The following is a 72089-nucleotide window of genomic DNA, read 5'->3' as shown; positions in this document are numbered from 1 at the left end:
ACACATCTTTTAAAATTGCATGTGACAACATACTAAATTTCTATGACCAGATTCGAAATTTATCTCATATTAACCTATTTTTCACCTAAATCCGAATTTAATAATGAAAAAACCATTTTTCGAGCATAACAAGTCCAAAAATTATGAAAATTAACAGGTTACCTCAAAATAATAAATGTGACAACATATCCAAAAATCACTGGAAAATACGAAGTATAGCTAATTTTAGACCGAAAATGACATTTTTACTCATAAAATCATATTTAAATGTCATTATTGTATAATATGAACAATAAAAAATCCGTAAATTTAACCAAAATATCCTAAAACATTTTAGGACCAAAATTTTTAACATGCATGAATTAATTTCGTGATATATCATAATAACACAAATTTTACAAGTTTTATATGTTAATCTTTATAACTCGGAAAAACTTTTAACCGATTTGCATGCAAACAACCATGGCTCTTGATACCGATTGAAGGAAAAGTAGATCTATATACTTGACATAATCATATATGTTTTAATATAATTTTGTCATAAAATTAAAAGTGATCTTATGCATGCAAACAATATAAAATATAGAGAAGAAATCATCATCTTACATTGGATGTTTCGGTTTTATGGGCATAAGTAAGTTCACCTACTCACTTGGTCTTGAGCTTCCAAATATTGGATGAACAAGGTTCAAATTAGAACCTCTCCCAAAAGTATATACCCAAGATAACCCCTCAATAGATTAATAGTATTAGATCTAGAATAATAATAATCTTACTAAAAATTGACCCAAAAATAATTATTTTGTACTCTATAATTTCGGTATATAGAGGAAGGATTTTTGGAGTTTTTATCTCTCTAATTTCATAAGATGTAGAGAGTATTTTTATTTCTCACACTAGAAAAATTATGCAAAAGTATGAATGAAAAAGATAGAGAAAAACTCTCTCTTTTGCTCTTGGAAAACCGGTGGGAAGGAGGGGGAGGGAGCCAATGCATGGTGAAGTTTTTCTATCCAAGAAAACATAGGCTTGCATGGCTATGTCTAGGTGTAATTATATTGTTTTCCACTCAAAAATACAACATAATTTAAACACCATACTCCCTCCTTATTTTCGGTCCAAATGAGATAAAATGGATTCCATTTTATCTTTGTCAATTTGTCATATGTCACATGTCACATGTCACATGTCACATAAAATTGTTATGTATTTTTAACATATTAAAAATCAACGTATTAATAAAATACGTCATATACAAAATCGACCTAGTAATTCATAATTACTTGTACCAAAAATTTTACCAATTTATAAATCACAACATCTTGTGTTTATAATAATTTATTCATTCAAATGCAATTGTTTCCTTAAACAATAATTTCATCTAAGTAATGAAACAATTCGATTACTTAGACCGTATCTCATTTAATCATACTATAATGAAATACGTAAATTTTACTTCCAAAATCGTCCGTCAATTTTAAGTAATTTAATTAACCCGTATCGTCATACGATCAATTAAATAATCAATTAAGAGTGTTACCCTTTAGGTATGACCTAAGGGGATCAACTGATCACCACCGTCGCACGACAGTAATGTCAAACTCTAGTCAGCCAATCATTACCGATATGTGTGGACCAGTTGACTGTAAAATATTACATCCCACATGTATTCTTAAAATGAGATTTAATAATGATATTTAAATCATGTGATCGCACTATTGTTGAGGACACATTTCCCAACAACAACGATATGAGATACTACTACAACAACGACAACATCAACATTATGTAACCAATACTGAGTAGGGAAACCCTACCTGAAATGAGCCATCACAAGACCGTCACAAGCAGCTAACCAAAATGCTTTTCTACGAAATCTCCTTCTATAATCACATATACAATCATGCAATTACTACTAAGCCAATCAAACCCCCAAATTTACCCTATTAGGGTTTAACAAAATTGATGAAACAACATAAAAACTATACAAGGATATTACCCTCGACACGACGAACTCAACGGCGTAAAGAACGTGACGATCCGACAACCTTAGCCCTTGGTACTTGATAGTAACGCGACGACGGAGACAATGTAACTTCTTTTCTCTTTGAAGGGTTTTTATAAAATATACAAATGATGAAGAAAGTGACGGAAAGCTTAATATATCAATCGCGCGTTACTAACAAAACCCGACTAAAACAACCTGAAAAAGTAACTTACTCGATCGAGTAAGTAACTTACTCGATCGAGTGACCCTTACTCGATCGAGTACCCATCAGACAGAACACTGTTTTGTAAAACAACTTACTTACTCGACAGAGTAAGCCCCACTCGATAGAGTACCCAAAGACATATAAAACCGTAGTTTTACAGTCTTCCCTCCTTAAAAAGAACTTCGTCCCCGAAGTTTAACCCATACTCAAAACAAACATACTAACGCGATCAAGACACAACAGCGCAACTAAGAACTAAAAAAAAACCCCAACCTATAAAACATGAACTCTTAACATCAACTCCACCAACTATGCCTACCTCCACAACACGGCTCACGATATGGTATCAACTACATCATAACATCTCTACATTATCTTCATACACTATCGAATACCTTCCACCAATGCCGATAGCTCCGTCTCACTAACACATTATCTACTAGCGAATCCAACATCAAGGCATTCATAACTATCAAACGGAACGTTACATTCTACCACACATAAAAGGAACTTCGTCCTCAAAGTTTACTCATGCTCATAAACATTATCATCCAACTGTCAACACCATCGAACTCATAAACATCATCATCCAACTGTCAACTCTATCAAAGTATTCTCCTATTCCTAAACATCGAACTACTATAAGCACGGCCATGACCTTTAATAAAATCAATCACAACAAAGATCCATCCTTTATGCTACACCAACACTCTATTTCCAATTATACTACAACATGCACAACCATGAAACTCTCTTTTATCGCAGCCTACTCCTCTTAAGATAAATTTTACGTCCTCGTAACTCACTAATACTAAATCATTAGCTATATCTTCTCATTATCCTCATCACCACCGTATGTCAAAGATAACCTCCTATAATCTAAACACTCACCATTCCTATATCCAAGGCTATCTTACTGAAATAGTTCTCATACCTCAATTCACTCGGCACACCACCTAACCTATACCACAAAATCTTTAGCTTAACCAAAACTTCAACTGTTCCCTATTACCGCCAAAACGACATAGTCCTCTATACATGCACCTAAGTCCATACTCATAACTCACGATCCAGAATTATTACACAGACTCACACTAGATCCTCAAGTTCTTTTCTTTCATTACCGCAAAACTCACCCATAACTTATCATGATACTAATTTCCAACACCCTATACTCACTGTCCCAATAAAAGATTATGAACCACTTACAGCTTTCAGATCAGTACAACACATGTTCCACCATTCACTTGCCATCACTATGTCTACCAATGCCTCATCTTAAAGCAAGATCAAAATTATTGTAACAACCTCTCACAATTGTGTCCCATCAACAGAATATCGCTATACCATGTCGGCAACAGAAACATACACAACTCTCTTCCATATCATACTCTACCCTCACGCCCAAGCTGAAACTGGTAAGAAACATCAATAAACAAAACAACCGTCTATCTGTCCAAACTGAAACTCATAGGAAACAGCAGCAAACAAAACAACAATCTATGTATAACTGGTATGTACTATCGAAACTCGAATCGTAATCATCCCGCCTACTCCACAACAACCAGTGACGGCATCGCAACACCCTACCAACAACCGCACCGCAACGCGAAAATACCCGCATCACAACACGAAGTACCGTGCCCGAATCACCACCCGAGGCACAACAACCACATCGATAGACATCACAACCACATACAATTCCCCTAATCACTGACTCAGTATAACTTTCCGAACAAGAAAACTCACTCAAAGCTGCTTTACAAGAATCTTATGAATATCATTCATACCTTTTCACGGAATAAACATATATCATGAATACACATACAAGTGTAACTAGTCATGCCAGGTTACCCAAACTATCACTTTTGAACATCATTCCATTAGTTTACCGTACCCAACATATATCACAAAACATTCATATAACAACTTTATAACTATCACACCATACCATTTCTCGTGAGGTCAGAACGTCACACAAACATTTATACACATCATAGACCCGTAATCACATCCAACTAGTCAATCATGAACACGTAAGTTACAACTTGATAAAGGTTACCTCTCGCCCGAGCTTCACTCGTATGCCCCTCATAGAATACTCTCCCATTCGCATAACCATCACCCCCTGCCAAATATAACCATACAGCTAATACTCAACTAATAGCAACCGCCTCCTAAGACCACATCTTATACTTCCTCACAACCGTACATATCAATCCGGCCTATACAAGATCAACCTCTTTAGAATTGTTATCTTTCTTAACTGACATCACCCTTAACCACTAGTGACAACACCACAATACGACCACTGCTCATACAACAAATATCTTTCACTCACCTCTAAAAATAACAGTTCATTTCCTATCTTCGGTTAGCATTCCAAATAACGACATCAAATCCACCAACAAAATTTACCTCAACCTTCTTCCCAATACTATCCTTAATTGTATTGTCACCCAACCCACCACCAAGATCTCCTATCGTGCAAATTCTTCACCAAGCTTTTTATTTTCCTTAATTCCTTGAAACTCATGATTAACATGTCGTCCTGGAACCCCTACATAACCGTTACCTCAAATCCTCATGATAGTATCACACATCTCGACGATTCATTACTTCTATATCACATAACTCCGGTCAACATTTTTCTCAGCTTACTTTTTATCCTTCTTTTCTCTTTACACTCAACAATACCAATTAATAGTTCAACTCCTTATTACTTCTATCTAATTCTTTAGTGCTACGGTTACCTTCTCATTACTCCAAAACTCGAATCCCATTATTTCATATCAGTATCATCTCACCCTTTCTTACCATGGATTTTCTCTTATCATGCTATCACTCACACTTATCACCAATCAGTCCAGACCATCTCATGCTATCACTCACACTCATCACCAATCACTTTTTTTTTGAATCCCAAAACTCATTTCATACCATTAATTGCCCAAGAAAATCACACATTAGTTTCACCTCTTGATGATACAAATTCCCAAACTCACTCAATATCTGCAAATCCACGTCGCGGCATGTCTCCACTAAAATCACTATATACCACTCTTCTCCATCCCTCTACAACGATCTTTCATTACATATATTCTTAACCAACACAATCTAACCATTTCCCTCCATAATTTCTTACACATCTCAAGTTGCTACTACCCACATCCTTCCTTTCAACCTTTTCATTCTCACGTTCCTTACACTTACATCACTCTTTACTCTTATACATTTGCCTTTACATCACTCAAATTCGCAATTATATCACTCACCACGTCTCACAAAACTTGCACCATGCCTCAACTAGCTCAGCAATGTTCCTTTTCTTTTTCCACTATCCATCACAACCACATATAACTCATGTCCTCCCCAACAAACTCATACCCACCATAAGGTGCCACTCATCACATCATAAGATTGGGTAACTTACGCATCAAGATTAACACACATGTAAAACAATGCATAAAGAAGCAAAATAATACCTTTGAATTAAACATAATATGCAACGAAGTCAAAAGAAAAGCATATGACCCAAAACAGGGGTCACTAGATCGAGTACAGCCTACTCGATCGACTAGGTGAAGGTCAGAAGGACGTATAACAAGTTACTAGGACTACGATACCGTCGTCAGGTACCAAAAATAAACCTAGATACACTAACAGAAGCTAGCAGTAAGTAGGGTCGATCTCCACAGGGATATGGGAAAATGTGAGCTTTAACTAAGCCCGTCACGGTAACCAATTTCTGAGGGTTTGAATTGTTTGTTCTAAACTAATGAGATTAAGGAAGAGGGGAAAGATAAGAGAATAAGGATGAAGCAAATAAGGAGAAAGTAGCTAAGACAGTCGGTTCACCATGATCATTCAGTCAAGCAATCTAGGTCTCAGGTTAATGCAAGTATGGTCTATGGGGCAGTGAATATCTCCTTCCGGTCTCAATTCGCTCTAAAGCACAAATAGCTTAGCTTCCGCCCTCACTACGTGCCCTAATGTTCGCTACAAGTCTCACCCTTTCCAAACTTCCGGTCTAGGTCAAGGTTTACTGCGATTAAATGACTAATTGCGTCGACTTAATTAGACATGAACAATTAAATTTAGCGATTAACAACATAAACTACACAAGCATTAAACCTAATATATCGATTTACAATCCCTTCATAATCATGGATTCCCTAAATCTTAGCAAGGGAGAATTAGCTACGCATTATCATCGAATTAACAACAATCATACATAAACAATAGAAATTAATCATCATAATAATGCAATAGGAGGAATTAAACAAGAGCCATAAAAAAAAGCAATAAGGGAAAGAAGGAATAAAGAGCAATAAAAGAGATTACGATTAAGAAATAAAACAGAGTAAAGTACCAATTACAAGATTCAATTCCGAGTAGTAGACTAGTGTAAGGGTCGAAGAGAGTAGAGAGGAGAAGAAGAAGTAGAAGAGAGCCCCCAATAACGTAGTCTGAGAGTGATTAAGTAGTCGAAAATCATACTACTTAACCTAATAACCAAGCCTAATTACAAAGCCCATACGAAATAAGGCAAAAACACGGCTACAGGGTAAAAACCTCTCGATCGAGTAGAATTAAACCACTCGATCGAGGAACTAGTCAGCAATTCCTCTCGATCGAATGGAAAAACCGTTCGATTGAGAACTTCTTATATTGGCCTTCTCGATCGAGTATGAAAACAACTCGATCGAGTGAAACTTCAAGGGATAAAGCATTCGATCGACTGAAAAGTGGTTGATCGAGCTATATTAGCACGTAAGGCACTTTGACACCTTCCGAAATCAGCTCACACGTCTTCAATGTGATGGATTCTGAGCTCCAATTCCTTATTCTCCATAAATGTATGCAAATGGAACGAGTTTAGGCTCGATTTATCTTCTTTTCGGTCCGTACCTGCAATTTACACAAGGCAAACCAAAGTAGACTGTTCGGGGGCATTTGTAGCTAGATGCCACGTAAAATAGTACATAAATGTGTGTAAAAATGAGGTAAAAACTTTATATAAAATACACGCATCAAATCTCCCCAAACCAAACCTTTGCTTGTCCCCAAGCAAACTATGAATGCAACTAAAAACAAATAGTGGAACGGGACCAACGCATCAGCGACACATCATCCACCAAAACTAGTTTAATGCAACAACTAACAAAGTGGCAAGTCATAAGTGCAAACGAATTAAATCAATGTCTCAAACTTACTTAACAACCGACCTTGCAAGACTCAAAGATATCGGACTCTCACGGGTCGCTCATCACTCAAATTTAGGCACATGGTGAGTATATAAGTGAGAGATATAAAGAAGTAAAGACACTCACCTAACTCGACCTATAAGAACATGCATGCAGTTTAATCATGAATAAAGTCTCTACAACCGTACATATGCATTCCAACCAAACTAATGACCAAAACACATGCCGAGGACTTACATTTGCGTAAGTGAGGTAATATATAAGAAGGGGCTATGATGAATTTGGAAGTGTGGAGTTAACAGCCAGGCTAGCAACAACGGATCCAAATTTTGAAACTACATCCCAACTTCATACTCAATATATATCAATACAAAACAGTGCAAATTGGATGCACTCAACTCACAATACACCATAAATTTGTTAACTCCCCATAAGATATAAATAGAACATAGGAGTAAATCATCTACACAACTTTTCATTTTTCCACATATGATTTTTTTCTTTCTTTTTTCATATTTCTTTTCAATTCATTTTCTATTGTTTTTTTTTCTTTTTCACAACAATTTCTTTTCATTCCCTTTAATTCTTCCACCGAATTCTGAAACTAGATATATAACCAAACTGCAGTAAAGCTTTCCAAATGGCTACTCATCACTAGCTCAGCTAGGGTAGGCAAAATTATAGATTGTAGCTAATAGGACAAAAAGTCAATTTGGCTATGTGAGGCTAATGGGTAGAATGAAATAAAGGGAACTGCCTCTCCTAACATGCGTCACCATCCACAGACCGAATGCATACAGGTATTAAGAAGACTAGATTCATGCTTATGCAAATTGATGTTACATGCCTTATAGAGAGTACTACTCACATCCTACATAAAACCGGTCATGAATGTCACCAGTTTATAAAAATCTAACCTCAGAATGTAATGTAGCTTGCCAATACGTGGGTCAAGTCTATTCGTTCAGATAAGAGAGAAACAAAAACTCGTAGAATATGCACATTATCATGCCAACAATATGTCAAGAATATGCAAGCAAGAGGTAAAGATTCAATGTAGCGTCAAAGTTCAAACGTTCCAACTCAAAATAAACGTGAATGTTTTTGAATTTTATGTGATTTTTTTGAATTAAAAATGACGATGCATGCGAAAATGAATAAACGTGCAAACGAAAGTGCAAGAAAACATCCAGACACAGATATGGATGCATACCTCCCCAAACCAAACCGTACAATGCCCTCATTGTACCAAAAATAGGGAAAGAAATGCAAACTAAGAAGAAAAGGGTAACGGGGGTCAGAAAACTTACAAGACGGCGTAAAGAGGGACCTCCCCAAACCGACCATAAGCATAGGAGGTTATAGGTGGTCACACAGCAACTCACTGGACGAAAAATAGCTGCCGGAACACGAGACTGCTTGATCGAACAACTCAGAACAGTTCGATCGAGAAGAGATGGTGTCAAAAGCACTCGATCGAGAGGAGAAGTTACTCGATCGAGAGAATAGGATTTGCAGCATTTCGATCGAGAACAGCAGACGCTCGATCGAGTGAAAATCTTAGCAAAAGTACTCGATCGAGTAGAAAAACCACTCGATCGAACTGCTTCACCTGCAAAACGCGTATAAGAAGTATAGGAAAATATGAGGGACGCATAGGTCAGAGTTTAAAGTTCAACACACAGCTAAAGGAAAAGAAAATGAGTTTAACAAAAGTACAACAAAACAGTCCGGGTTGCCTCCCGGAAAGCGCAGGTTTAAGACATCCCACACGACCTTTCTGGCTTCAATTAACTGGCGCATCAAGCTCGTCGAAGTACAAGACTTCAACATGATAGTCTGCTTCATTTGCTTCGTGATAATGCTTCACATATTGCCCATTCACCTTGAACCTGTTTCCCTCAGGACCTTCCAGCTCAACAGACCCAAATTTATTGACAGCTGTCACCGTATAAGGTCCACTCCACCTGGACTTCAGCTTGCCAGGAAATAATCGCAGTCGGGCAATAAACAGCAACACCTTCTGCCCGACATGAAATTCACGAGGTAAAATTCTTTTGTCATGCCATCTCTTCGTCTTCTCCTTGTAGATACGTGAGCTATCATAGACGTTGAGCCTAAACTCCTCCAGTTCATCTAGCTGCAAAAGACGGTTCAAACCACACAACTTAGGATCAAAGTTAATTTCACGAATTGCCCACCAAGCTTTACATTCCAACTCAACAGGTAAATGACATGATTTCCCATAAACTAACCGATAAGGTGATGCACCAATCGGTGTCTTAAAGGCAGTTCTGTAAGCCCATAATGTGTCTTCCAATTTAAGACACCGGTCCTTCCGTGATTTATAAACTACTTTAGATAAGATCTCTTTAATCTCGTGATTAGAGACCTCAACCTGACCACTAGTTTGCGGATGATACCCCAAACCATGCCGGTGTTGAACACCAACCTTAGACAGAATGGAAGTTAGTGTCTTTTCTTTGAAGTGCATTCCCCCATCACTAATGACGACCCTAGGGACACCAAATCGAGGAAATATGATCTTTTTAAACATCTTAATCACGGTCTTGGCATCACAATGGGGTGAAGCAATTGCCTCCACCCACTTAGACACATAATCAACAGCTACTAAAATATACCTGTTACCTTTATTAGATGGGAACGGTCCTTGGAAATCAATGCCCCAGACATCGAAAACCTCAACCTCTAAGATACCATTTTGTGGCATCTCATGTCTCTTTGAATTATTCCCTGATCGTTGGCAGGCATCACAAGCTGAAACAAAAGCCTTAGCATCAGCAAACAAAGTAGGCCAGTAAAACCCAGACTGAAGTACCTTAGCCACGGTGCGCGATGGACCGTGGTGACCACCATAAGAGGATGAGTGACAGCCTTCCAAGACTACTTTGGTCTCCCACTGCGGAATACACCATCTGTAGAGACCGTCTGCACATTCCTTAAATAAATAAGGATCATCCTAGAAGTACTGCTTAGCATTATACAGAAAATGCTTTCTCTGCTGATGAGAAAGGTCAGGCGGCAGCATGCCACTGACAATGTAGTTAGCTAGATTTGCATACCAAGGATCTTGGTTAACAATAGAGGACGAAACAACAAACAAAGAATCATCAGGAAAAGAATCATCAATAGGTAGAGAATCTTCTCCCTCTTGCTGTAACAGTCTTGATAGATGACCAACTACAACGTTCTCAGCTCCTTTCTTATCTTTTATCTTCAAATCAAACTCCTGAAGAAGGAGTATTCATCTCAATAGTCGTGGTTTAGCTTCCTTCTTAGCCAGAAGGTGCCTCAGCGCTGCATAGTCAGTAAAAACAGTAACTTCTGACCCTATTAAATAAGAACGAAATTTTTCTAAGGCATAAACCACAGCTAGCAGCTCTTTCTCAGTAGTGGTGTACTTCACTTGAGCCTCATCCAGAGTTCGGCTCGTATAGTAAATTGCATTTAAAGCTTTGTCTTTCCTTTGGCCTAGCGACGCTCCTAGTGCATAGTCACTGGCATTACACATTATCTCAAACGGCAAATCCCAGTCGGGAGGCTGTATGATCGGCGCAGATACCAAAGCCTGCTTTAACCTGTTAAAAGCAGAAAGACACTCATCAGTAAATACAAAAGGGGCATCCTTAAGTAGCAGTTGTGTAAGTGGTTTAGCAATTTTTGAAAAATTCTTGATAAACCGGTTATAAAAGCCAGTGTGACCAAGAAAACTCCTCACTCCTTTAACGTTAACATGAGGAGGTTTTTTTTTTTTTTTTTTTTTTGAAGGAAACATAGGGCCGATATTATATTAAATCAAGTTCCGCAAGCGTAATAACAACTTGCGGAAAATCAGTTACAAGGATTAACTCGCTTCCCTCAAACTCAGTCATCCTTGCAATACAATGTGCCACGGTATTGCCCCCACGTTTCACATGAATAAACTTACTAGACGGAAAAGAACGCAAACTAAACAAGACATCAATCAGACAAAGCCCAAAGGGAGATCTTGCTACTGCTTCATTCTTCACGGCTAACACCACCTTAAGCGCGTCACTTTCAAGGATAATATTCGAGAAACCAAGATGGTTCGCTACTTCCAGACCAAAGCTAGCAGCCCGTGCCTCTGCCACCTCTACATCCCAATCAGCCTCTACACGCCTACACCCCATCCCCACCACACGGCCAGCCATATCCCGAGCAACCACACCCAATCCAACCACACCACACCTTGCAACGTGAGCATCTACATTGAGTTTTATGAATCCAGCAGCCGGAGGAGTCCACGAGCATCCACCCACCTCTGTCACCACAATTTTCTTACCAAAAACCCAGTCTGCGTACCCTTGATACTCAGCTACCATCTTCACGATCCCCGAACAAACAGCTGCAGCCGGTGGAGGAGCCTCCTCGAATAAGCGCTGATTTCTGATGGTCCATATTGACCACATCATTGCCAGGAACCTTCCCCTTTCCCCCTCACCAAGCTGCTGCAAAATCCACACCATTCTCTCCATACACGATCCATTTGGGGCAGCCTCAATAACCTCCCAAAAACCACTACCATCCCAATGTGCTCTCGTCCATGCGCACCTAAATATAGCATGATCGCAACATTCATCCATATCACAAAAATCACATACCGGTGTAGGGAAACAGTGACGGTGGAACAAAGCTTTCCGCACAGGTAGGATATTCGAACATATTCTCCAAATAAAGTGGAGGAGTTTTGAAGGGACTTTGAGACTCCACAGTGCCTTCCAAGAGAACCCATTATGGCTAGCAACATCCGGAGTAATACACGGCCGTCTCCCAAGCCAATAACCCGATTTGACCGAATAAAAACCATCTTTCGATGGCCACCAGTACCGTTCGTCAGGAGGTAATCTACTACTCAGTGGCAGTTTAGTAACCAACCTTGCATCAGCATCCGTTAATACAGCCCGCACAGCCTCCATATTCCAACAAGCCCGGTCAGTATCAATAAGGTCTGCAACACGCATTCCCGGATCAGCATTGATATTCGGCGTAGGTACAATTCCCGCAGAATCACCAGGTAACCACGCCTCATCCCATATGCCAATGTCCCGTCCATTTCCCACTCTCCACTTCAAACCCTCCAGCAAAAGAGATTTCGACCCCCATAAGCTTCGCCATGTAAAGCTCGGGTCATACCCCCTTCTCGCCTCAAGGATGGTGTCATGTTTGAAATATCGTGCTTTTAAGACTCGCCCTGCAAGAGACTCAGGTTTGGTCAGCAAACGCCACACTTGTTTAGCTAGCAATGCTTGGTTGAAAACACGCAAGTCTCGAAAACCCATTCCCCCATTCGCCTTAGGCTCTTATAACCGCTCCCAACGCATCCAATGGAGCTTTCGATGAGCATCCGAGGAACCCCACCAGAAGCGCGCCAAAGCCGAATGGATTTCATCAATAACACTCTCCGGGATAGAGAAAAGACTCATCATATATGTTGGGATCGCTTGGGCTACGGCTTTGATAAGAACCTCTTTCCCAGGTCTCGAAAGTAAACGCTCCTTCCATCCATTAACCTTTTTCCATACTCTCTCCTTCAAGCAAGTGAAAACTACTTTTTTTGACCTTCCAATAATGGTTGGAAGACCTAAGTATTTTTCATGCTTATCCACCTCCCTAACTCCCAGCAACTCCTTAATCATATCTCTCCTTTGGACCCCCACCTTCTTGCTAAAGACCACTTCCGATTTATCAAAATTAATCTTCTGTCCCGATGCTTGTTCATATTGGCTAATAATATTAGCTACCTTCAAGCATTCCTCAGCATTTGCTTTGATAAAAAGGATACTATCATCAGCAAAGAATAAGTGAGATATCCGAGGAGCCCCCCTACAAACCCGCATTCCATGAATTTGGCCCATCTCCGCCGCCTTACAAAGCATACGAGAAAAGGAGTCGGCACAAAGAAGAAAAAGGTAGGGGGAAATAGGGTCCCCTTGCCTTAAACCCCTACTCGGTTTTACCCCACCAACCAGCTGCCCGTTAATCAAGAAGGACTGAGTGACCGTTGAAAGACACCGCATAATCCTCCCACGCCATCCCCCTGAAAAACCCATCCTCTCCATCACATCACCCAAGAACGACCACTCAACCCTATCATATGCTTTGCTCATATCGAGTTTGAGCGCCACATTACCATACCGTCCTTCCCCTCCCCTCTTCATAGTGTGAAATATTTCAAAAGCCACCAGAGCATTATCGGTAATGAGACGGCCCGGCGTAAAAGCACTTTGGTTCTCAGATATAAAATCATTAAGAAAACCCTTCAATCGGTTAGCGATAGTTTTCGAAATAATTTTATACAATACATTACAAAGACTTATCGGACGATACTCCGTTACCTTGCGTGGGTCTTGACATTTTGGAATAAGCACGACTGATGTTCGATTTAACACGTCCATATCGCCCCCACCATCCCACCACTCCCTTACCATTCGACACACATCACCACCAACCACGCTCCAATACCGCTGATAGAATAGAGCATGCATACCGTCAGGCCCCGAAGCCTTATTTGGATGCATATCGAAAAGAGCCTCTTTCATCTCCTCATCACAGACCGGAGCATCTAATCTCGCGTTAATATCAGGGGACACCACCTTTTCTAAACAGTCCAGCACCTCATTCGATGGCACGGGATTGCTCGATGTGAAAAGACAACCAAAATAATCGCTCATAATATCCGCCACCTTTTGTCCATCAGTCTGCCATACCCCATCCGCATCTTCAATCCCGCGGATGGTATTTCGCCTTCGTCGCTGCTGTGCTTTATGGTGGAAATATTTGGTATTTTTATCACCGTCCCTTAATTCATTAGCTCGAGCCCTAGTATACCAGTAAGACTCCTCACGACATCTAAGTCCTTCAAGCTCTTCAACAATCAACCGGCATCGCTGCAACATATCCGCAGAGGGCTGCCTCTTTTGCCATCGAGCCAATTCCTCTTCCTTAGCTCTAATTTCCCGCTTTAAATTACCAAATTTATTCCGAGCCCACATTTGTAATTTTTTTGAACTCCAGTTAACTTTTTCCATCACATTGGCACCATCCAAATAAGTCCACGCCGACTGCACAATCTCATCACACTCCGGGTCAGACAACCAAAATGGTTCAAATTTAAATCCTTTGCCCCGCCTATGTCGCACCCCTTCCTCTTGCTCATGGATTAGTATGGCACAGTGATCGGACGAAAAAATAGGAAAGTGTCGGACAGCAGCCCTCGAAAACAGCTGACTCCACTCCATAGACGCAACAGCTCGGTCAAGTCGCTCTCTAATATATGTGCCATCTCCTCTCCCCCGCTGCCACGTATAAATATTCCCATTAAACCCCAAATCCTCCAGAGTACAATCATCTAATGCAGCCCGAAAAGCTTCCATTTGTCTTTTACCTCTCACAGCACCCCCCTCTTTCTCCTCCATGCTTAATACTTCATTAAAATCCCCAAAAAGAACCATTTGGTCATGATGATTAGAACAAAGCGTACGAACCATGCTCCATGTTTTATGCTTGTTAGCCAGCTCTGGCCATCCGTATACACCCACATCCCGCCAAAGAACACTCCCATCTCCCCCCATAACCTTCAAAGCCATATGGTGTTTGTCGTAAGATATCAACTGAACATCGATATCCTTCCACCAAATGCCTAAACCTCCCGATCGACCATTACTACTAACACAAATGCCCGACGTATACCCACATTTATTTCGTATTTTTTCTAATCTACTAGCACTAATCATTGTCTCCATAACGAAGATAATGTTTGGGCACTCCCTCCAACACCAGTCGCGGAGGGTATTAACTGTCAAGGGATTGCCCAACCCTTGACAGTTCCAACTTAAAATTTTCATTGTTGTTCGCGGGGCTGCTCTCCGTCAGCCTCCGCTACTTTCAAAGATGGTAAGTACCCAACGACTTTCACTCACTTTCCACCCACCGCATCATCCGCATCCTCCTGCCCATTCTCCCCCCCTGCTTTTTCTCTTCCCCTGATTTAACAAACCAGAGTGTTCACCCCCATATCCTTCAGATACTGACATCAAACAGCCAGGCTGTCCATTCGCACCACCACGCTTCACCTTTACAATTTTGCGTTCCACTTTGGTAGCATCCACACCCCTCCTCGCTTGGTCACAATTGTTATCGTGCCTCTCCACATTACCCACATCCACCACCTCCTCCACAGCTACAATCTCCCTATCTTCCCCACCCTTATCATCCCCTTCATTCCCAGTCCTTCGAGCCACCAGCGAAACCCCACGCAGCATTTCCACCATCTTATTCAACTCTCGCTCCTCAATCTTCTCCTCCTCCTCCTCCTCCAATATAAGTTGTTTAGCACAAGTTCTCTCCCTCCCATCCCGCCCATCAGCACACCTAGCAACTTTCCATGGTGAGGCCCTCAACCAGTCACCATACCTTCGACCCTCCCCAATTGGACCCTTCCTCCTTCCACAATCTTTTTCCCCGTGCCCCATTTGTCCGCAGATGTAACAGAACAAGGGCAGGCTCTCATAACTCACCCTCACCCGCCACTTTTTCCCCCCTTTGAGCTTCATATAAATAGAGTCGATCAGAGGTTTACGTACATCAATAACCACACGAATCCGCATCGACCTATTAATCGTCGGGTTCACCGAATTATCCACAGACACAAAGGATCCTATTGTATTCCCAATATTACAGGCATTCTCCAAATTCTGTCTGCCCATAATTGGCAAGTCATAAATACGCACCCAAATAGGTGGGAAGAAGAGAGGTACCTCCGTTGGAATCGCATCACCGTCGAGGTCTGCCAGCACCAGGACGTGTCTCTCAAAATGCCACGGTTGCTCCTCCAAAACACGTCTTTTATCATCTTCATTATTGAACTTAAAAGTAAATATTTTTTTTCTGTTTTTCCACCACTTCACCCACCACGCCCTTCGTTTTCCATGTTGAAATCATGGTGTCAATGAGGGCCTTAAGGTTTACATGCCTATCCGTCCACAATCTCCCCACTACGCACAACCACGATTCAACCTGTTCATCATCTCCATCCGCAACCCACTCCAATTCCACTTGCTCCTGATTCTCTTCGCCGCCATCATCATTATCCCCATGTTGGTCGTTCAACGACTGAAGACCATCATTTCCTTGCACCTCCATTGCGAGCACTCAGCAGAAAAACACGACCAGAAGAGCGAAATGAATACACGCACGTACAAAGAAAGAAACTTAGATTAATTTAGAGAAATTTTGATTTTTTGTGAGAAGAAAGAAGTAACTGTCAGCAGAAAAACGAGAAAAAAACCTAAGAACCGCCTAGGAACTGCCAAAACCCTCCCAAGGAAGAAACCCTAGAGGGAACGTCACGTTAACATGAGGAGGTAATTGCTGAATCACTTCCACTTTTGCTTTGTCAACTTCTATTCCCCTGTCGGAAACTAAGTGCCCTAAGACAACTCCCTCGTTGACCATGAAATGGCACTTCTCCCAGTTAAGCACAAGATTAACCTCAATGCGACACTGCAACACTTTATCAAGGTTAGACAGACAGTTAGAAAAATCACTTCCATAAACACTGAAATCGTCCATGAAAACTTCCATAATAGACTCAATGTACTCTAAAAATATCCCCATCATGCTACTTTGAAAGGTAGCAGGGGCATTACATAAACCAAAGGGCATCCTGCGATAATCAAACACGCCCTGAGGACAAGTAAAAGTAGTCTTAGCTTGATCATCTGGGTGAATAGGGATCTGAAAGAACCCTGAGTACCCATCCAAATAGCAGAAAAACTTATGAGAAGCTAACCTTTCTACCATCTGATCAATAAAAGGAAGGGGAAAGTGACATTTCTTGGTGGCGACATTCAGCTGTCTGTAGTCTATACACATCCGCCAACCAGTTACTACTCTAGTAGGTATTAACTCATTTTTGTCATTCCTGACCACAGTAGTCCCTCCTTTCTTAGGAACTACCTGCACTGGACTCACCTACTTAGAATGACCAACATAATAGATAATACCTTCCTCAAGCAGCTTCATTACCTCAGCCATCACAACATCTTGCATCTTTTAGTTCAGCCGACGCTGACCCTATCTGCAAGGCTTATGATCTTCTTCCAGCTCAATCTTGTGCATACAAATATCGGGACTAATCCCCTTGATATCATCCAAAGAATAATCCATAACTTTCTTGTTTTTCTTAAGCACAGCTAACAAAGCAGTCAGTTAATCATCATCAAGCTTAACACTAACAATAACTAGATATTGCTCAGTATCATCTAAGAAAGCATATTTTAGATGAGGGGGAAGAGGCTTACGCTCAGGTACCTTTACCTCTATGGAGCAAAGGGTGCTGATCATCTGTTTCACTTGCTCTCCCTCAGCGTCGGTGAGTTCACGCTCATCTAAAGCAGCTTCAAGCAAATCCAACACAGCGTCATTGTTATCTGGGTTATCTGCACACTCATCCAAAAGCATTAGAGCTTCTAGTGGGTCCTTTATAAAAGAACCCGACCCGGAAGTCATAGACAGACACTCGTCAACAATATCAACAGAATAACATGTATCCTCTATCATTGGCCGAGCCAAAGTGCTAGGCAGATCGAAAGTAATCGCGTCATCCCCATCGTAAGAGTCAAACGCCCTTGTTTGACATCAATAATGGTTGTACATAGGAACGGTCTTCCTAGTATGATTGGGGTAGGGTATCCTCGGCCTATGTCTAAAATAATAAAGTCTACTGGTATAAAGAACTTGCCTATTTTCACAGGCACGTCCTCTAAAATACCCAAGGGTCGTCTTACAGATCTATCAGCCATCTGTAATGTAATATTAGTCATTTTAAGGTGACCCATTTTTAGTTTCTTGCAGACAGACAGAGGCATGACACTGAGACTGGCTCCTAAATCACAAAGAGCCTTATATATTAATTCATTGCATATAATACAGGTAATAGAAAAACTACCCGGGTCTTTCATTTTTGGGGGAGCCTTATTTAAAAGTAAATTACTTGACTCTTCCATGAAAGCAACACTCTCAAATTCACTTAGCTCTCTCTTACGCGTCACAATGTCTTTCATAAAGTTAGCGTAAGTAGGTACCTGGGTAATTAGTTCGGTAAAAGGGACGGTTACCTGGAGGTTCTTGACAACGTCCACAAACTTACCGTACTGTCGCTCAACCTTCGCGTCCTTCAGACGTCCTGGAAAGGGTACTCTGGTAGCAATGAGTGGACCTACGACTTTCTCTTTACCTTTATCAGTGTGTGACGTCTTCAAAGTAGGGGAAGATGACACGGTAGCGGAATTAGATGTCAAAATTGAAGCTCCGCTGGTTCTGGCACTCGATCGAGCACTTTCTTCACTCGATCAAGTGGTATTGTCTTGAGAATTACTCGATCGAGGTATTTGAACCTCTCGATCGAGCTCTTGTATTTCAGGTTCTCTCGATCGAGTCCCAGAATCACTCGATCGAGGTATTTCTTCTGCCAAAGTGTTCGATCGAGAGGAAAGGGTTGCTCGAACGAAATCTGTTAAATGAGCATCTCTCGATCGAGTGTAAATTTAATTTATGAGTGTAACTTCAATTCTTTACAATTATAACTTTAATATTTAATGTTATTTTATAAATAAAAATTTAAACTTATGTTAAAATTTTTTATTTTAAATATATAAAATTGATTTTTGAGTGAAACTATAACACCCCCATACTCCAAGTGCTTTACCAGGGCCACTTAAGGCATGGGAATGCTACCATCTCGGTTACCCGAGGCAATGATAATCAAATGACAATGAAGAAACATATTTAAATAACAATATAGTTTAAAGTGATTATATGTTCAAAGCCAAAACTGATAAAACTGAAATATAAAAATCTCAAATCCCAAAAGTACTAAACAACTAAATCAAAACAGCGGAAGACTCTAAGGCTGCATCGTGGTGACTCATCCCAGCTAACCCAAGCGTATCTTCTCATACCTGTTCAACAACTGCTCACCACCCTCGAATGGATCACCACAGTTTTTTAAAATATTTAAACGGGGTCAGTACTAATTACACAAAAACAATGCCACAATGAAACAAGTACACAAACAGTTCAAACAGCTCAACATAACCCCAGTCTCCATCTCCAATCTCCACATAACTGACTACACACTAAAGTGTGTAGCCCTGCCAGAGTACCCATTGCAACAGGTACTCCTCACCGCCAGTGGAGGACCGCAACCGTTCCCACCTAAGCCCTGCTCATCTCCATCGAGCAATAAACCCATGTTCATTAATGTGCACATCCCTTCTGTGGCGGGTTCCATAGAAGGCGAATCAAGGGCGTGAAGCCACTCCCGCAAGTGACTCCACTCACCAGGATGCACCCGAAGATCACGAGACGATTACTGACCAATCAACATTATATTATCAACAATCACCAAAACCAATCCAACAACGATATGAGATACTACAACAACAACAACAACAACAACAACAACAACAACAACAACAACAACAACAACAACAACAACAACAACAACAACAACAACAACAACAACAACAACAACAACAACAACAACAACAACAACAACAACAACAACAACAACAACATTATGTAGCCAATACTGAGTAGGGAAACCCTACCTGAAATGAGCCATCACAAGACCGTCACAAGCAGCTAATCAAAATGCTCTTCTACGAAATCTCCTCCTATAATCACATATACAACCATGCAATTACTACTAAGCCAATCAAACACCCAAAACCCCCAAATTTACCCAATTAGGGTTTAACCAAAATTGACGAAACAACATAAAAACTATACAAGGATCTTACCCTCGACACGACGAACTCAACGGCGTAAAGAACGTGACGATCCAACAACCTTAGCCCTTGGGATTTGATAGTAACGCGATGACGGAGACAACGTAACTTCTTTTCTCATTGAAGGGTTTTTTTATAAAATATGCAAATGATGAAGAAAGTGACGGAAAGCTTAATATACCAATCACGCGTTACTAACAAAACCCGACTAAAACAACCCGCAAAAGTAACTTACTCGATCGAGTGACCCTTACTCGATCGAGTGCCACATTTACTCGATCGAGTACCCATCACACAGAACACTGTTTTGTAAAACAACTTATTTACTCGACAGAGTAAGCCCCACTCGATTGAGTACCCAAAGACATGAAAATCGTAGTATTACAAAACTTTAATGTTTAAAATTAAAACTTTAATTTTTTAATACAATTTTTAAGTTAAAAATTTGAATTTGTTTAATTTTACTCATTTATAAATGTAACTTTATTGTTTTACGAGTAAAACTTTAATGCTAAAAATTGAAACTTTAATTTTTTTGACATTTTCTAATATAAAAATTTGAATTTATTTGATTTTACTGATTTATAAATGTAACTTCAATATTTTATGTGTGAAACTTTATTGGTAAAAATTGAAACTTTAATTTTTTTAGACAGTTTCTAATATAAAATTTTGAATTTATTTAATTTTTATGATTTATTAATTTTATGTAAATATTGTAATTTTATGAATGTAACTCTAATGTTTTATGATTGTAACTTTAGTCATAATTATTGAAACTTTTTATTTTTAGGATTGTAACTTTATATTAATTTGAATTTATGTAATTTAAGTCCTTGGCGAATATAATTGGTCCATATCAGAGCGTAACTTTTGTCCATATAAGCGTAACTTTAATTATTTAAAGATGAAACTTTAGTCTTAATCACGGCCAACACCTCCTTTGTCATCCAACTTGATTAACCAACACCCATCACCCACCACGACCCTCTGCAACCACCATCACCACAAATCTGAGAAAAAAAATGAGAAGGCAACCACGACATCACCACCACCACCATCCTCACAAATGACCTACCAGCAACAGCAACAAACACTCCTTTACTCAGATCTTAAAAAAATAAAAAATAAACGAGAAGGGAGCCAGACCGCCGCCATCGATAACAATAACCACGGCCACCAATAACAAAAACCACCAATAAAAAAAACTGACCAATCACCAACAACACCCGACAACAACAATACCAACGTCGCCATTCCCCCCACCTGACGCCACCATCACCAATAACCGACAACAAAAAAACGAGAGGAGGAGAGGAAGTGGCGGGCAGTGGAGGACGAGAGGAGGAGAGGAAGTAGGTGGCGGTGGTGTGTGGTATGGTGGCGACGGACTGGCTCAGATCTAAAAAAAAAAAAAAAAAAAAGAAGAGGCAGCAGACTGGCGGAAGAGGAGGAGAAATGGTGGTGTCGGGTGGAGTGCGAGGGAGGCAGAAGAGGAGAGAGGCGGAGGGGGTTGGTGGCGGTGGCGGTTCCGGCAGGAAGAGGAGAGGGGTGATGAAACTTTAGAGAGAAAGAGTGTTTAGAGAGAAGAAATGAAGAGAAGAAATGAAATGGGGAGGTAGTGTGTGATTAGGGTTTGTTTGTTTTTATATCTCATTTTTTTATTTTGTTTTAATCTTAGCCCTTTATTTTTTTTATCCAAAGGTTTAGAATGGAACTCATGGACTCGTCTAATCTAAGGGGACTCATTTGATCCCAATTATATATATATGTATATATATATATATATATATATATATATATATATATATATATATATATATATGGTTGTGATCCTATGAGAACTCATTTCCCATGAGAACCTCAAGTTCAGAACAGTTGTACCAAACGTCCAGAACTTTTATACCTCAGGTTCAGAACCTTCGTATCAAAGGTTCACCTATTTCACTTGCCAGTGAACAAAACAAACATTATAAGAACAACTGACACTAATTCAAACGTAGATCGTAATTGCAAAATTAACAACCGATGACGACAAATTGAAACTAAGAGCATAAGAAATAATACGGTTGAAACAAATATAAAAACATGACCAATTTACAAAACAAAGAGCACAAAGTCAACTTAAACCATATAAAATAATCAAAAGAATAGCAGAAATGTTTGTGTAAGGGGACCCGTTGTATAAGACATAGATCCGGGAATTAAAAAGACAAAAAAAATTGAGTGATTCAGACTTTAATGATAAAACAAAAACAAACCAAATAATTTGTACCTTAATGATAAGATAAAAAGGAGAGAAATTGAAGAAAGAATCCATAAAATGACAAAGGACATGGAATCAGATTAGCATTGGGGAACTAATAAAAGATGAGTACTGAAGAAGGCAGAGTTAATAACAAAGCAGACAAAATACCCTTACTTAAAATAACAAGTGTGCATGTCAGATGTGTGCCGTTAGTTTGTTTGATCTAATGGTGGAGAATGGTTCTCATGGTTCCCATAGGAAGAGAGTTCTCATAGGATCCTAAATATATATATATATATATATATATATATATATATATATATATATATAAAACTGGGTTGAAACGTTGTGGATGCGCCACGTGTCAACCCAGCTTTAAATACAAGTATTAATTACAGCTGAACATTAAATGTAAACATAATAAATGCTGTATAAATCTCAGCAAAATATTAATTATAACTTAATAAATTTTATTATAAATTTACATTATATAATTACGGTGATATGACTCTAAATTTATTAAAAAATTATTTTGATAAAAATCCTAAAATATAAATAATTATGTTTATTGCGAAAAATGCTTCAAATTTAGTATAATTTTTATTATATTTATTGAAATATTTTCATTTGTATAGATGATTAAAGTGAGTATCTCATAATATTTTATGTTTATGTAAAAAGACATTTTCAGAAAGTTATATAAAACTTAGACCATTAAATCCTAAGAAAAATATATTTGGAAGAGTCATTGTATTTCTCAAAAACATAACTTAAAGAAAATTACTAATAAATAAGTTTTTATGTGGGAATGAAAAAATTTATAATGCGAGAAATTGAATAAATATGAGATTTTGATAAGTTTAAATAGTGTGATAACGAGTATGTGTGTACACAGTGATCGCGAATGCATTTGAATAATCAAACAAAAATAGTGATTATTAAATAATATAGTATTATAAAAGACATGAAAAAGTAGAAAAAAATGTTACATTTTTCTTTAGTATCTTCAATTAAAATACGTAAACGTCAAGTATAAATATTGATTATGACTAACTAAATATTAAATTTAGTTAAATACTCCCTCCTATTAGCTCATTTTTCCCCTTTCTATTTTGCACAAGAAATAAGAAAATGATTTTAGACTACACAAAACATTGTACCTCACATACAATTGATTTTGGACCACACAAAACCTTCCAAAAAAGGAAAGAGGGAAGAAAATCTGACTACCATGAAAACGGAAAGATGGAGGAAATGAGTGAATAGGAGGGAGTATTTTATATGTTATATTTTAAATACTTTGAAGTTAAACCTCAAAAAGTATTATTTGAGAAAGTTTAACCTATTTTATTTAGAGGTAAACTCTTAAACATCATTTATATATAGTTGTTTAAAAATACAAAAGGTGCAATTTTTATAGATATATTTGATACATAATATATACAAAATACAATAAAAACATTTGAATAAGTTGAGTTTGAACTCTATATGTTTGATACATAAATATCACACGTTATACATAAAAAAATTAAAAATTACATAAAGTTATATTCATATCATTTTGAACAAATATTAATTGATTTGGAACCTAACATATTGTGAAATGATATAATGTGAGAGCTTAATGTTGATTGTTGTATTCTTTGAATAAATTTTATTTTAATTAATATGATATTTGATCAGTCACAAAATAATTTATAAAACGTTGATCAACATAATTAATTATCACTTATTAGTTTTAATTAAAATTATATGTGTTTTATTTTAAAACATTGAAAATTAACCTAAAAAAATTAATTTGACATAAATTAATTTATTTTTATTTATAAGTAAAAATATTAAAGGTTCAGTATAAATTCTGTTATTTTTCTTCAGTTATAATAATTAAATTTTAAACGGGCCGCGCAAAGCGCGGGATACTACCTAGTATATATATATATATATAGGCCGGATCCGGTGAGGCCGTTAATTATGGCGAGGGGCCTAGCCTCACCAATTTCCTTCATTAAGCAAATTTATGGACTAACTTCCTATTATTCATTGGGCTGAAAATTGAGGGATCATTCTAAATCTTTTCATTTAGCCCAAAATACTTTCTCTCTCTAAAATAATAAAACATACAAAAGCCCAAATATTCTCTCTCTCTAAAAATATAACAAACAAAATCGTTTTTTGAAAATTCTTCAGCAACAAAGCTCGTGCGATCATTTGACGCAAAATCTGGACCATATACTCATCAATTTGCAGCGATTGTTCGTAGATTTCATCAAAACAACATATAACAACGTTGATTCAAGTAATTTTAGAAGAAGATTTCGATTAATTTTCAGGTAATTTCATAATTTTGATCAAAATTGAGTATATTCATACAATTCTGTCAATTCACTCATAAATTGATGATATCAGGTTCGAATTTGATCAGATTGAACGATTTCGTAAATAGAACATTCGAATTTGACGAAGGTTTTGAGCGATTTCCTTTTTCTCGCAATTTCGTACTACTTATTACATTGTTTTTGACGATTTTTGCAGCTCTAATTGCTATGGAGATTGTAGATATCACAATAATAGATGATAATAGTGCTATTGAATCAGGTATATCGTTTTTTGTGTAATTATTGTAAAATCACATGTTTTCTGATTCAATTTGCATTTGTCAAAATTTCTGCTCGATTATTATGGAATATATGGATCGATTTTGTATTTCAGTTTTTTTGCAAGGTTTAGTTTATGAATTGAGTCGATTTTGTGAATTTAGGACCTAATTTTGTGACTGTAAGAGTTGGTTGAATTGTTACTATAAGAGTTTATGAATTGAGTCGATTTTGCTGTTACTTTTAAGCTCTTTTCCTTTTTTGGTGAATCTCAGACCTTATTTTGTGAATCTCAGACTTAGTTTAGTGAATCTTAGAGCTTGTTTTGTGAAACTTGGTCATCATAAGTGGTTAGAATCACCTTTTCTGCTCTTTTAGTTATTTGGTGAATCTTAGACCTTATTTTGTGAATCTCAGACCTTACTCAGTGAATCTTAGCAAATGATGATATTGTGATAATTAAAACATAAGTAATATTCAGCAAACTTAAAAATCTTGTAATTTTTCATCACATAAAATTTCGCAGGTTCATGGCTCTCGAATTAACTAAACAACAAAATTCAAAAATAAATAAATAAAGCTGATAATTAAAATCTTGTTCGAGGCAATGCACATAGAGCAATATTGATATAGCTATATGTGCACCATTCATCTGCATCAGTGAGTGATCTTCCTGCTTGTTTATATGAATATGGGACTCTTCTACATACTGGAGTGTAGTTAAAATATTTTGAATCAAGCCTAGATGCTACCCATAGAAAGGGCCCCTGAACTCGGGAATAGGTAGCCAGCCATTCAGATCTAGTACGCCCAAATTGCTCGAACTTCTCCTGCAACTTAAAAGCCTGTTTGCAGCTAGTGTCATTTGCGCCAAATTGAATTAGTACTAATCCCATAAAATGAGAAGTCTCCCTCCACATAACAGGTACCAAAGACACTATCTCATAACCTTGGCTCGTTAAACAATCTGCCAATTTAGAGAGGCCGCGACAAACATACTACCCTTGATCCATATAACCTGGAACATTCGCCAAAACACAAGTATAAGGGAATACAAATAAATGAGACATTGTGTGCAATAGGGATTTTTGAAATGTTTTAGAGAAGAGAGAAGAGAGGTTATTGGGATATACTATTATGTTTCAGAAATTAGATATTTATAGGCCTGGTATTTGGCACAACTGTCAACAGTGCCTGTTCGCATTACCCATATATTAAATTTTTTGATTGAATGCTTGATTGTTCAATGTCCTTTTCTTAGGAATGGAAGTGTTATTAACAAATCATCAAAATATCCTGATACATACAACCTGGCCTTTTCTTAAAAGCGAATCACCAATTTTTTTTTTAATTATTTGAACTAATAATCTAATACTTTATTTAGTGAATCTCAGCCTTTATTTAGTGAATCTCAGCCTTTATTTAGTGAATCCTAGGCCTTGTTTTGTGAATCTCTGTTGTTAAACGTTACTGATGCAATTTGTTTATTTCTTTTTGTGTGAAGCAGAAACCCTAGTTTGTGAAACTAGAAGGTTATTTTGTGAAACTTAATAACTAATATATACAACCTGGGTAAGATTAAAAACTGAACTTGTGAATCTCAGTCCTTGTGTTTGTGAATCCTAGAGCTCTTTTTGTGAACCCTTTAGGAATGACCTATTTTGCTCTTTTCACCATTTCGAATACCCATAAATTTATACCTCAAAATATTCACTGTTAGTCCATAAACTTTCATTGTCCAACGCATCCAATCATTTCAGCACATACACTCCACAATCAAAACTACAAATAAATAAATATTTATGAGTAAAAGAATCATCTAAAGGGAAGATCAACTATTCATGACCAAGTTTCACAATTTGATGTTCCAGTTTCACATAATAAGTTCCAGGATTCACAAATTAAGATAAAGAAATTTATTAAATTCAAATATCAACCATTCATTTCAGCAATATGGGATTGGGTATTTGGTTTTGGTCAGAGAGGGACCATTCAGTTCCAGTTTCAACCATTCAAACTTGTATGATAAAAACACAAATATAGCCTAAAAAACGAAGATACATGGTTACATACCATGTTATTGGTTGAGGGACTTCAAGGTTGACAATTTCGTTCATGTGCACCAACCGCAAAGATTCAAATGCAGATGAACCACCACAAAGAACAGATGAAACTTGGTACATCTGGAACATGAAAAAGCCAATAAAACATAAAAATATGACAAGGTTATATTTTTAAGAGACTAAAGATAAATACTCCAAAATATTTTGGGAAAAAATCATACAATCTCTTGGGCTGTGTGGTTATCAGGATCTGCATGTAAATCGGTGCTTGAGTCGAGGATGAAATTTAGTTTTTTTCTTTAAATCACAAACGCAAGCCCACCAATGATAACACTTATCGGCACACATAGGGATAAAAACCTGCAATAGACAAACCAATTAACAATACACATGAACGAAAATAAATAAAGAAGAAAATAAATAGCAGAAGAGGGATCTTTCACCTTTTGGATATTGCTACAATCAAATGGAATATATCAAACTTCAGGTATTGACCCCAAATAGCTGGGTTGCGCTCGAGATGAACAGTCTGCATGTGACAAAAGTAGGACTATTTTAATAAACCAGCGGAGCAACATTAAGAAAGCAAATACTTGAATATCAACATCTAAAAGATTTGAAGCTCACATATACTGTCGTTGGCAAGTAGAGGACATCTGATCTACCGAGTGTGGACTTAACTCCAAACATATCAATCACCTACAAAATCAAATTTAACAAAACAAAGGTAAATGATTCACAAAATAAGTTTCAGCATTCACAAAATAAGTTCCAGGATTCACAAAATAAGTTCAGAAAATAAGTTCCAAGATTCACAGAACAAGTTCCAGGATTCACAAAACAAGTTCCAGGATTCACAAAATAAGTTCACAAAATAAGTTCCAAGATTCACAAAATAAGTTCCAGGACTCACAAAACAAGTTCCAGGTATCACAAAATAAGTTCTAGGATTCACAAAAAAGTAAAATAAACATCATACGTGAAAAGAAAATGTAAAATGAAACATAAAAAGAACAAGGAAATGAAAATGATACTTACCTGATCCATAACAAAGCCACGCGGTCCAAGGGTCTGTAAAGCATGTCTTGTGACTTCCATCCACGGAGTGGACACCATAGCGTCACTTAAATATTGAGGAAATGCAATTAGTCAATATATCTCTCACAATATAACTTTTATATTATAAAATCAAAGCAAAATCATATAACTTTTATATTGTAAAATCAAAGCAAAATCATTACAATTTAGTTTTTGCCGATTTTAATCTGCAAACATAATCCAACAATTACTGGTCACTGTAAGGTAGTGGTCGAGAGCTACTGACATAATATGAACATATAATATTATTTAATCAACTAAAGTACTAAAGAATGTAAAGGTTTTACAAGAAAATTTTGATAATATTAAAATAAGAAGGTCTTTACAGTGGTACACGACTCCATTCTAGTGCAACCTTTTTCACTCTATCTCTTAATAGGTTCTTATCACATGTAATAATGTGATAGCACACCCTCAATGCAAAACGCTTCAGCTGAGTTTCCTATAAATGGAAAAAGGGGAATAATAATGTGTTGCAAACTTATAAAAATTTATATTTATCAATGTATAAATAGAGAGTAAAAGGTGAAAAAGTAATCTTACAGTATATATGGTTATTGGACAATCACTTTTGTTTCCTTTGTAATTCTCCAATATGTTCAATAAATAGAGGCCATTATCAATTTCATCAGAATTTAGGTTTGATTTTGGGATAAACACTTCGGGCGTCCACAAAATACTTGTCAATGCTGGCAACTTTGGTTTAAGAAGCCGGATGAGCCTTTCTTTATGTATGAACAAAAGAGAAATTAGTCTATCTTAGCACAAGTATGAACAAAACTTATTTTGTTAGGTACAAGACACTATCTAGGAATCATGTAAGGTACAAGACTGTCAAAACAGACACTAGCTACGAATCATGTGAACCATACATCTTAGTTTGTAAAACTTGGAGTGAAATGGTAAAGGACCACAGGTTCACATAATAAGATTTAGGATTCACAAAATAAAGGCCTACTTTCACAAAGTCCCCTATTTTGCCCTTTTCCTTATTTGGTGAACCTCAGACCTTGTTTTGTGAATCTCAGACCTTGTTTAGTGAATCTTGGAACTTATTTTGTGAAACTTGATCAACATAAGTGGTTAAAGTCACTTATTTTGCCCTTTTCCTTACTTGGTGAATCTCAGACCTTGTTCAGTGAATCTTAGGGCTTGTTTTGTGAAACTTGGTCAACATAAGTGGTTAAAGTGATAAGAGTGATTTTTTGTAACTTAAGATTCACAAACCTTAAGTGTAGGCTTCACAAAATAAAGTCCTACATTCACAAAGTCAATTCCTAGTAGAATCACAATAACACACATTTTCCTAAGCAAAATGGAAACAATAGACGTACCACATGTTGTATAAAACAAGAATAATCAACAGATGTGCCTTTTATAGGATGGATGATTTGCATTTTGCTACTTTTAGTTTTTAGTTCGATACAAATCAAGAAAGGTGGGTATGAGGCGGAGACTATTGAAGCGCAAACCTGAAAAAAGGACAAAAAGTCACTGAATTAAAAAGACAAAAATGCAGTGAATAAAAAAGACAAAAATGAACTTAAGGTGAAATATAAGCAGACCAAAATCAAAGACTTACTAGTTGAACTCCAGAAACATCAACATTGTCGAGATACTGGGAACAAAAAATAAGATCAGTATGAGTAACGATTATAAGTCAACATCATGTAAAATAGACTTGGAGAATTGGATAAAGTAGAGAGTAATAAGACTAACACTTTCATTTCTATACGGCACAAATAAACGAGAAAGGGAAGTCCGGGATCTGAATATCTCATTACTATTTAAGATCTCACAATAAACATCTACGACATGAGAAGATATCTGATTGCCTTCAGTCACACTCTTCAACTAGCTCCTTGTCAAAGTCTGACATTGAGTTTGGAAAAGAATCTCCGTTTCATCATATGTTTCGCCAAGTATGAAATCTAATACTTGTTTCTCAGCTTGATTCAAATCCCTAATAATATTAAGATTTCTTTGCAAATAGGGCGATCGGAAAACTTCCGCTGGAACTACAACCCTCCTCTTACAACGAACTGGAACATCATCTTCAATTGGTAATGGAGATAAGGGAAATGAGATTGCAGCAGTAGTTGGGGTTTTGCAAGGAACACTGGCAATCGACTTTGCCAAATGACGTGGCGATCGACGAATATAGACATTAATGACAGATCGTTTACTAACAGATCGTTTGACTTATGGTTTATCGAGTGTTGAAACAAGTGGATTATCTAGTAGGACAATAACATTATGATGATCAAGAGTTGTGTTCCGTACCACAGTCGTAGGAGGAGTAGGAGTAGCTGCTAGAATAATAATTGTGGGCTCAGTGACGTCCTTGACAGGAGGAACATCATCCATAGCAGCGTAAGAGGATATGTTCCCTACCAAAGGAGTGCGCTCTGTGAAAGGAGGGATGACATCCATAGCAGCACATGTAGCATGTTCAGGTTGAGAAGTTGTTGTAGGTTCAGGTTGGGACAACAAATGGTCATCAGCTGCTAGGAGCCTAAACGATGGGTATTCTGCATTTGGTGGTGGTGAATGATGTGGCGCTATTGGTTGCAAAGCTCAACCCATCGCATCCAATGCTGCCAACAAATCAGCCTGAGACCACCCCCAAAAATTATCCACATTCTCCCCACCTTTCTCCACATTCTCATGAATATCGTCAACCACTTTCTCAATGATATTCTCATCCACAATGTTCGAGACCTTTCCCTCATTCTTCACATCCTCCATATTTTCAGCATCATCCTCTTGTTGAGATGACTTAAAACCTTCTGCCATACCGTCTACAGCTGCAACTAGTTTCTTCACTGTTGTTGTTGAAGGCAGTTTGGAGGGAGCTTGACTAGCAAGTGATTTGTAGTCTACAAAAGCTTGAGCCATTGCCTTTTCAGAATGCACAAGTTTATGGATAAACTCACTAGTGCCTGCATTTTCATTCCCAGGTAGAGGTAAAATGACAGTTTCAGCTTCAGATGCTTTATCTTGAATTGTTGACTTGGAAGACTGGCCAAGCTCAATCTTTGGAGGAGGAGGACACAACTGTGAATAATGTGGAATATGGTGGTTGATCACCATTGGAGGCTCAACAGAACCCCTGCCGAAAGTTTTCTTGTCCGAATTTTTGTCATTCACTTCCTCCTTAACTCTCTGGGATATAGCTTCTTTAGTCCAAGTTGAGAGTGTTGGAAACTGCCGATTAGCAAGGCGTGATTTGAAGACACATCGGTCTAGATAAATGAAAACCAAGACCATAATAGGTCCACCAAACCAATTTTCTTTCAGCTTTTTGGTCTCAAACTCCTTTTGCCAAGACTCAACTTGGGCAGCCAATTTCCATTTGATGAAATTGCACCAGTTGAATTCGGAGATCAAGTCAGTGTTTACCAAACTTTTAAGAAGTCTCAAACTTGCCCGATTCCCTACAACACCGCCTAAAAGAGCCTAGAAGATATAAATGATGAAATTGCGCTTGAAATCATCTCCACTATCTCTTTGTGTAGAGACCTTGTGCAAAATGTCTTTGACCTCAATGGAACTACCTTCGTATTGACTTTTGAACTTCTCTAAAACAGACAATTTGTTGGAGCTGGTGTCCTCCACAAATTAGTGTGATAACATTTGTAAATCTCTTACAGGTTCACAAGGGTATACTTCGTATATTTAATCAGTTGATTAACGTTTACCTAATAACGGTTGGTTTGCTAGAAAGTTTGACGTTATTATCATACAGATGGCGGTGATCAACTAGTCCCTAAAGGTCACACCTATAGGACGTGTTTGAGAAATGTGGTTATAGAAATATAATTACATTGATGCCCAAAATGACTAAAAAGTTAGTCAATGTGTTGATGAGATAATTATTTAATGAAAATTAAATAATATTAAGTTGAGACGAATTAACTGTCAATTCGTAAATTAAATATAATAAGTTATATTTAAATTAAATATATATAAGGTTAGCTTGGACGAATTAATCTGTTAATTCGTAATTAAATATAATCAGTTGTATTTAATATCAACAAGCTGAATGTGTCATAGTGGTAATAGTGAGGGTACACATACCAAGAGGTCATGGGTTCGATCCTCACTAGATGACAATTCAACACATATTATATATTTTTGGAAAGACCAAAAATAAGGAAATTTTTATTCCTTATTTCGGTCAACATAGGTCGAAAATTAGGAGAGTGATATCTTTCCTAATTAACTTGGTAATTCGGTCTGTATAAAAAGAAAGGGAGAGAATTATTTCTACCCTAATGCTTTTTCTTGACCTAGCATCTTCTTTCTCATCACAAGAACACAAAGGCAATTAAATTTTACAGAAAATTCTAGATTGATTTCTAGCATAATCAAAGGGCATATCTCAGATCATCTTGGGTGCAACTAATAGGCGAATATCAATTTTGATATTGTTCTTAGGCCATATTTGCTAGGACCGAAGGTTAATTCTAAATCTTTTTACTTTTGTTTATGTATTTTATTTTATGACCATTGATCATCTGCATTAAATCGTTATAATCCTTCTAGTTTAAGGGAAATATACAGACTTATTTCTCACAAGTGGTATCAGAGCACTAGGCTACGATTTTAATCTTGATGATTTTCATAAAAATTGTATGTAAACTTTAACCTGTTTTTCGAAAAATTAGGGTTTCGAATTTTATGATTCGGAATTTTTTTGTGTGTGCCGTTTTTGTGCCGTTTTTTTTTTCTTTCTAGTTTCATGATATTTTTTCCATTCTATTTTTTATATTATAGTTTATAATCAGTTAAAATTATCGTATGAAGAATTCGTTGTTTTAATTTAATGCAGATAAAGTTAAAATTGAATGGAATCATCATGTTTATGATAAAAAGATTGTTTTTGCTATATAGTTTTTGGCATATAAATTGCATGTTCATTATTTCATATGCTAATCATGTTCTAATAGCAAAGGTAAACAATTTAGTCATCAAATCTAGTTTTAGGGCATTTTGCCGCAAAAGGAAAGAAAAAAAAGGAGAGGCCGTTTTTAGGGTTTAGCGAAAAAAAAAAAAAAATTTGTTATTTTTTTTCTTTTTGGTAAACCGAGAAAAAGAAAAGAAAAAAAATTAGGAAAGTTTTTTTTATTGCCTTTTTGCCGAAAAAGATGGAGAAAATTTTTATGGAAAGTTTTTCCTTGTTTTTTTTTTCCTATTTACCAAATTAAAATAGGAAAGGGGTTGTTTTTATTTCAGCCGTGACAATTAAATTAAAAAAAAAATGTTTTTTTTGGCCGAGACATATTTAAAGCATTGGATTTTGTTTTTTATTTTTTTTTTATTTTGGCCAATTAGTTATTGTGAATCGGTTCACAATTTAATGATACCGAGTTATTTTAAAGCAGTTTAAAATTTTGACGGATAGAATTCATATTACAAGTTTAATATGGATTATGTATGAATTAATGTGATTAAATTACGGAATTGTCACTTAATTTAATTTAAATAGGTGGTTTGGATAAATTAATCAACATAATTAATTTATTGTATTATGTATGTTTAATTTATTTTAGTTGATGCTTTTAATTATGTTGAATGAATCGAATGAATGAATTTTATTTACGTATTTAATTTTGCAATCGGTTGTAATTTGTAATACTTAGTGTGGCCTTAGTCAATTATGTTTTCGTAATGAAGGAAACATAATTTTTATGTAATTATGAGATCTCGAATCTCCTTTATTTTAGTTTTGAGTTTTGAAATTAGAATGTAATTAATAGGTCAATTATGTAATTTTAATTATTGTAATTTTAATTATTGTAATTTCAAAGAAGACTAAAGATGAAGATTCAAGCTCACTCCCGCTACATGGATCAAGATGGAACATCAAGACAAGCTTCTCGGGTCCAAGGATGGATTCCAAACTTGTATTTATTGTTCATTTTGATAGGATAGGCCACACTAGGACTTTTACTTTTTTTTTTTTACGTTTTTCATTTTATTGCTTTTCATTCACATGCTAGTAATTGCATCATATTCCGCCTAAAACCAAACCACCTACTACTAAAATGCATGAAAATTGACTCATATAGTTGTTTGTTAGTTTTCATGGACATGCAGATGTCACAGTCCATAAGCCATCACTTTAGTTTAAATCATTCTCGCATGCTAGATTATAGTTCACTTTAAAATGAATTAAAAATAGTGATGGGATCTTCCTCTAAAACCGGAAATTGAGATTAGTCTTTATAAGGGCAAACATCTATGAGTCCCTTCTTCGTCGGTAGGCCTAATATGACCCCTTCTACGTTGGGTAAGTAGTTGTGTTGACTTAGTTTTCCTCAACATCATAGTCCGAAGAGTTTCTCGTGATTATGATGGACTAAAGATAGAATTTACAGAAATTTATCGACCAGGAATTCTAACGGTAGAATTAGCCAACAGGTTAGCTTATCAATTTACAGAGAATTGAGTCTTGGGGTCATTTATATAATTCTTGAGGGAGGTCAATTGTATAAATGTTTTTGAGTCTTCGCGTTATGACATTAGTTCATTAGACTTAAAATTAAAACGATGCATGCTTATTATTTTATTCTTCTTTCGCAGTGTAGAACATGCTTATTATCAATAATACTGTTACAACAAATGGCTGGAAATAACGCAATCCCAATGCCTAGTGCCACACTAGATCGTTCGTCCTGGCTTAAAATGTTCATGGACCAAATGAATCAGTCCACTGATCAAGAATGATGGGTCCAATTTTTATGGATCGGGAGGCGGCACTACGGAATGCCCGCATCGCGACGGTAAGCTCGGTGTATTTAATCGAGCCAATACCGGTCAACCAGGCCCAAATGCAGGAATCAACGAGTCACTCGCTTATAGTGATTTCGTTATGGAAGCGGGTGCGATAAAGAACGTACTCATCTTTGCAATGGAAACCAATTTGCAGAGACGCTTCATTGCCCAAGGTGCAAAAAAGATTTTCACCACGCTCACTAACGAGTTCTCAAAGGCACCGAGAATCGTTACATATGAGCATACCTGTCGCTTCTTTGATGCGAAACTCCAGAAGGGCCAACCGGTTAGCCCACACATTCTTCACATGATTGAGAATGTCGAGAAACTGGAGTCACTGAATTGTAGAATCAGTGAGAGCATTGTCATTGACCGAATGCTTCATTCTCTTCACGATGGTTTTGCCCTTTTCAGGGCGAACTACTACATGAATGACTTGAAAAAGAGTCCTCATGAGTTACAATCGCCTTCTCGTATAGACCGAGAAGGATATAAAATTGAGTGGGAGCATGAAGCAGGATGTTCTCACGATTCACAACAAGAGTAAAGGTAAGGGCAAGGCTCATGGCGACCTAGCTGTAGGTAAGCCAAAGTTTAAGAAGCGAGGAAACGGTAAGAGTGCGCCTGGTGAGACTAGTGGCTCACAGGGCAAGACAAAGAGCAAGGGCGGTGACATAGAGTGCCACCATTGTCACAAGACTGGACATTGGAGGAGGAACTGTCCCGTCTACCGTGAGGACATCAAGGCAGCCGCGTCGTTCTCGTTGGTATGTCATCTTATATTCATATGATTGAGATTAACCATGCAAGTTTCGGAACTTGGGTACTAGATACTGGTTGTGGTTCTCATCTGTGTAATCATTTGCAGGGCCTAAAGAACATCATACCTCTCGAAAAAGGTGATGTGGACCTGCAAGTCGGGAATGGAGCACGAGTAGCTGCTGCCTCGAAGGGAACATATGTAATCCAACTCCCTAGTGGTTTTGAGTTATCTTTAAATAACTGTTACTATGTACCTAGTTTATCTAAGAACATTATTTCTGTTTCCGTACTTGCTAAAGACGGTTTTACATTTTCAATAAAGGATAATAGTTGTATTTTCTCTTTTAATGAAATGATTTATGGCAAAGCAGTTTCCATGAATGGAATTTATATCTTAGATCAAACCACAGAAATATTACACATGAATAATAAGAAATTAAAGGTTGGTGACAAAGATCAAACCTATCTATGGCATTGTCGAATGGGACACATAAATGAGAAACGCGTAAAGAAACTCGTCGATAATGGGACTATTCCCTCATTCGGATTTTCTGCATATGGCACGTGTGAATCATGTCTCATTGGCAAGATGACTCGAATTTCCTTCAAAGGTGTTGGAATGCGCGCTAGTGACCTATTAGGACTCATACATACGGACGTATGTGGACCTATGTCAATTACCGCTAGAGATGGCTATAGATATTTTATCACTTTCACGGACGATTTGAGTAGATACGGATATGTCTACTTAATGAAGCATAAAAGTGAGTCCTTTGAGAAATTCAAGGAATACCAGAATAGGGTATAGAACCAACTGGGTAGAAAGATTAAAGCACTCCGTTCAGATCGGGGTGGCGAATATCTTTCAAATGAGTTTGATCAACACCTAAAAGACTGTGGAATCGTTTTGCAGTTAACTCCACCTGGAACACCTCAATTGAATGGTGTCTCCGAACGGAGAAATCGAACCTTACTTGATATGGTTCGATCCATGATGAGTCACACCATATTGCCTGATTCATTATGGGGTTATGCTATTTTGTCAGCTGCTCTTATACTTAACCGAAATCCGTCTAAAGCTGTCGACAAGACTCCATAGGAAATGTGGAAGGGAACAGTACCTAACTTGTCCTTTATTCGGGTTTGGGGCTGCGAGGCTTATGTCAAGTGGAGACACGAGGATAAGCTCGGCCCGCGATCAGTCAAGACATACTTTATAGGTTATCCAAAAGGAACATTTGGTCATTACTTCTATTCGCCAACCGAACATCGAGTTTTTGTTGCGGCTAGTGCGACGTTCTTAGAAAAAGAATTTCTCGAGAACAAGTCGAGTAATAGAACCTTCGAGCTGTCGGAGATTCCAGAACCAACAACCGAGGAACAGATGGAGGAAGCTGTACCTCCAACTGATGATACGGTTAATATTCCTGAGGAACCTAGGAGGTCGGGTAGAGACTCTCATCCTCCGGACAGATACATTGGTATGGTCGAGGAGAATGACGTTTTACTTCTAGAAAGTAATGAACCCGCAACCTATAAAGGTGTTATGGCTTGTTCCGACTCAAAGCTATGGCTCAAAGCCATGCAATCCGAGATGGACTCCATGTATGAGAATAACGTATGGGATCTAGTTGATTTACCTAATAAGGTAAAACCTCTACAGTGCAAATGGCTTTACAAAATAAAGCGTTCTGTAGACGCGCAACCAGATATCTATAAGGCACGACTTGTGGCAAAAGGTTTCACTCAAGTGCAAGGATTGCATTATGATGAGATTTTTGCACCTGTAGTCATGCTACGTTCCATTCAGATAATCTTAGCGATTGCCGCATTTCATGATTATGAGATTTGGCAAATGGATGTGAAAACCGCCTTTTTAAACGGTTATTTGGAGGAAGAGTTGTACATGGTGCAACCCGAAGGTTTCATAGATCCTAAACATCCTAAGAAGGTATGCAAGCTTAAGCGTTCCATTTATGGACTTAAGCAAGCTTCTCGGAGTTGGAATCATCGTTTCGACCAAGTGATAAAAGAGTATGGCTTCACTCGATCAGTCGAGGAACCATGCTTATATATCAAGTCGAGTGGGATCAAGATTGTATTCTTCATATTGTATGTCGATGACATACTCTTGATTAGGAATGACATTCCTCTGTTATCTTCGGTTAAGGAATGGTTGAAGAACCATTTCCAGAAGAAAGATCTGGGTAAGGCACAGCGTATTTTGGGAATCTGTATCTACCGAGATAGATCACGACGGACGTTATCACTTAGTCAGGAGTCTTATTTGTATAAGGTTCTTGAGAGGTTCAGCATGACCAACTCCAAGAAGGGGAACCTTCCTATGACGACGGGATGCGATTGAGCAAGTCTCGATCACCCACGACGCCTGAAGGGATTGAGCGCATGAGTCGTGTTCCTTATGCATCTGCAATAGGATCGATCATGTATGCCATGATATGCACACGTCCAGACGTGGCATATGCATTAAGTATGACGAGTCGGTACCAAAAGACTCCAGGTGAAACACACTGGATAGCAGTCAAAAATATCCTCAAGTACCTACGGAGGACTAAGGATTGGGTATTGAATTATGGAGGCGATACTAAGCTATGCGAACCTAAGTTACGCAGATGCTAGCTTCCAAATGGATCGAGATGATTCAAAATCTCAGTCCGGATTCGTCTTCACTCTTAATGGTGTCGGTCAATCGGAAGAGTTCCAAACAGAGTGTTGTAGCAGATTCTACATCAATCCGAGTACTATGCCGCTCGGAGGCAAAGAAAGGAAGCGATATGGATGCGTCAATTCTTACAAGGGCTTTCGGTAGTTCCTAGTTCGAATGACCCGATCACCATATATTGTGACAATAGAGGTGCCATCTTCTAGGCTAAGGAGCCAAAGTCTAGCAACAAATCTAGACATGTACTTCGGAAGGCTCACCTGATCCGTGATTACGTGGAGCAAGAAGAGATAGTGATTGACAAGATTGCGACGGATGATAACATCGCGGATCCTCTCACCAAACCGTTGAATTATGATAAGCATGTAGGGCATGTTAATTCCATGGGAATTAAACATGTTCCTAAGTTGTAGTACTTGATTATGGATTTAATACATTATCTTTTTCATATATTATTTATAACTTCATCGTTTTATATATATAATATTTTGTTTTTCATGTGGATTGTACTGACAACATTGAACGCCACAAAGTGAACTGAATTACATTATATTTGTTTTGGTCCGTAATCGCTAATGTGAGCTGATAACTCCGGCTATTATATTGTGCAGTCGATTGATGGTGGGTTTAACGAGCCATAAGTTAAACGGTTGACTAATCGATCACAGATACGAGATTATGACGATGCCTCGTAGGACAACTTTTTGTGACAACGTAATGGAGTCCTAAATGTTTTATAACATTCGGTGCCAGGTCGTGGATAGGACATCCATTGTGTACCTAGAGTCGATTATTTTGACCATCAACTGTCTCTTGAGATTAAGGCAGTCTTTGGGTGACTTTGGTTTCTTTCTCACGGTCTACCGTAACTGGGGCCAAGTAGATTTTTTCTCGGTCATTTCATACTGTGCTTACGTCTGCAGGACTCGAGTTGAAGAAAATATCCATCCCTTATCAGGTATAGTTATTTCTCAGGGCCACTCGAGGAGTTGTAACTGAAATGCATGTGTCATAGTGGTAATAGTGAGGGTACACATACCAAGAGGTCATGGGTTCGATTCTCACTAGATGACAATTCAACACATATTATATATTTTTGGAAAGACCAAAAATAAGGAAATTTTTATTCCTTATTTCGGTCAACATAGGCCGAAAATTAGGAGAGTGATATCTTTCCTAATTAACTTGGTAATTCGGTCTGTATAAAAAGAAAGGGAGAGAACTATTTCTACCCTAATGCTTTTTCTTGACCTAGCCTCTTCTTTCTCATCACAAGAACACAAAGACAATTAAATTTTACAGAAAATTCTAGATTGATTTCTAGCATAATCAAAGGGCATATCTCAGATCGTCTTGGGTGCAACTAATAGGCGAATATCAATTTTGATATTGTTCTTAAGGCCATATTTGCTAGGACCGAAGGTTAATTCTAAATCTTTTTACTTTTGTTTATGTATTTTATTTTATGACCATTGATCATCTGCATTAAATCGTTATAATCCTTCTAGTTTAAGGGAAGTATACAGACTTATTTCTCACACAAATAAGAAGGGCACTTATCTCCATTTTTTGCTTCAACGACAATGTTTGGACCCATTGGCAATCCCAGGCACAGATATATATCTTCCTCTAAAACAGGAAGTTTTCCATCAAATAACGATCCTTTTAAGGGGTCATAATTTGAAACTAGCCAATAAGCTAAGTTTCCAGGTATAAGATCGGTTTTAAGGTGTAAGAGGCCGCCAAAGCCCATTTGTTTGATGGCTTCTATTTGGTTTTCAGAAGGTGGACTCGTCTTATGGTTTATAAAATTGTAAAAACCAGAAGGAGACATCCTAGTCCTCAACACAGGCAGTCTGTCTTTATAAATTCTTTTCTTTTTTGTAGCTGGCTCAGAGAGTGGTTCAATAGCTTCAGTAGGTGCTTCAGTAGAATCAGTAGCCAGTTCAACACATTGCTTCATCCTGGCTTGGCTTACTTCCTACTGCTCAGTAAAGCCTATTATTCACAAAGCAAGGGATATAAGTTCACAAAATAAAGAAAACTTCACTATATTTAGTTTGTTTATTATTTAAATTAATACAACAAACTTCATTAATAAGGAAATGCAAACTAAGGAAAGTATACAAAAATTTAGTTACAAGTTTCAGAATGTTATGGTCAAGATTCACAAAATAAGTTCCAAGGTTCATAAAATAAGTACCAAGGTTCACAAATTAAGTACCAGCATTCACAAAATAACTTCCACCAGTCACAAAATAAGTTACAGGATTCACAAAATAAGTTCACAAAATAAGTTCCAGGATTTACAAAATAAGTTCCAGGATTCACAAAATAAGATCCACGATTCACAAAATAAGTTCCACGATTCACAAAATAAGTTCACAAAATAAGTTCCAGGATTCACAAAATAAGTTCCAGGATTTAAAGTAGGGGACCTGGGGTCCTAAAATGGGACGGGAAAGGGTTTAGGGTTGGATTACCGCGGTCCGCCTAATCCAACCCTAAACCCTTCCCTTGCTACTCATTCGAGGGTCAGGAAGACCAAAAGACACCCTACAGGGGGACGGGATTTAAAGTAGGGGGCCGGGTGTCCTAAAACGGGACATGAAAGGGTTTAGGGTTGGATTACGTGGACCGCTACCGCGGATCCGCCTAATCCAACCCTAAACCCTTTCCCTTGCTACTCATTCGAGGGACAGGAAAACCAAAAGACACCCTACAGGGGGACGGGTTAACCCTTTTTTTTGGGGACGGGATTTAAAGTAGGGGTCGGGTGTCCTAAAACGGGACGGGAAAGGGTTTAGGGTTGGATTAGACGGACCGCTACCGCGGATCCGCCTACAACACTAAACCCTTTCCCTTGCTCAACTAATTCGAATGGAGGAAGATCAAAAGACACCCTAGAGGGGCTGGGTGAACCCTTTTTTGGGGACGGGATCTAACTAGAGCGGCCGGGTATCCTAAAACGAGACGGGAAAGGGTTTAAGGTTGGATTAGTCGGACCGCTACCGTGGATCCACCTAATCCAACCCTAAACCCTTTACCTTGCTCAACTAATTCGAACGACGGAAGACCAAAAGACACCCTAAAGGGGCCGGGTGAACCCTTTTTGGGGGACGGGATCTAACTAGAGGGGCCAGGTATCCTAAAACGGGACGGGAAAGAGATTAGGGTTGGATTAGGCGGACCGCTGCCGCGGATCCGCATAATCCAACCCTGTTAGAACACTTTTTTTGATGATGACAAACCCACTCTAATCTTGCCTTAAGATGTTTTATTTCAGGATTTAGTCCAACCTCCGAATCAAGTGATTTTGGTCGAAACGTGTTGAACAAGCTACCCAAGGATTGTGTTTTAATAATGAGTCACTTATGTAAATGTAAAAGGGTGTAGTACTAAGGAAACAATAAGCAAGACTGTTGTTGAACAACAGTCTGCTTACTAAGGCAACAGTCAGCCAGACCATTGCTTCAACTCGTGTCACTTGGAAGAAGTCTTCATTTTCAAAATATTCATATTTCGAAAATACAAACTTCTATTTTGAAATACACATTTCTGATATTTGAATATTGTAAAAGGTTATTGTTTAAGAAAAGGATATTCTATTGGCATCTTTTAAAAGGTCTTAACTCAAAGTGGCAATAATTTTTATCATGGTTTTTAGAAAGAAGAACTTGTTTCTTTCCAAATTTGTTCCTCTAAAATGTCCTCACTTGATTGTCCATCTTACCTTGACTGATTTTCAAAGGCCCTTTCAAGATAGTAACAAAGCTCCTTTTCTTCTTTAACCTTTGGAAGAATGCTCCATTTTGTGCAAACTTGGGAAAGTCAAAATTATTTGTTTTCTACCTCATGTCTTGACCTCTAAACCCTAGTTTGCTTCCCTATAAAAGGAGCACTCTTCTCCTTCATTTTCTTAAGACTTTTTCCAGATAATTTTCAAAGTGTTTTGCAAACTTGTTTTTAAGAACTCAAAACTTTTTACTTCATTTGCAAAATATTTCTAAGTCTTCCAGTGGCAACAGTCTTCACTACCGTTGCCTTAAGTATTAGATTCTCTTACCTAGAATCGATTGATCTATAAGTTGTCCTTATCAATTCTTTCATAGAATCAGTTTGAGGAAACTTGATCTTTGTAATCATTCTAGTAAGAGTCTTAAGTTTCTAGACGGAGTAGTTTTGAGACTTGTGTCGCAACCGGAGTAGGTTGTTGGTCCTTTTATTTGTAAGTGTCTAAGTAGTTGGAGTAGATCACTTAAACTTATTAATAAAAGAAGATTGGACGTAGGCCTTTAGGAGTTGGCCGAACCAATTCAAAAGCATCGTGTTAATCTTTGTTACTTTAATTTCCGCTGCATTTTCATTACTCGATTGTTAATCCACGTTTTATTTAACAACAAATACGATGATCTGTTGCTTTTGGTCGTAGCCTTCTCTTATGAGCTAAGACATACAAGCAACAGTCAGATCAACCGTTGCCTTACTGCAATCTTCTTAAACATCGTGATACACTCTTAATGAATCAATATTACTTGATGTATCCATTTGTTCTTCACATTATCAACCAACTTGCTTTAATTTAATACAGACTAAGTTGAAATTTTTAAAATAGTACATAATTCACCCCCTCCTCCTCTTAGGTACTTGAATCCTAAACTCTTCAATTGGTATCAGAGCCTCGTGAAGGAATAGTAGATCTATATACTCAACATATTCATATATGTTTTATTTTAATTTGTCATAAAATTAAATGGTGGATCTTATGCATGCAAACTAAAATAGATAAGTGAAGAAATCATTTTCTCACCAATTAAATTTCGGTCATATTGGGCACCAACAAGATCTCCTTCTTGTTAGTTCTTGAGCTTTCCATTAATGGATGAACATTCTTGACTTCAAATTAGAAGCCCTCCAATTAGTTGCACCCAAGACAATCCCTTAAACCCACAAATAAAGATGTACTAGATGTTTGTAATGTAGTTTACCTTAAAATCTCTTACTAATACTCATATACTACTTCTAGTATTATTAGTGTTTGATTTAAACAAATTAGATTCACAAAAATGTATTTTGTGAAGAACAAGAGAGAGAAAGGAGGTTTTTCATAAAAATGTAAGAATGAATAATTAGAGGAAAAATCCTCTCTTATTTTTCTCACCAAAAACCGGTGGCCTCATCATGTAGTGGACCATTTTATTTTTCTTTTTGTCTTCACAAGACAAAAGGTGTAAGTCTTTTTGCATTGTCATGTCACTATCAAGCATTTTAGACAAATGCATAAGACAAATGGAAAAAGACAAAAACTTCTTATTGCCCATCCATTTGAGGTTTTTAGAAGCAAATTCATATTTGTCTTTAGTTACGATGTTTTAATGGAGATTTGAATCAAAAATCGAAATGATATCGTATATGAATTGTGGTAAAGAAATAGAACAATATGATAACGGAATAGTGGGAAACTTAACATTTATCGTTTTATAAATACTTGTAAACAAGTATAGCATTTACATAGTGACCTCTACCCAACTATGATAAATGATTCCAAGATCCAAATTCATATTAACTTGGGCACAGTGTGGCCGATACATCCCTTATCAATATAACTCGGTGGATTAACTCTTTAATCGCTTCTACTTTTAGAACTCTTGGTCGATAAAATTACATTAACATTTATCTTTAGCCCAAAACACATCCGACAAGGGCACGGTGTGGCCGATACATCCCTTATCAAAAAACTTTTGTTGAGTTCAACCCAAATTTCGAATAAATGTGTCCATGATCCAAATCCACATCAACTTGGGCACGGTGTGGCCAATACATCCCTTATAAACATGAATTCGGTGGATAGACATTTATCACCCACTTCCCCTACGTAACAAGGTTTGTACCCTGGTGTGGCCGAGCGCACTCCCTCACGAAATAGGTTTTCATGGTTTCTACTCTTTGGTAAGGCTAAGTCTCAATTGTTTATTTTAGCGAGAGGTCATGTCAATTTATTATCTATCACGTTTTAAGTGAACTAAAGCGGTGAACTACGATAATTTTAATTGACACGGTCGATAAACTCGATAAAATGACAATGCATGTTTTAGTTATGGCGATTTAGCGATGCATGCGACATATAAATATAATGCAAAGCATAAATTTAAATCCTAGTACGGCCTTCCTAAAAATAGAAAATCTAATTAACTATTACATATTCGGAAACCAACTCCATTGGTCCCTTGAACTTCGGTTGTGGCACGCATCTTGAGGCAACACCGTCTTTATGTATCGTCTTCCTTGAGTGACACCGTCTTCAAGGAACTCCGAAATAAATAAATTACATAACAAATTACATAATTTCCTATTTTACATTCGTAATTAAAATAAAAATAAATGTATTAAATTACAAAACGGTGATACGAGATCACAATAAATTACAACCGAATCGATATTCCCATACATTTCGGGTAATACCAATTAAAAACTAAGGCCATACTAAGTAAAAATTACATAATTCAAAATTACATAAAATAAAATTATGACAATCATAATAAAATGCAGCATTAAAATATGTCTGAACATGCCCAATTTTATGCTAAATCGCCTTTAATTAGCCAATATCGTATATTACTCGGTTTTTACGGATTTGCGTGATTCAACATTTTTTTTTTGGGGAAAAATGTAAGTGATTATATTAATGCCCAACCAACAAAATCGCCAGATATCAATCTCTAGCTCATTACAAACTCATTCTAGTCGTGCTATCCAGTCTTGCACACTCCTAATACTGGATCCTACACAACTAGCTCTCAATTGCATAATAAAAAGCTGCTTCACCTGCTTTATAACAACAGCAGGCAAAGTTAATACATGTTCAAGCCGACATCTATTCCTCACCTGCCATATACTATACATTACATGTGCCAAACAAGCTGCAACAATTTGCTTCCTCAACAATGACCTATCCCTATGCCCTAGCCACCAAGGAATCACATTTTGATTAGGGATAGGGGACCCCAACCAAACTGCAATCTGCTGTTTGCAGTGTTGACTGAATGGACATAGAAAGAAAAGATGATCAATGTTTTCCTCAGCTGCTCCACACAAAAAACAGCAGTTGTCATGAATTATATTCATCTTCATCAATCTATCCTGAGTGAGCAATCTATTTTGAGCAACCAGCCAGATAAAGAATTCATGCTTGGGGAGCATTATCTTATTTCTGAGCCAAGGATACCATGGAGCATCAGCAACATCCTCTGCCAGCCAAGAATAGCCCAACTGTACAGAGTACTCCTGAGCATTCCTCCTCCATTCATCATCAAACATGTGGTGTTTTAGATGGTGTTTAACTGCACAAATACGTTTCCATGCCCAGCTAGAACTTATAGAAGGCTCATAGTCCTTCCATATCCTGTCTTTTATATATATAGCATGCACCCAACGGACCCATAAATGATCAGCTTTCTTCTCCACCCACCACACATACTTTGCAAGGAGAGCAATGTTCCACTAATACAGGTTTTTAAAGCCAAGACCTCCTTTTTTCTTTGGTTGACATATCTGAGTCCAGGCTACCAAATGAGGACGTTCTTTATTCTAAGTACCATACCAGAGGAAAGCTCTACAGGCTGTATCAATCTTCTTGAGAACAAGTTTTGGGATCATAAAAATTCTTGCCCAATAACTATGAAGGGCACTAAACACAGCAGAAATAAGGACAACTCTCCCTGCATATGACAGTTGTTTAGCCCCTAGTCTCTGTATCCTCTCAGTGACCTTGTCAACTAAACACTGACAGTCAAGCACCCCCAGTATTTTAGGCATTACTTTGACACCCAAGTACTTAAAGGGGAGACTGCCTCTCTTCATGCCAGTAAGTGCCTCAATATCTTTTACCAGACTGTCACATATCCCATTACAGTAGAAACTATATTTGCTAATGTTCATGTGGAGACTAGACGCCAGTGAAAAAGTACTGAAGGCCCTCATCATTAGAGTGATAGAATTCAGATCACCCCTGCTAAACAGCAGTAAATCATCTGCAAAACACAAATGATTCAGGCTGATTTTATTGCAAAACGGGTGGAATTTAAATCCAGGGAACCTGTGCAACACTCCAAAAAGTCTACTCAAATAATCCAGGCATATAGTAAACAGCAAGGGGGAAAGAGGGTCCCCTTGCCTTAAACCTCTTTTCCCTTTGAAAAAACCAAAGACTTCCCCATTCAGAGCCAAAGAGTAAGAAGGGGAAGACACACATTGCATAATAAGGTCAATGCTAGATTGAGGAAATTGGAGATGGACTAGCATATCATGTAAAAAACTCCATTCAATTGAATCATACGCCTTTTGGAGGTCAATCTTCATCATGATTTTAGGAGAACAAATCTTCCTATTATATAATTTGATGAGGTCTTGGCATATTAATATGTTGCCCACAATATCCCTCCCTGCAACAAATGCACCCTGAGAAGGGTGGATGATATCAGGCAGAACACAGCTTAATCTTGAACATAGCACTTTAGCCATACACTTATAAACAGTGTTACAGCAGGTAATGGGCCTGAACTGAGTAACACTGTCTGGAACATTCACTTTAGGAATCAAAGTGAGGGTGGTGTTATTAGCTTCCTTCAGCACTTTCCCTGAGCTAATCATGTTTCTAACAGCATTGCAAATATCTTTCCCTACAATGGCGCAAGAGTCCTTGAAGAACTGGCTACTATACCCATCAGGCCCTGGGGCTTTAGTACCAGGGATGGAAAACATTGCATTTTTATTTCATCATCAGTAACAAATCTGGTAAGAATCTCCCTGTGCTCATCAGTTAAACACTTACCATTTCTAATGACCCCCTTATGAATAGGAGTCACCTCAGTAGAAGAGCCAAGCAAACCTATATAATACTCCTCAAATGCAGATTTGATTCCTTGAGGTGTAGTACACAGCTTCCCCTCATTATCTTTGATATGATAAACCCTATTAAAAGCCCTTCTTCTCTTAATACTAGCATGGAAGAATGCAGTATTCTCATCCCCATTTTTAACCCAATTCTCCTTTGCTTTTTGAGCTAGAAACGAATTTCTAGCCTTAGTTAAATTTACTAGATCCTGTGCACCTTCTCTTTTAGCATTGCACAGCTCAGGATTCAAAGGGTCCTTTGAGAGCTGGTCTTGGAAATGCTTTAAGGAGAGTTCAGTAACATGAGTAAGGTTCTCAATATCACTGAACTGTTCCCTATCCAGATTCTTCAACTTTTTCTTTAAACCCTTCAATTTCTTGACAACTCTGAACATGGGTGTACTCTGAATATCACAGTTCCATCCCTCCTTGACCACTTCAGAAAAATTTGCAGCCATAGACCACATATTAAAGTACTTAAAGGCAGACTTCTTCCTTATATGATTCTCAGTCAGATTGATCACACACGGGCAATGATCATATAGACCTTTCGTGCAAAATCGAGCCATAGAATCAGGATAAGAAAGGATCCAATCATCATTGACAATCACCCTATCCAGTCTACTATAAACCTTTGTATCATTTTCATGTTTGTTATTCCAAGTGTAGTAAGAACCAGTCACCTTTAGCTCATGCAGGTTACAATCACTCATCATACTTCTCATGGGAGCAATCTCAGCCCATGTGACATCAGCACCCCCTATTCTTTCATCCACTGAGATTATACTGTTGAAATCCCCACATACTAACCAAGGACTAGCAACAGAGACACTATAGCCCTTTAAACTTTCCAACAAACTCTCTCTTTCCTGGATCTTGTTAAAACCATAAACAAGAGTGAACAAGAAAGACACCTTCTGCATTTTATCATAAACCTTATAGTGAATACATTGCTCATTAATATTTAAGACATCTACCTGATAGAGGTTAGGGTCCCAAAGTATCCAAACACGACCACCAGGATGATGACTATTATTTGTGCAGATAGACCAATCATTACATATAGTAGTCCTAACATTATTCCACTTACTCCCATTTATTTTTATTTCTAATAACCCAAATAAACCTAAGTTATTTTGGTGAATAAACCATCTAATATCTTGTTGTTTATTTAGTTTATTCATACCACGCACATTCCAGAATCCCAAGCTACCCATTTTCAGAAATATCAACTTGGAATCCCAATTTCTTTCTACTTTCAGTTCTTGCTTTCTGCATTGATAAGTTCAAAGCATCCATGAAGGTAATTCCTCTAGGGGTAAACAATCTAGGCTCCCCAGAATCATTCCTTAACAGCTTACTTATGAACCTCCTTGGCAATGACTGACCATTATCAATCATTTCCTGTCCTATAGCAGGAGTCTCCATAATGACAACTGGCTCCGCCATAGGTGTGACCACTGAAATTGGAGGAGAGACAGGCTTAGGAACAGGTTTTGCAATGGGTGTCTGAGTTGGTTTCACAGTTTTAGTATTAGCAAGAAGAGTTTAACTGTGGTTTAGCCTTTGGCCGCCAAACTTTCTGAGGTTTTCTCCCATCAGCCCTGCACAAATCAGATGTATGCCCAAGTCCCTTACACTTATCACAGGAAAGTGGCAACCAATCATAAACAACTCTTACCCTCTGAGTCTTTCCCAATTCATCCTCAAAAACAAGCTCAGTAGGGAATTCCTGCCCAATTTTTATCTCAACCAGAACTCGAGCAAACCCAAGGAATGCACGGTTACTGGTAGCCTCATCACAACGCAAGAATTTCCCAACTAAACCACTGATTTTTGATAGACACCCAGGACCCCAAAACTTGATGTCTAAACCATATAGTTTCATCCAGATGGGAATCAATTTCACATCATGTTTAATTAATTCAACATCAGGAGACCACTCCTTTACTATCACCGGTTTACTATCAAACATAAGATGACCGTTCCTCACAACCTCCAACTGTTTCTCTTTTGATTTAAAGCGAACCAGGAAGATGCCGTTAGGTAAAAATGAAATACGATCAACTCCATATGATTGCCAGACTCTCTTAACAAACCCCGTAACCACACTACTAGGAGGCTTCGCGCCCAAAATGTAACAGAAAACAGCAGACGACCAGTAATTGATCTCACCTGCAACATCATCGGCGGAGAGTTTAAGCACTGGTACCGGCTATTCCTGAACACGCTCAGTAATGATCTCCTCTTCCTGTTCTTCCTGGTCTTCCTCCAGAATCACATCCAGTTCCTCCGTCGCCAACGGAGATAGTGTTAATCTGATCGGACGAACAGAAACAGGCGATTTCCCTTTATTATTACTAGAACTTGCGGTATTAGAATCAACATGTTTTTTGTTTTTTGTATTTGAGTGTATAATAGATGCTTTTGATTTAGTAACATTAATCAATTTGGGACTTTTATTAGGGTTCTTAATCCCAGCCATTACTAAAGATTAATTCCCTTTTTTAGATTTTTAGAGTGTTTTCTCTCTCTATAATCTCTCTCATCCCTTTGAGTTTTTGTAAAATAAAATGATTGAAAGTTGGAACAAAGATGTGATTCAACATTTTATAATCACAAAAATTACATAAATTCATATTTATGCACAAGTTAATTACCCTAACTTCTTAGGACTCAAAATTAGTCTCCACTAACTATTTTACCATAATTAACTCATATTTCTTAATATTGTTCATAAAAGGACTCAAAATTACAATAAAATGCTATAAACTTCAAATAAATCACTAAAAATTTCAAATAAATTTGAAATTTGAAATTTAAACTCATGAACATTCTGGAAAATTACCATGACACTCATAATGTTCAAAAACTTAGGTTAAAAATTTCGAAAGTTATCGGAAAAACAATGTTGCGGTTTATCGGATTTATCAATAAAAATCATAAAAACATGAGAAAAATTATATTCATCAAATTTTCAATTTTAGATCTGAAAAAGATAATAAGATGCAATATGTGACGTTTTTCCTTAGTCATGAAGTATTTTTTAGCAATTTTTCACTAATTAAGTCACTATTTATGCTATTTTTCATCAAAAATCCATAAATCATGCATAAAAACTTCAATATAGCCTATTATTTTACACACATCTTGTAAAGTTTCATGTGACAACATACTAAATTTCTATGACCAGATTCGAAATATTTCTCATATTAACCTATTTTTCATTTAAATTCGATTTTTATCATGAAAAATCCATTTTTCGAGCATAAGAACTCCAAAAATTATGAAAATTTCCAGATCACCTAAAAAAAATATATGTGAAAACATATCCAAAAACCACTGGAAAATTCGAAGTTTAGCTAATTTTCGTCCAAAAATGACATTTTTATCATAAAAATCACATTTTAATGCCAATATTATATAAAATGAACAATAAAATCCATAAATTAACCCAAATATCCTAAATACATTTTAGGATCAGAAATTTTAACATGCAAAAATTAATTTTGTGATATATCATAATAACACAAATTATACAAGTTTTATATGTTAATCTTTATAAGTCGGAAAAACTTTTAACCGATTTGCATGCAAACAACCATGGCTCTTGATACCGATTGAAGGAATAGTAGATCTATATACTCAACATATTCATATATGTTTTATTTTAATTTGTCATAAAATTAAATGGTGGATCTTATGTATGCAAACTAAAATAGATAAGTGAAGAAATCATTTTCTCACCAATTAAATTTCGGTCATAGTGGGCACCAACAAGATCTCCTTCTTGTTAGTTCTTGAGCTTTCCATTAATGGATGAACATTCTTGACTTCAAATTAGAAGCCCTCCAATTAGTTGCACCCAAGACAATCCCTTAAACCCACAAATAAACATGTACTAGATGTTTGTAATGTAGTTTACCTTAAAATCTATTACTAATACTCATATACTACTTCTAGTATTATTAGTGTTTGATTTAAACAAATTAGATTCACAAAAATGTATTTTGTGAAGAACAAGAGAAAGAAATGAAGTTTTTCATAAAAATGTAAGAATGAATAATTAGAGGAAAAATCCTCTCTTATTTTTCTCACCAAAAACCGGTGGCCTCATCATGTAGTGGACCATTTTATTTTTCTTTTTGTCTTCACAAGACAAAAGGTGTAAGTCTTTTTGCATTGTCATGTCATTATCAAGCATTTTAGACAAATGCATAAGACAAATGGAAAAAGACAAAAACTTCTTATTGCACATCCATTTTCGGTTTTTGAAGTGTAATATGGAGTCCATTTTATTTTTGTCAATTGTACAATTATATGTCATGTGACATGTGACATGTCTTATGTCATGTTTTAATTTAAAATGCATATTTAACAAATTAAATATCATTTACAAATTAAATAAATCATATTTAACAAATTGACTAGTAATATAAAATTACTTTCTCATAAAATGGTCATTCAATTACTAGTTAGTATAATTCACAATATCTTGTAATTATAACTAACTTATCATTCTCATCTCGCGTGTTTCGCAAACACCGATTAATTTTAGTAATATAACTTCTTAAATTACTAAATAAAATCTCATTTAATCACATTATAACAAGATGTCATTTTCTCTCTTATAATAATAATTTGTTCAATTTTAAGGAATTAATTAATCAGACGGTATACAACTAATTAATCTTTTTCAATTAAGGGAATCGTCCTGTAGGTGTGACCTCAAGGATCAATCGATCACCACCGTCGCACGACAAAGTAATGTCAAACTCTAGCCAGCCAATCATTACTGATATGTGTGGACCAGTTGACTATATATGTAATGTATCATCCCTTTCGTATTCTTGGTATGAGATTTAATAATGATATTTTAAATCATGTGATCGCACTATTGTTGAGGACACATTTCCCAACACCTCGTGCTCTTGATCAAGGTTGATCACCTTAGAGTTTAAATCCTGGGAAATTGATTCCTCAAAACACTCCAAGATCCCGGTCTTTACCGGTGAGAATTTTGGGTGGTGGAAGCTCAAAATGGAGCACTACATCAAAAGTATTGATTATCAATGTTGGAAAATCATCGAGAACGGACCTCTTACTATTGAGGAAACCGACATCCTTACGGGTTTTACTAAGGTCAAAGATGAGAAAGATTACAATGAAAACGATTTTAAATTGGCCGAGAAAAACTCGAAAGCGATGTCGATTCTTCAACGGTGTGTTGGTGAGGCCGAAGTGAGTCGGATTTCTGGATGTCCTACGGCTAAATTAATTTGGGAATCCCTTGTTCTTGCCTATGAAGGGATGTCTCAAGTTAGAAAACACCATATTGACCTTCTCATGCAACAATATGAGATGTTTCACATGTCAAAGGACGAGTCCATAAATAGTTTTTCATCTCGCTTTTCGTGTATTATAAATGAACTAAAAAGCCTAGGGAGAAATTTCGAGTCCGAGGACACCATTCGAAAAATTCTTCGTAGTCTTACCACTAAATGACAACCTAAGGTTACCGCCATAGAGGAGGCGAAAGACCTATCCACTCTATCTCTTCATGAACTAATGGGATCACTAATGGCTCACGAGTTCATTCTCGATAAGCACTCTAGTGAATCCTCAAGGGGAAAGAGTCTTGCTTTAGCATTCTCTTTAATTGATGATGAGGATGAAGAAGAAGATGAGTTTGCTTTGTTCTCTAGGAACTTCGTTGGAATGGTGAATGGTCATGGACATAAGAAGTTCAACAATAACTACATGAAAAAACGCTTTCCAAAGAAAAGATCCTCCACCACTATTGGATGCTTTAAATGTGGTGACAAATCACATCAAATTAAAGAATGTCCTAAGTGGGATGAGATTAAGTCCAAAGATAAGCGAGATAAGGCAAAAAAGGACTACAAAAACCGAGTCATGTCCGCCATATGGGGAATGTCCGACTCCGAGGACGATGAAATCATCGAGGAGGAATTAGAGGCTAAAATGTGTCTTACAAGTCGTCTCAAGGACAAAGTCTCAAAACCCTCTAAAACCGAGCATCGTAGATGTCTTATGGCTCACCCCGACGATTCCGACTCTGATTCTGACAATGAGGTAAAACTTCTAAAGGCCAAAGCTAGGACTTACTCCAAAGAAAAAGTATGTAAGCTTCTTGACAAACTCTTTGATAAGTGTCGTTCGCAAACTGAAAAGTTGGATCTCATGCAAGATGAAATAGAAAAATTGCTCAAGAAAACTTTCATCTTAAAAGTGAACTTAAGGCAACAGACAGTGCGACTGTTGCCCCTGATGAGGTGAAAAGAGTTAATAAATTGAACAAGGAGTTGTCAAACGAACTAAAGTGTCTTAGGTCGAACCCTAATGATGTTTCTGATCTTGAGAATGTCAATACCACTCTGATTTTACAGATGTCCATGATAACTAAGGAACGTGATGAACTTCTAAATGAACAATCCATATCTAAAGGTGTAATTGATGACTTAGTTGATGAGATAGAAGAACTTAAAACAACAGTGTCTCAGTCTGTTGCCTCTGACAATGTCAAGGAAGTGTCAAATGAACTAGTCACTAATTTATCTAAAGAGAATGAGTGTCTCAAAGTCAACTTAGATGCCTACAAAAGGGAGATTAGAATGCTTCATGAAAAACTTGTCAAAATTCAAAATGAATCTCCCGAATGTAGCTCATCTAGATCAAAAATTGTTCATTTAGATAGTTGCATATCGAGTCTTAAGCTTAATGTTCAACAAAAATCTGAAAGTTTCATGGAATTGAAATCCGAGTATGTTTTAATGAAGAAGGAGTTAGAAAACTCTAAAGAAAGAAACAAGTATCTCACCTTTAAAGTCGAAGAATTAAAAGGAGAACTTGTTGAAGCTAAGAATGTGTCTAACAATTGGGAAGGAAGTCAAAATGTCTTAAATTTCCTCACTAACCAGTCCAAGAGATGTGATAAAACTGTCGGTCTTGGTTTCAAATGGAACAGTCAGTCCGACTGTTGCCTCAGAAAACCGGATCCAACTCCAACCGACTTTAGAAGAAGGAAATATGTTGGTCTTCCCGAGTACATCATTTGCAACTATTGTGGTAAAACCAGTCATGTATTTAATGCGTGCAAGAAAAGACATAATGACATTAACAAAAATATTAAGGTTGTAAAACTAGTTTGGATTAGAAAAGACTTGTTGCGAAATGTGAAGGATAAAAAGGGACCCAAATTTATTTGGGTTCCTAAACTCAAAGTCTAATCTTATGTAGGGCTTGGTGAGAGGTGGCCGCAATTGGTACTTGGATAATGGATGTTCTCGTCACATGACGGGAGATAGAAGCCAATTCCTCTCACTAGAAGCTTATGATGGTGGCAAGGTAACTTTTGGCGACGACAAGAAAGGTGAAATAATAGGCATGGGAAAGGTCGGTAAGTCATCGTTACTTTGTGTCGACAATGTGCGGCTTGTCAAAGGTTTGAAACATAATCTCCTTAGCATTTCTCAACTTTGTGATAAATGTAATATTGTGGAATTTAGTGCTAATTTGTGTCGAATAATTGATGCCACAACTCATGAAATTATTCTCGAAGGGAGACGTGTCAAAGATGTTTACTTAGCTGACTTAAACACATTGTCCGGTCATACCATGTCATGCATGAGTATAATGAAAAATGATCCTTGGTTGTGGCACAAAAGGTTTGGACATGTTAGTGCTAAAACTCTTCACACTCTTAAAAGACTTGACTTGGTAGAAGAATTTCCTAACATGAAATTTGAGTTTGATAAAGTATTGATGAATGTGCTAGATGTAAACATGTTAGAAGTTCCTTTAAGTCTAAAAGAATTGTGAGCACTCTTCGCCCATTACAACTTTTGCATATCGACTTATGTGGACCAATGAGAACTAGAAGTAGAGGAGGTAGTCGTTATGTGTGTGTCATTGTTGATGATTATTCTAGGTTTGTTTGGGCACTTTTCTTGAGTTCCAAGAGTGAGGCATTTGATGAATTTTTAATTTGGTTGAAAAAGATTCAAAACAAACTTGATCTCAAACTTGTTTCCATAAAAACCGATCATGGAACCGAATTCGAAAATTCATCATTTAGCGCTTATTGTAATGACAATGGTGTAGACCAAAATTTTTCGGCTCCTAGAACACAACAACAAAATGGAGTGGTCGAACGAATAAATAGGACCCTTGAAAGTATGGCTAGAACCATGTTATTGTGTAGTAAATTGCCAAAGAACTTTTGGGCCGAAGCGGTAAATACCGCTTGCTATATTCATAATCGAGTCATGACAAGAAGCATAATCAATAAAACACCCTATGAAATTTTACGTGGTAGAAAACCCAATATCTCATATTTTAGATGCTTTGGGAGCAAATGTTTTGTTCACAACAATGGTAAAGACAACTTGGGAAAATTCGATCCACGTAGTGATGAAGCGGTTTTTATTGGTTATTCCGACCATAGCAAGGCTTATAAAGTTTATAACAAACGAACCATGCTAATTGAAGAAAGTGTCCATGTCATATTTGATGAATCTAGCATTCTTGGACAGGTACAAAATGATGGAGAAGATGATAAGATGATGAAGATGACGATTTTGAGATAAGTCTTGTGAGAAAATACTTTGTGTTTGAGGATGAGGAGGCTCCAATCAATGACGTTAGGTAACAGTCACAGACACTGTTGCCTTCTGGTGAAAGCAGCAATCGAGGGGGAACAAACAAAGACAATGTTACCCCTGATTCCACACCCCATTCAGCAACGGTTCACACGACTGTTGCCTCCACTTCCAGAACTGTAACAGTCCCAGACACCGTTGCCTCAAAAGAATCCTCAAACACCAATCCAATGCCTGCCTCTAATCAACAGACAACAGTCACGGAGACTGTTGCCTCTGAGGGCGAACAAAGCGCCTTTGTTCCTAAAAAATGGATACATCAAAGCTCTCATCCACTCTCGAATCTCACTAGTGACTTGAACTCCGGTATTAAGACAAGGGCCTCTCTCAACAACATTGCATCTCTGGATGAATTTTGCGCCCATAGTGCATTTCTCTCTCAAATCGAGCCGGCTAATATAACAATTGTATTAACCGATGCCGATTGGATGCTAGCTATGCAAGATGAGCTCAATCAATTTAAAAGAAATGAGGTATGGCATCTTGTCCCTAGACCATCTAATCGTACCGTCATTGGTACTAGATGGGTCTTTCGCAATAAGCTTGATGATTCCGGTGAAATCGTAAGGAATAAAGCTATACTAGTGGTGCAAGGTTACAACTAACAAGAAGGAATTGATTACGATGAAACCTATGCACCGGTAGCTAGGCTTGAGGCCATACGATTATTGATAGCTTTTGCGGATCACAAAGGCATTAAGCTTTTCCAAATGGATGTCAAAACTGCCTTTTTAAATGGATATTTGGAAGAGGATGTCTTTGTAGAGCAACCACCGGGCTTTTTAGACAATGATTTTCCTAAACCTGTTTTTAAATTAGACAAAGCTCTTTATGGTTTAAAACAAGCACCAAGGTGTTGGTATGATAGATTGTCTAAATTTCTCATTGAATATGGTTTTAGAAGAGGTTCAATTGACAAAACATTGTTTCTAAAGCAACAGTCCAGTGAACTGTTGGTTGTACAAGTATATGTCGATGACATCATATTTGGAGCAACAAATGAGATTCTTTATACTTATTTTTCGGAACTAATGAAATCAGAATTCGAAATGAGTATGATGGGAGAGCTAGGATTTTTTCTTGGGCTCCAAATAAAGCAATCCAAAGATGAAATCATGATCCATCAACAAAAGTACATTAAAGAAATGCTTAAGAAATTTAGGATGACTAATGGCAACCCTCACTCCACACCTATGGTATCCAAGTCCAAATTGGACAAGGATGAGAAAGGTAAGAGCATTAGCAAAAAGGTGTATCGAGGTATGATTGGATCACTTCTCTATTTAACCGCAAGTCGTCCCGACATTCTTTTTAGTGTTTGTTTATGTGCTAGATTCCAATCAAATCCGAAAGAATCTCACTTTAAAGCCGTTAAACGTATTCTTCGATATTTGATTGGAACACAAGATCTTTATTTGTGGTACCCCTTACATTGTCCCTTTGATCTTATAGGATATTCCGACGCGGACTATGCGGGTTGTAGTGTCGATCGAAAGAGTACATCCGGAATTGCAACATTTTTGGGTCCGTGCTTAATCTCATGGGGCTCAAAGAAACAAAACACGGCTGCTCTTTCAACGGCTGAAAGTGAATACGTTAGTGCCGCTCATTGTTGCTCACAACTTCTATGGGTAAAGCAACAACTTCTCGACTTTGGTATTATTTATGACTCCGTTCCCATTTTATGTGATAATACGAGTGCGATAAATATATCAAAAAATCCTATTCAACATTCTAAGACCAAGTACATTGAAATCCGTCACCATTTTATTCGTGATCACGTAGAAAAAGGACATGTTGAACTTATTTTTTGCAAAACCGAAGATCAAATTGCCGACATATTTACTAAACCACTTGCAAGAGAACAATTTGAAAAACTTAGGTTACAAATTGGCTTAATTAATTTCTTGTAATTTTTATATGAACTAAACTAATCCCTCATATGATTGACTAAAACGGGTTTACTATCCTTCATTCTAGTCTATGCATTCCTTGTTATGTCCATAATCGATAAATCGTCTTTGTCTTAATGATGACTCAATCGGACGTCTATACTTATGTTTACATTGTGTTCCACCGAATTGATTAAGGCATCAACTACCCCTTTTATGACACCTACCCCAACTACCCACTAACCCTTAAAATTAACACCTCCCCTCTCTTTTTACGAAACCTACCTCCCAACTAACCACTACCTTCCACAAATTACACCTCAGCCCTTCCTTAATCTTACCCTCCATCCTTATCCTAAATGAAATCCAACCGTCGTCTAAACTAACGGACCCCAAACCTTCATTGTCATCCTCTTTACCTTCTCTTACCATGGTCAAAACATCATTTAATTCAAAAATCCCGTCCCCATCACCCACCATGTCCCAAACATCGTCCTCTCATGACACTCCTGTCAACCCCACCTCCAAATCTAAAGTATCTCATGCCTTCCCCATCAATCCCTCACCAGAAACCGTCCAAGAACCACAACCCTTGCAAACAACTCCAAACCCGACTCCATCCTCCTCCGTAACAAGGAAACGGACCAGATCTGGGTTAAAAAAATCATCCTCTAGTGCTTCATCAAAACCCATCCACATCCATATCGAAGACACAACCGATGATACCGCTGGCTCGAAACTGTTGGTAATTTAAGTGTAATTACCGGTTCATTTTAGCGTACTCGGGTTTGGTTCGTAGATGGGTAAGTTCGTTATAATATAATGTAAGTTCGAATAGTACGGAGTGTACACTTACATAATTATTTATGAATTTACGGAATAGTTTTCATTTGAACAACTATGCCGGAGGGGCTTCGGGGCAATGCCCGGGAAACTTTGACGGGTTTTAATTCCCACAATAGACATTTAATATGTCGGAATTTGTGAAAAGTTACTACTGTTCACAAATACATCCCCCTACACCTTTTCATATCTATATAAATAGAATGGGGTTGAAGATGTTTGGAATACAGACAATCTCATCTTCTGCATCATTGAACAATCTAACAATCTATACACAATACTTCTGAATTACTTCTTTGATTTTGGCTTGTGCCCAAAATCAGAGGGACACCGTCTTATCTCAATAGGAAATTCGGTTTAACCCGGGCACAAATAAGGGTCGAATTGTTCTATTAGGAAAGCGAAGTCGATTCGGTGTGGTTAATTATTGTCAATCCTTATTCATGCATATCCAATATCTAACAATCTAATAGAACAATTATAGAAATCTTTCAAGATGACGAATGTTAAGGAAATGACAATGAAGGAAATATTCTTAAGAATATTTTGATAATGATCGAATCGGTATGTATGATAATAACGGTAGTAGAGTTATGGTGTTGCGGTATTGTTAAACTGGTTTCATAATGGATGATTTAGAAGATGCATACACAACAAAGCGGAAGATTGGAATGCAGTTCATTAAAAGTTATTTTGTCTTGCTACCACCAAAATGATAAAATCAAGTTGATAGGATATTGGTGTCGAGGCACTAGATATTTTGGTTAAGCAATGCTATAATGGTTTGCAAAGGAAAAAGGATGAAATATCATTACAGATAAGTGGACTCGTTCTATTTTAGTATCTTTTCTTTGTGATGCTTGGGGCATTAATTATGATGGTGATAAGTATTTGATAATCACAAATTCATATGATGATGTTCTTTAATCATTAGAATCTAATATGCTTGTGATCCCTCTTATTGTTTCATTATGATGTTTTCAGTACACTACTACAAAATACCTAATAGACATCTCTTAATATGCATCAGATTTATAAAAAAATCTAATGCATATGTTTATTCATCAGATATTTTCAAACATCTAATGTCTACTCATTTATATAGACAGCAGAGATTTGCAAAAACCCATGCCTATAACTATACGCATCAGAGTACTGAAAAACAGATGTATATCTAAGTTGAATTTTTTTTGGGCGGAAAATATTTAGTCACAAATTCTCATTGAAGACATGACATATCCGTCACAAGCTAAAGACGGATACCATTTTACCTCACAATGTACCCACTTTTTCTCTCTCTGCAACACTATTCATGTGGTCCCCTTTCTCCACTAACCCATTTTGTTACCATTTTATCTCACAAAATATCCGTCACAAATGATAACCCGTCACAAGGGAGACCAATTGATATTTAGTAATTTAGCGCTCTTAATTCACATAACATTACACATTTACACTCCTTTTGTGAAATCAATTATCCGACTCATTCTCTCATCCCATCTACTCTCATACAAAAAACGCTACTGACGACGCCCAAGTTACCATCACCGGTCTCCATCACTTCCGACGACGACTCCCAAGTCACCATCATCATCGCTCAACCGTTCGCCATCACCACCATGATATGAAGTCGCTGCCATCATCACTGCTCCTTCGCACTCTAGGTACGGTTCCTGAGCAGTCTAATTAGTTTATATAATATTTAATTTTAGCTTAATTCGATTTAGGGTTATGTTTATACCAAATTTAGGGATTATTCATTTGGATTTGTTGAGTGTATGCAATTCATACTATTGTTCTGCTAGTTGATTGTTTGAAACCCCAATTTTTGATCCCTACATCCCAATTATTTATTAGTTTCGGTTAATTCTTAGTGTCTAAATAGTGTCAGCCCAGATTTTGTTTTTGGATGAATGATGAATTAACCTGCCTTTTATGCTAAAAGTGTGGTATCCATTGTTAGTTGTTTCGATTTGATGAAGCAACTTTCGCTTACTTCCTTTTGTTGCTGTGCTGCTTATTGTTGTTGTGCTGTTTCTGCCCAAAGTCCAAATTTGGGTTAGTTTGGGAGTCTGAGCTTTGCTTAAAATGTTTAGAGCATAAACAATTGAAGATTCGCTGGAAGGTTTATACTTAGCAACACACAAATGAAATCATTTGCACACAAGGCTTGCTTCTGTCTGGTAAAAAGTACGGAGTAGTATATTTGTGATACAGTTTTGTTGGTTGTATGACTTGTTTCTTGTCATGTGATTAAGTCTTTCTACCTTGTTATTCAATATGTTTTACAGAGTAGTATTTTGCCAATTGTATCTTCATCGAGACAAGAACAGTTAAGCAATAAGTAAAAACATCTAGTACTGCAATCGAAATCAGCGATAATTTCATATACCCCAGTTTAAAACTATGTATGCTTTTTGTAAAGACTACTAGTAGTAGCTACGGTTGCGACCCTTGGATGGGTTTTGATTTTTGAACCAAGCATATGAGATAATTTCCTAATGACCTTACCAACTTGACCCGGCAAAGTAGCTGCACTAGCTGACATAGTATTTTAAGTTCATACAACAATGAACAAACGACAATGGTCTAGTTTATGGCATTAAATTACGAGCTAACCAGACCTATACCTTGTACTGGAACAACAATACTTATTACCGTCTTGAGGTTTCTTTCAGGACTAAAATTAAAACAATTCCTGATTTTGAATTTACCTTCTGGTTAACAGTTTTGATGACCGACTATCTTATGTTATCTGAATGCCAATCTCATAATTTCGTTGTGTCAAACCAGATTATATCAGCCATATGTGCGTGCATTGGGAGACTAGCAGATCCGGGGATTGTAAGAATTTGGTGTTCCAACTTCCAAGTAGTCTCTCTGTATTGTATGAAACTTGATGTAAGTATTTGATGTGTTTGCAGTTAATTACTCATACTCCATTATTTATGTGAAATTATACGTGAATGCTTTACTATGCTGTTGCTGTAAATTTATGTGATTACTTAATTTCTTCCAGGAGCCTATTCACACCTTATTTCATCATGTTTCTATATTAATCTCTTTTTGTTATCACAACTATTATATAAGATGAACCAATGATATATGTTTTTTATTAGTTCTTTGATAAACCATTTTCTTGACTCAGCAGCTTTTTCGAGATATATGTCATTTTCAGAAGATGAAATCAACACGTTCGTGGCGTTCGTGATTTATCGGCGGAACATATTCTGAAATCAAGATATAATGTACGGGAGTATTAGTTTGTGTGGATGATGGGTTTGGTTGTATATATATATACGTACAATATTTTGCACTTTGCAGATATGTAAGATGTATTTGGTTGCTCTTGATTGTGGATGTTGGTTTTTTGGTTGTATATGAAAGGAATGTAGCTTATTCTGTAATAAATCAAATTTTTTTTTAAAAATAAATAGAATAATATACATCAGACTTTCCTTAAAAACTGATGTCGATTTATGCAATAGACATGTGTTTTTAGTAAAAAACTGATGCGTATTAATGGAATAGGCATCAGATAAAATTAAAACTGATGTCTATTCAAAAATAGACATCAGACTTTAGACTGATGTATAAGCAAAAAGAATATACATGTGTCAACTGTGCATCAGTAAGAAATCTGATGCCTATTGATGAAAATGTCTGATGTCTATGATGATTTTTGTAGTAGTGGTATCATACAAGTTTTATGAGATAAGAATCAATAATCTGGTTTTAATGATGTTATAATTTTACCTTGCTTTATTTATACAAATGAAAAGGCCTAAATTGCGATTTTCTTTATGATAGCAATCGTCAGTGTACACTTTGTTCACAATGTTTTATACTTTGGTATTTTGCGGTTATTAGATTCCATTAAAGTTCATAAAGGTTCTGTAATAATTTTTTGTTTGTTGGTGGTCCTCCCTTCACAATAGCGGTTAGGCATATTGTGGGAGGATCATTTTTGGCTAAATGATTTTTGCCATGCTTAGATATTTACGTTTTTGTGATAACGATACTACTGGTTTGTGAGAGGACCTTAATATATGAATTGGTTTGCAATTATGGAGTAGTGTATGCTCTACTAGTACATATTTGTGTAGAAACCTTAAAGTGTTCGGCAATTAATTGTGTATTATAATTATACATGTTGTTTGATGAAAAGAGGCATTAACGACGATGACGATGATCGATCCTGAATTTTTTTGGGTCATCTGAGATAATTCTATATGCGTAATCGGAATAGATTTGCGGTCACATAGAATTTGGTTTGTGAGTTATGTGTATTCAAATTCACTGTTATAATCGTACATTGATGGGAGTCCGGGGTTTCCAAAGGACAAAGAAACGGATTTGCGAAAATCGGTAAAAAAAAAATGGTTAAGGGGAAGTTATCTTTGCATATAAATGGATCATCCCATAGATACATAAGTAAAATCTTTATGCATATTGATATTAACATGACAATATTTTAGTTTTATGATGAAGTGACATGAGTCTTTTTTGGTTCTTGAAATTTTATGGTCGTTTTATGCTAATGATTTTGGTCACTAATATAGGAACAAAAGCAATTTGGTTTGAGTTCTTTTGTTTATGGTCATTTGCTCTAATGTCGTATTTTAAGATTATTGATAATATGGTTTTGTCCTGCACATTTATACGATGCTTCTGATTGGAGTACTTGTAATTATGCATATTATTCATTGTGTTAATATGTGCGATTTGTGGATCAAATGGCTTAGTATATTTTATCATGATCTTGTTTTGAACGTTGTTAATCGTTTAAATGCTCAAGGAGTTTGTTCGACATATATTTTATCAATTTGCAATATGATGTTTGACACAAAGTTTGTTAAACGGCATTATCATTATAGTTGCTTTGATCAGTGGAAATTTGATCGTCTGTTTAATATGTTGTTAGTGTGCTAAATTTTTTATAGTGTTTGTTTAACATGTTAATAATTTGTGTAAAGCTTTTTAAAGTTTGATTATGTAATTGATTTTACCATATAATATTGGGAATGATGGTTTGTGATAAATATGGTGAGATTATGGAGTCATGGCGGTTTAGCCATGTAAGAGGTAAATTGAAAGCTTGAAAGTACAATTATTGAAAAACCGGTTATGGAGTTGTCATTTGTTGTAGGATTAATGACAACTAGTTTTAAACCCGTGCAAAATTGCACGGGTATATATTTGGGCCGATATTAATGATTTTGAATGATTTTTTTTCGCATTTCTATTGTAATTATCTAGTTGGTCTAAATCAGTGATCTACATAATTAATGTTTACACTTGTTTCAAATACGTGTTCAAATGCAATGGTTTAAGAGGAAATAACGTAATATACTATTGTAAATAAAATTTGCATACATAAAAAACTTTACACTCCGAATAAAGAAATATAATTTAATAATCTACTTTAACACATCTTAGTGTAACATCAGAATGTCAAAGCTTATATGATTTATTGGTGAAATAAGTGTGTCCTAGAAAACCCATATACAATGAAGTACATGGATCGATAAATAATACTTCGTATTTTGTTTTGATAGTTAAATATTTCTTATTTTTAATTAACAAATTCAAAATGCCGTATTTATCATAAAATTTCGAATTGTTAAAATAAAATTAATAATCTGTATACAAATAAAATCAAAGTGTAAAGTTTGGGCTATTATCGCTTTGAACTCGTTGTCAGTAAATTTATTGCATATGTATAAATATAGTTTTATCAAACTATTCGGAATGTATAAAATTATTTCATAGTATTATTTTCATTTATTCCGATTTGTAATTCATACCGCTTGTATGCCATTAATTTCATTTATTCGGAATGTATAAAATTATTTCATAGTATTTGTTCTACGACGGAATTTGTAGGATATTTGTATTGGCGGAATTCTGAAGAAATATACTCCTTTGCACACTAACGGATCCCACCATAACATGAATTTCTTTTTTAAAAAAAGGCTGAATTAATGAGGTGGCGTGTCCTGGATTGAGTATTGTCTTCTGAATTAATAAAGATAAGATTTAATCTTTGACATAGACTAAAGATGATTTACCTTGTAAAAGGGTGGCTCTATCAACAAGTTGTTCTATGAAGGACATGCGGGGTAATACGATCCTTGGCTTCGTATTAGTATCAAGGGTGAGAGTATGATTATTATTCTCCGGTTAATATTCCTAAGGGTTGAGTATGACGTTATCCATTAGTGAAAGTGGAGTCACGACTCGGGTTTTCACAGAGGCTTAATTATTGTAGTTTGACAAGTTGAGTAAGTATACTAGTATAGCTAGTACTCATCTTTAGCAAGCGATTAAGCAAGTGTGACAATATATGAAGTAAACCATGAATTATGGTTTGTCTTATGTCATTTTCCCTTCGGTTTTAGAGGGATAATATTTTGCAAATTGAAATACCAAATATAGAAGGTGATTTTCTACTAGTGGTAGTGTATTTTACTTGGGAAAGTACCTTGAATATATGGATTTCCAAGATCGAATTTGCATTATGAAATTGACATTGGAGTTAGTATGCATAGTGTTAGCATATATCTAGTTAAAAGGCTAAGTAGCTGAAGAAAATAATCTACGATGTTCCTTAAAGTATTTGACCAATTTCATTCATATAATTTTTGATAGTGAATAAACGTAACGGTGCGCATCGGGGTGTTTGTTATAACATGGTTTATGGACTATCATAAATGGGAATTGATATTGGTTGTTTTGTGAGATCTCATTTTTTAGTTGATGACTTTGCATAAAGGATCAATTAGGGACTTGGTTATAAAGTTGTTTGACGGGATGAGACTAAAACTCGTATAAGATCTTTGGCGATAGGATACCCAATTCCCTTCTAATACAATGTTAGAGGCTGAATTCAATGTGGAAGGCCTATTGCTAAGAGATTGAAGCACACAATAATTTATATCCCGAGGTGTGTGCTTAGACTTTCATGTTGTAAGGTTGATCTTTTGAAAAAGTGGGTTTGCAAGGACAGGATGAAAAGAATCAACCTATATGAACATGAAGTACAGCCGCTTCAAGGGAGTATGGGTTTGACTCCTGATATGTTCATGAATAGATATGGGACACTAGGCTTGAAAATAAGTGTCGGTTTCGTAATTTTAGAAGTAAATTAATTTATGTGTGAGTTATCTTCATGTATTCAAAATGGGTAGAAAGGGTTCAATGCTAAGTCACACCCCGATACTCGAATATTTGGAATGTGTAATTTCACTAAGTGGAAATTCAATCTTCGTGACATTTTCATTTATGCATAAATTGGTATGTTTGTTAACTTATTTAAAATCTTGAATTACGCTTAAATGGGGGAGGAATGTTGGTAATTTAAGTGTAATTACCGGTTCATTTTAGCGTACTCGGGTTTGGTTCGTAGATGGGTAAGTTCGTTATAATATAATGTAAGTTCGGGTAATACGGAGTGTACACTTACATAATTATTTATGAATTTACGGAATAGTTTTCATTTGAACAACTATGACGGAGGGGCTTCGGGGCAATGCCCGGGAAACTTTGACGGGTTTTAATTCCCACAATAGACATTTAATATGTCGGAATTTGTGAAAAGTTACTACTGTTCACAAATACATCCCCCTACACCTTTTCATATCTATATAAATAGAATGGGGTTGAAGATGTTTGGAATACAGACAATCCCATCTTCTGCATCATTGAACAATCTAACAATCTACACACAATACTTCTAAATTACTTCTTTGATATTGGCTTGTGACCAAAATCAGAGGGACACCGTCTTATCTCAATAGGAAATTCAGTTTAACCCGGGCACAAATAAGGGTCAAATTGTTCTATTAGGAAAGCGAAGTCGATTCGGTGTGGTTAATTATTGTCAATCCTTATTCATGCATATCCATTATCTAACACAAACCTGCTTGGAAATCGCCACTCAAAAAGGGAAAATCCGCATCCAAATTATCGGATATAATTGAAGAGGAGACCGAGTTTGATGAAAATGAGAAAGGTGAAGATGATGGTGTTGATAAATCTGAAGGAAGTGGGGAAAATAATTCTCATGCAAATGAGAACTCCAACTCCGGTGAAAAAGTTGAAGAGAATATTGAAAACGAAGAGGATCTGGTCGACCAATCGGTCAGATCTGAGGAAAACGAGGAGGAACCAGTTCAAAATGAACCACCAAAGAAGAAAGGAAAGAAGAAATCTGCGGTGAGTAAGGAGGAATTTTTATCGGGTTCGGATGCCGTCACCCTCTCCGGGAAATGGGATCCGTCTACTGTCAAGGATCAAATTGATGCTAACCCATTACTCACTGATGAAATCAAAAGAAATTGCGGAAAAATACTTCACAAGGATGCACTTCACACTCCACGGGTCTACCCGTCTTCGTGGCTCTCTTCCGATCCTGCCCTTTCGGATTTTGAAGCCGCCATTGTGGCTCAAGGTTGGGAGGATCTTGTTCAATTAGAGGCACCCGTCTTTACCAGTGAAGTCCTTCAGTTTTTCGCCATTGTCCATGTGCTCTCACGCTTGAAAACCCTAACCGCAAAAATTAATGGTAAGTCATTCACTCTTTCCCAAACTCAGTTTGCCAAAATCCTCTCCATTGACAATCAGGGATACGATCTTACTCCTGCCGAAAAAACTTGGCCAGCCTTAGATTATGCCTCCCCCTCCGTAATTGCCAAAACCGTGACCCCCTTTCACCCCAAATGCAAACCCGTTAACCCCAATGAACTCCCTGCCCTACCCAAACTCTTGTTCAACCTACAGTGTCGTACCATTTACCCATCTAATGACCGCACAAAACTTACTGTTGCCCAACACTATCTCATCTTTCACTTAATGACTCACAAAAAAATCAACCTCCCTAGCCTTTTCTTTAAACTAATTGCCATGATCGAGTCCAAAATTCAAGACCCCAACTACAACCACCCCATTCGCCTACCCTATGACATGTGGATTTCTCTGATTATTCGGTCCAAAGGGTTGCTTGTTAAGGGAAGTGTCGGTTCTCAGGATATGTTTGATATGATGTCGGGTGGAACCTTGGGGAAAATGCTGCTGAAAACTGAGAAGGGAATTTTGGAGGTTGTGAAATCGAAAAAGGGGAAGAAGGATGTCGAAAAACCCTCGGGAAAGGAGGGTGATGTGTCCGGATTTACGGGTGGGTCCTCGGTTCTTGAAACCTTGACTCGGGTTAAGGAAGACGTTGCGTGTCTTCCGGGTCTGAAAAAGGATGTGGAACTCATCAAGTCTACTCTTGATTACCTCAAAGGTGAGGTTGCTATCATCTCTGCTTTACTTCAAGAGAAATCTGAGGATGGTGATGCAGAAACTGTCGAAGGCTCGGACGATGATGATGATCTGGATGGGCTCCCTGTTTCGACCCACTAAACCCATATTAACTCCTAAAAATCAGCCTAACCATTTTGTTTGCCACCATTGCCCCTACCCCACTTTTATCTATTTTGGTGGTGTACTCTTTAAACTATGCATTAGCCGTACCGAACTTGCTGTTTAAACTTTGTTTGAACCTTGTTAAATGTTGACCTTGTCATTTTGTTGCAAATTTGGTTGTCTTTTGTGTGATGTAACATGCATGTTTATTCTGTGTCCAGGGTTAGTATTTCCTTGTTTGATGATGTCAAGAGGGGGAAAAGGGAAATTCATGTTCTTATTACTTGCTAGTTGGTTAATCTCTTGTCTTGTGGTAGAATAAATTTGACAGTAACCTTGCTCTAGGATTTGTGACCTTATAAGTTTAGTCCACTGATTCTATTTTCATGATTATTGGTGGACTAACCAATTGAGGGGGAATTTTTTTTGGAACATTCATTTATTAAGGCTTGTCATCGTCAAAGGGGGAATTTGTTAGAACACTTTTGTTGATGATGACAAACCCACTCTAATCTTGCCTTAAGATGTTTTATTTCAGGATTTAGTCCAACCTCCGAATCAAGTGATTATCAAGTGATTGTGGTCAAAACGTGTTGAACAAGCTACCCAAGGATTATGTTGTAATAATGAGTCACTTATGTAAAGGTAAAAGGGTGTAGTACTAAGGCAACAATAAGCAAGACTGTTGTTGAACAACAGTCTGCTTACTAAGGCAACAGTCAGCCAGACCGTTGCTTCAACTCGTGTCACTTAGAAGAAGTCTTCATTTTCAAAATATTCATATTTCAAAAATACAAAATTATATTTCGAAATATACATTTCTGATATTTGAATCTTGTAAAAGGTTATTGTTTAAGAAAAGGATATTCTATTGGCATCTTTCAAAAGGTCTTAACTCAAAGTGGCAATAATTTTTATCATGGTTTTTAGAAAGAAGAACTTGTTTCTTTCCAAATTTGTTCCTCTAAAATGTCCTCACTTGATTGTCCATCTTACCTTGACTAATTTTCAAAGGCCCTTTCAAGATAGTAACAAAGCTCCTTTTCTTCTTTAACCTTTGGAAGAATGCTCCATTTTGTGCAAACTTGGGCAAGTCAAAATTATTTATTTTCTACCTCATGTCTTGACCTCTAAACCCTAGTTTTCTTCCCTATAAAAGGAGCACTCTTCTGCTTCATTTTCTTAAGACTTTTTCCAGAGAATTTTCAAAGTGTTTTGCAAACTTGTTTTTAAGAACTCAAAGCTTTTTACTTCATTTGCAAAATATTGCTAAGTCTTCCAGTGGCAACAGTCTTCACTACCGTTTCCTTAAGTATTACATTCTCTTACCTAGAATCGATTGATCTATAAGTGTCCTTATCAATTCTTTCATAGAATCAGTTTGAGGAAACTTGATCTTTGTAATCATTCTAGTAAGAGTCTTAAGTTTCTAGACGGAGTAGTCTTGAGACTTGTGTCGCAACCGGAGTAGGTTGTTGGTCCTTTTATTTGTAAGTGTCTAAGTAGTCGGAGTAGATCACTTAAACTTATTAATAAAAGAAGATTGGACGTAGGCCTTTAGGAGTTGGCCGAACCAAATCAAAAGCATCGTGTTAATCTTTGTTACTTTAATTTCCGCTGCATTTTCATTACTCGATTGTTAATCCACGTTTTATTTAACAATAGTCGCTGATACTGTTGCTTTTGGTCAGTAGCCTTCTCTTATGAGCTAAGACATACAAGCAACAGTCAGATCAACCGTTGCCTTACTGCAATATTCTTAAACATCGTGATACACTCTTAATGAATCAATATTACTTGATGTATCCATTTGTTCTTCACATTATCAACCAACTTGCTTTAATTTAATACAGACTAAGTTGAAATTTTTAAAATAGTACCTAATTCACCCCCTCCCCCTCTAAGGTACTTGAATCCTAAACTCTTCAATTGGTATCAGAGCCTCGTGCTCCTTAGAGTTTAAATCCTGGAAAATGTATTCCTCAAAACAGTCCAAGATCCCGGTCTTTATCAAACGAAGTCGAGTGATGGAAAATAGAAAAATAAGAGAAAACTGAGTAATTAAACTAATTAAATAAATTTAGTAAAGAAACGGAAAGGAACATACGAAGCAGGGGAGAAATCGACTTCAATGGCGGAACAAATGTGACGGAGTTCAGCGAATGACGAAGACGGAGTGAATGGCGAGGACGGAGCTCAGCTGAAGACGAGTTGAAGAGAGAGAGTGAACGGACTAAATGTGACGGAGTAAATGATTGAGGATGAAGGGAAATGGCGGAATAAATGAGCTCGTAGAAACTCGGTGATAATGGTGATAATGGCTGAAAAGTAGCTGAAGGAAGAGAGAGAAATAAATGAGGGAAAGTGAGATTGTAAATGAGGGAAAGTGAGTTAGTTGGGCAGTATATAGGGGGACACATGTCAACATCTGGTGCATCTGTAATAATTAGATCCAATGGTGAGTAAATGGTTCAGCCGCCTTACCCTAAGAAGGGTGCCTCACATGATTCAATTTATATATGTATATATATAGATATCTATATATATCTATATATCCGTGCGTTGCACGGATACTAAAATAAGTTGCAACTATAGTGCATTGCACTACTTATTTTAGTTGTAAAAGTCTAATGTGCATCTAATATTTGATATACTATCATTTTAAATTTCAATTAGTTACTAATCTAATATAACGCGTGCAAATTTTGTCAAATAAATTTAAGAGGCCCGTTCTATATGTCGATTTGAGGTCCCAAATAATAAAAGAATTTTTTTATCATTATTATTAATTTTGAAATAATGAACTATAATAAACCAATGCATTGCTTAATAAACTATAAACTAAAAGCTTGAAGGTATGTGACTTTATTCACTATTAAAAAGAAGTTTTCTCGCAATTTTTCAGGAAAAAAATGTTTTCGATAAAAATAAAATTAATGGAGAAGGAATTTTGTTGCTCAAAAGGATCGAACTCGGCCTTCAAGCTAGAAAATGCAATAAGCAAGTGTGCAATAACCACTGTGTCAAGATAATTTTATCCTACTTTATGGTAACCATATGTAATTATTCTAACAACAGAATAATTCTTGGGTCCCAAAACCGTTTGGGAAACTGTTCTGAGAACACCTTGAACTTGCTATTGGACGGGTCTGACGTCATGTCTATATTGAGAAGAATTAGAGAACAACATTATGTCTTGATCATCGACCTTATTGGGTTGGGAAATGAGAGGGGAACAAAAGCATGCAAAATTACTTGTTTGGTTAGCAAATGAGATATAAGAGAAATGGTGAAGGAACGGAGGGATCCAAACAGTACACCCAAGACGATATAATGACATTCTCAAAATAACTTGATTAAAAGTTAATGATATAATATTAACATGATAAATACTCCCTCTCTAATCCAATGTCCCCAATTTTCATTTTTGTACAATCTAATTCAATGTTCCCCTTCTTTACTTGGTAAATTAGTTGATATAATTATCCTCTTTTATTTCTTGTTTTTTAAAATGATACCGTTGTAACTGCCTTATTAAAACTCCACATTATAACATTTTTTTATACACCCCTAATTATTTTCAAGAATACCGCCACAAAAAACACTATAAAGTCATTCCACATTAAAATTTATGCGCCGGCCCAAAGGAGCATTGGATTGGATTGAAGGGAGTATAACATTTGATGTTCTGTTTTGTGTCTAGCTAGCAAAGAAACAAAATTGGTTTATATACATGATATTTCAAAGGTTTTTAGTCTATATTTATAGTATTTGTCACGTTCTTATTTTCATATAATATACTTTTCAAATAAAATATATCTATTTACCTTCTCCAATCAATACCTAACTTTATCCACCATTTTCCATATCCAACCTTTTCCACCCAACTAAC

At 36.9% G+C, this 72089-nt stretch overlaps 1 protein-coding gene across 1 annotated transcript; it reads right to left on the bottom strand.

The window, feature by feature from the left end:
- Positions 1–45216: 45216 nt before the first annotated feature.
- Positions 45217–49858, bottom strand: LOC141629330 (uncharacterized). The gene is made up of 6 exons (XM_074442350.1): positions 49603–49858; positions 48953–49548; positions 48587–48882; positions 47312–48402; positions 46077–47210; positions 45217–45821 (listed from the first exon to the last, which is right to left on the bottom strand). The coding sequence occupies exons 1-6, from the start codon at positions 49856–49858 to the stop codon at positions 45217–45219; spliced, it is 3978 nt and encodes a 1325-aa protein (XP_074298451.1).
- Positions 49859–72089: the final 22231 nt, after the last annotated feature.

The sequence above is a fragment of the Silene latifolia genome, chromosome Y (genome assembly GCF_048544455.1).
Source record: "Silene latifolia isolate original U9 population chromosome Y, ASM4854445v1, whole genome shotgun sequence".
In the NCBI taxonomy this organism is placed as follows: domain Eukaryota; kingdom Viridiplantae; phylum Streptophyta; class Magnoliopsida; order Caryophyllales; family Caryophyllaceae; genus Silene; species Silene latifolia.
This window is presented reverse-complemented; position numbering and strand designations above follow the sequence as displayed.

Excerpts from the sequence above, each read along its gene's own strand:
- LOC141629330 (XM_074442350.1), bottom strand. The coding sequence starts at position 49,858 with ATGGCTGGGATTAAGAACCCTAATAAAAGTCCCAAATTGATTAATGTT. Across the intron at positions 48,403-48,586 it reads GTTGATATTTCTGAAAATGG|TCATCATCCTGGTGGTCGTG; the intron begins GTAGCTTGGGAT and ends CACAAATAATAG. Across the intron at positions 45,822-46,076 it reads TAGAGCTTTCCTCTGGTATG|TTAAACACCATCTAAAACAC; the intron begins GTACTTAGAATA and ends GTATTTGTGCAG.